This window comes from Scyliorhinus canicula, chromosome 5 (genome assembly GCF_902713615.1).
Source record: "Scyliorhinus canicula chromosome 5, sScyCan1.1, whole genome shotgun sequence".
Classification (NCBI taxonomy): domain Eukaryota; kingdom Metazoa; phylum Chordata; class Chondrichthyes; order Carcharhiniformes; family Scyliorhinidae; genus Scyliorhinus; species Scyliorhinus canicula.
Genome location: NC_052150.1, coordinates 182,015,536 through 182,087,624, shown reverse-complemented (window position 1 = coordinate 182,087,624; position 72,089 = coordinate 182,015,536). Strand labels below are relative to the sequence as shown.

At 47.9% G+C, this 72,089-nt stretch overlaps 1 protein-coding gene across 1 annotated transcript; it reads left to right on the top strand.

Annotated features, from left to right (window-relative positions):
• The first annotated feature begins 13,758 nt into the window (after positions 1-13,758).
• Positions 13,759-58,515, top strand: LOC119965699 (highly reducing polyketide synthase 40-like). Its single transcript, XM_038796460.1, has 7 exons — positions 13,759-13,804; positions 18,598-18,671; positions 26,974-27,127; positions 34,323-34,483; positions 34,997-35,200; positions 52,639-52,820; positions 52,939-58,515. The coding sequence occupies exons 2-7, from the start codon at positions 18,614-18,616 to the stop codon at positions 58,513-58,515; spliced, it is 6,336 nt and encodes a 2,111-aa protein (XP_038652388.1). The 5' UTR covers positions 13,759-13,804; positions 18,598-18,613.
• The last annotated feature ends 13,574 nt before the right edge of the window (positions 58,516-72,089 follow it).

The following is a 72,089-nucleotide window of genomic DNA, read 5'->3' as shown; positions in this document are numbered from 1 at the left end:
TTTCAGGTCCGTACTCAATTGCGGACAAAATCAGCCCTTCAGTATATAAAATAAAGTACCCCAACGGGAACATAAGAACATAAGAACTAGGAGCAGGAGTAGGCCATCTGGCCCCTCGAGCCTGCTCCGCCATTCAATTAGATCATGGCTGATCTTTTGTGGACTCAGCTCCACCTTCCGGCCCGAACACCATAACCCTTAATCCCTTTCTTCTTCAAAAAACTACCTATCTTTACCTTAAAAACATGTAATGAAGGAGCCTCAACTGCTTCACTGGGCAAGGAATTCCGTAGATCCACAACCCTTTGGGTGAAGAAGTTCCTCCTAAACTCAGTCCTAAATCTACTTCCCCTTATTTTGAGGCTATGTCCCATAGTTCTGCTGTCATCCGCCAGTGGAAACAACCTTCCCGCATCTATCCTATCTATTCCCTTCATAATTTTAAATGTTTCTATAAGATCCCCCTCATCCTTCTAAATTCCAATCAGTACAGTCCCAGTCTACTCAACCTCTCCTCATAATCCAACCCCTTCAGCTCTGGGATTAACCTAGTGAATCTCCTCTGCACACCCTCCAGCGCCAGTATGTCCTTTCTCAAGTAAGGAGACCAAAACTGAACACAATACTCCAGGTGTGGCCTCACTAACACCTTATACAATTGCAACATAACCTCCCTAGTCTTAAACTCCATCCCTCTAGCAATGAAGGAAAAACTTCCATTTGCCTTCTTAATCACCTGTTGCACTTGTAAACCAACCTTCTGTGACTCATGCACTAGCACACCCAAGTCTCTCTGAACAGCGGCATGCTTTAATATTTTATTGTTTAAATAATAATCCCGTTTGCTGTTATTCCTACCAAAATGGATAACCTCACATTTGTCAACATTGTACTCCATCTGCCAGACCCTAGCCCATTCACTTAACCTATCCAAATCCCTCTGCAGACTTCCAGTATCCTCTGCACTTTTCGCTTTACCACTCATCTTAGTGTCATCTGCAAACTTGGACACATTGCCCTTGGTCCCCAACTCCAAATCATCTATGTAAATTGTGAACAATTGTGGGCCCAACATGGATCCCTGAGGGACACCACTAGCTACTGATTGCCAACCAGAGAAACACCCATTAATCCCAACTCTTTGCTTTCTATTAATTAACCAATCCTCTATCCATGCTACTACTTTACCCTTAATGCCATGCATCTTTATCTTATGCAGCAACATTTTGTGTGGCACCTTGTCAAAGGCTTTCTGGAAATCCAGATATACCACATCCATCGGCTCCCCGTTATCTACTGCACTGGTAATGTCCTCAAAAAATTCCACTAAATTAGTTAGGCATGACCTGCCCTTTACGAACCCATGCTGCGTCTGCCCAATGGGTCAATTTCTATCCAGATGCCTCGCAATTTCTTCCTTGATGATAGATTCCAGCATCTTCCCCACTACCGAAGTTAAGCTCACTGGCCTATAATTTCCTGCTTTCTGCCTACCTCCTTTTTTAAACAGTGGCGTCACGTTTGCTAATTTCCAATCCACCGGGACCACCCCAGAGTCTAGTGAATTTCGGTAAATTATCACTAGTGCATCTGCAATTTCCCCAGCCATCTCTTTTAGCACTCTGGGATGCATTCCATCAGGGCCAGGAGACTTTAGCCCCATTAGCTTGCCCATCACTCCCTCCTTAGTGATAACAATCCTCTCAAGGTCCTCACCTGTCATAGCCTCATTTCTATCAGTCACTGGCATGTTATTTGTGTCTTCCACTGTGAAGACCGACCCAAAAAACCTGTTCAGTTCCTCAGCCATTTCCTCATCTCCCATTATTAAAACTCCCTTCTCATCCTCTAAAGGACCAATATTTACCTTAGCCACTCTTTTTTGTTTTATATATTTGTAAAAACTTTTACTGTCTGTTTTTATATTCTGAGCAAGTTTACTATCATACTCTACCTTACTCTTCTTTCTAGCTTTTTTAGTAGCTTTCTGTTGCCCCCTAAAGATTTCCCAGTCCTCTAATCTCCCACTAATCTTTGCCACTTTATATGCTTTTTCCTTCAATTTGATACTCTCCCTTATTTCCTTAGATATCCACGGTCGATTTTCCCTCTTTCTACCGTCCTTCCTTTTTGTTGGTATAAACCTTTGCTGAGCACTGTGAAAAATCGCTTGGAAGACTGCCTGGTTCCATATCAACCAGTTAAAGGCATATGGAACACAGTCCAACCACACACACCATGTCCTGCTAGACGCAGCAGAACACCACGCCCCACCCACAAGAGACGCATTTCCACCCTCCCTCTTACAGACCAGCACCTCATCGGACTCGACCTCGACTCCGCCCATTGACTTCAGACCACGCCCCGAAACGCTCACAAACTGCCAGCAGAGACAGCGACTGTGACTTTGACGACAGCCACAGCATGCCTCTCTACTGCCCTGATACAACAGACCCCACAAACATCAACTACGACCCCCGACTGCAGTGATTTGGAGATCACTTACATTAAGACACCAGACCCACACCCAGACCCACCGCCCAACTATGATGACCCCGACAACGTTCACACAAATTTGGACACAACCATTTGGCACCAAGACAACTCTTACAGTCTTGTCCGCAATGGCGAGAGAGACCCTCAGTCACACAACACACTCATAGCATGCCTGATCCATACAAGTTATAGGATCCGGGAGAAGAGGATGACTTTAAGTCTGACTCCCGACACGGCAACCCCTTTGCGACCCTGTTCGCAGAGAATGAAGAGAATTGAGGTGTCCAGATGATGTAAAAAGAGGAACCGCTTGAGAGATAAACGGTGTCCTTTTCTGATGGAACCTATAGTATGTTTCTTTCATGTTTGTTTGTTTCATGTTTGTTTTTGGACCCCATAGCTTTCGGACATTTCGAGGAGGGACCAAAGCAGGATCAGAGCAAAATCAACAAGAAAAGAGGACAGAAGGAAGAGAAAAAAGAAGAACGCGATGCAGACCTATATGTTTTTAGTTATTATTTTTGTATTTTTGCGCGCGAACGCGAACCCCCTTTCCCCCACTACACTAGCCGTAAATGCTTCCCTACAACAGTTTACCCAGAGCCCAGTAACCCGTAACATTACCCCGACCTGGTGTACCAGATTCATGACTTGGTACTCCTTGTCTTATGTGATAGAATCGCTTTTGGCACTAGCGATTGTCTGCATCATAGTACAGACTGTTAGGATGAGGAAATGGCGAAGGAGAGCCTACCGCTCTCGTACCCCGGTATATAGGATCAGATCCCCTATCTTCGGATTTCCCGAGTCCCCCAATACACTTGCAATGTGAATAAAGGATTTTATTTTCGTTTTGCCATGCCATGTAAATAAAAGAATGTTTTTAAATGTTTTGTATCTCTGAGCTCGACTGCCGAGTCAGAGAAATGTGCCATGAATGCTGCTGTAAGTTTGTATTGATAGGAAGTTTAGAATGATTGAATGTAAGTGAGTGTAGTATATTTAAGGATAGTTAGAGGTTCCCATTGTTATTTTGGTAATGCATGTCCCCTATGACATAGCGCCAAATAGAGATTGTGGATTAAAGTTTTCTGCATAGTTGAGGAAAGTGCAGAGGCCATGGAACTCGCTGAGGTCAGGGAACACAGACACCGTACTTAGGTGATCCTTCACGCTTTTGCGTTAGGATCACAAGGAGAGAGTGTAGCCACCTGTGTTGGCCACTTCCTCACACAAAATGGAAGAACGCAAAGGTTACAGGGAAAAATGGACATTGGCAAAGAAACAAGCAGTTTGCAGAATCCCCTGTATTCTGGCTGCTACAGAAACCAGACAGAATTGTAACTAACAAGCTGCGCATATTAAGTGAGCGATTCACGGTGATTCCCAGGCACAATGGACACAACAGTTAACTGCAATCGCTACATTCTATGGAAGGTCAGACATCCCAGCGCCAGTGGAGTCTGAGACAAAGGACACCAATAAGGTGGAAGGAACCGCCCGGTGATCGAGGAACAGCCCCAGTATTGGGGAAATTCAAATCAATCGATTGGGAAGAGACCCAATCGATTGCAGGTTTAGAGAGGGTCTGCCCAGAAGGATGCGAAGCCCCTGGGACCTATAAAAGTCAGGCCCCAGGACTGATTCTTTCTTCTTGCCCAGCCGGCCCTCCCAGCAGAACACCTTTGCAGCAGAAGAGCTTGAGAAGGAGAGGCCTGGTCAGCAGCCGCCATCAAGCAAGTGTCATACAACGCTCGCTACGAGAGTAGACACCCCTGACCCCTTTAGTCCACACCAACTGGAAGCCTGCGGATCCAGGACAAAGCAAGAGGCCATTGTTCTCTGATCCGGCAGTTCCCTTATTCCAGATAAGTATTGGCCTGTTAGTGGTAGGAATAGCCTAGTCTTTTAGTTTTATATGCAGAAGTAGTAGATAACTGTATTATAATAAACGTGTCTTGTTTGAACTTACCAACTGGTGTATTGGGTTATTGGTCTGAACTTGAACTTGAATCTGGTATCATAACGATACCTGGCGACTCTAGAACTAAGGAATAAAACAGAGCCAAATTGAGTGTAAAGCACACTCACCCAGAACGAGCAACACCAGAAAGAGTGGTATGGTGGTACAGTGGTTAGCACTGCTGCCTCACAGCTCCAGGGACCTGGGTTCAATTCTGGATGACTGTATGGAGTTTGCACTTTCTCCCTGTGTCTGCGTGGGTTTCCTCCGGGTGCTTCCGTTTCCTCCCACAGTCCAAAGATGTGCAAGTTAGGTGGATTGGCCATGCTAAATTGCCCCCAGGTGTCTAAAAGGTTAAGGGGAAACAGCGGGGGATTGGGTTTAGGTAGGGTGATCTTTCGCAGGGTCAGTGCAGACTCGATGGGCCTCCTTTCACACTGTAGTGATTCTATAGATATTAGGCTCTAAAGAAAGATTTCTTTTTTTATATATCAATGTTCGGATGTTGGCTGCATGTCTTGTGTTGCCTCCCACGGTGTTCAAGTACAGTGTCCAGTCATCAAGGTGTGATTGGGATGCTAGGCAATGAATCCCACATGCCATATGGCCCACTATGGGAGTCCATTTGGGTTGTGTGAAGTGCTCTCTTAACCGCGATTGCCAATTCCCTATTTGCGATAGCCTTCAGTCGCATGGCCAGAGGCCTTGGCAGTTGGTTTACGTTATGGGTGGTCGGTGGGGCAGACAGGCAGGGACAAGAGTTGCCCCAGGAATGGGTACACACAATACAGAGGTTGGCATAGTGGTGCTGTGGGAGGTTGCCCCATGGTTTTCCCCACCCTACCATGGAGGTGGAAGGTCTCCCATCCCCCCACCGAGCACAGGAATTGCAAGCACAGCACCCCCGGTCTCTTTGCCTGTGAGCAAAATGCATACTTACCTCTTCGGCTCCCCACAGAAGCCCTTCCGCCAGGTTCACATTTTTCAAAAGGAGTGCTAATTGGCGTCAGCGTGACCACTTGCTGGGGAGGCCGCTGAATGACGGGAGGCCATTGGATATGGAGTGGCTCTCGTTAATTGTATTGAAATGAGGCTTAAGTGATAATAATTAGTTTCTCGCCATGCTACAGCGAGATCCCGATTTCACCTAGGGGAGTGGGCCAGTTGCATCGCAAACTGTTTATATGCCTGGCGCAGTTTCTGCTTTAGGCCTCTCTCGCTGTTCTCCGGCCTGGAGGGTTGTAGGGTTGGAGGTGATTATAGGGTGACAAACAAGGGGCAAGACAATGAAGGGATTTGAAAACGAAACTGAAATTTTAAAATTGAGGCGCTGGTAAACTGGGAGCCAATGTAGATCACTGAGCATTGGGGTGATGGGCAAACAGGGTTGATGCAACTTCGGACACTAGCAACAGTGTTTTGGATGACTTCAAGGTTTGCTCCGATCTTCCTAATATTTAGTTGAAGAAACATAGAAAACATTGAAAAACTGGAGAAGGAGGAGGCCATTCGGCCCTTCATGCCCACTCCACCATTCATTATGATCATTCGTTAGGACTCCTATTTATTGACTACAGCTCCAAAACCTAGGACTTGGCTCCTCACTCTGCAACTGGATCCTCGACTTTCTGACCCACAGACCACAATCAGTAAGAATAAACAACAAGTCCTGCTCCACAATAGTCCTCAATACCAGGGTCCCGCAAAGCCGTGTACTTAGTCCCCTACTATACTCCCTGTGCTCACACGACTGCCTGGCAAAATTTTGTTCCAATGCCATCTACAAGTTTGCTGACGATACAACCCCACTTCTCCCCGTGTCCTTTGACCCTTCGCCATACATGTTATATCTAACTGCTTCTTGAAACCATACAACGTTTTGGATTTCCTGTGGCAATGAATTCCCCGAGAAGGAAGCAACCAGTGGGAGGGGGGGGGGGGGGAAAGAGAGAGAGAGAGGGGGGGAGAAAGGGGGGGAGGGGGAGAGAGGGGGTTTGGGAGAGAGAGAGGGGGTGGGAGTGGGAGAGTGGGTGGGAGAGAGAGGGGATGGGAGAGAGAGAGGGGGGAGTGGGAGAGAGGGGGTGGGAAAGAGAGAGGGGGTGGGAGTGGGAGAGAGGGGGTGGGAGAGAGAGAGGGGGGAGAGAGAGAGGGGGTGGGAGAGAGAGAGGGGTGGGAGTGGGAGAGGGGGGAGAGGGGGTGGGAGAGGGGTGGGAGCAAGAGAGGGGGGAGTGGGAGAGAGGGGGTGGGAGAGAGAGAGGGAGGGGAGTGGGAGAGAGGGGGTGGGAGTGGGAGAGGGGGGTAGTGGAGGGGGGGGGGGGTGGGAGAGAGAGACAGGACACAGCCTCCATGGATTGCAAACAACAAACTGAGACTTATACAGAAGTCTGATTAGTAAGTCTGCGGATGACAGAAAGGTTTTTGGAATTGCAGATAACGATGAGGACTGTCAAAGGATACAGCAGGATTTAGATAGAGACTTGTTTCCAGGGTAGAGGGGTCAATTACTAGGGGGCATAGTTTTAAGGTGCGAGGGGCAAGGTTTAGAGGAGATGTACGAGGTAAGTTTTTACACAGAGGGTAGTGGGTGCCTGGAACTCGCTGCCGGAGGAGGTGGTGGAAGCAGGGACGATAGTGACGTTTAAGGGGCATCTTGACAAATATATGAATAGAATGGGAATAGAGGCATACGGACCCCGGAAGTGTAGAAGATTTTAGTTTAGATGGGCAGCATGGTCGGCACAGGCTTGGAGTTTACATGCTGTGCTGTACTTTTCTTTGTCCTTTGTTCTTTGTTCAGAAACTTGCACCTGCTAGAGGTCACCCACAGGTCTCCCCAGGACAATGGGCTTCAGATTGAAACTTAACATTAGGTACAGACTCGGGGGCGCCTATTCACCTTATTTGGGTGTGCCTACATGCCTTGGACAATAACAACTAGTACCCGCACAGCTATCGAGGTGCCTGCCCTTAATTGGCCAGATTCGATTAGGGTGATTGAAATCTTATTGATCCATTGAATCCCTACCTGGGACCGCCCAAAAGAGCGCGAAAGATCGGAGGATAAGAAGAACTGCGCGACTGACATTCTGTCTCTTTTGGACCGGCTCCTGACCACCAACTGCAGCACAGTCACCAACATCAGCCAAGTTCAAGGGCCCGCGACATCAACCGAAAGACGACCATACAGCACAGACGACCTAGCCGAGTTCCAGCCGCCACACGTGAGGAAACAGCTCAGGCCTTATCTACCCTGCACGGAGCCGGTCATTTGGAAGTTAAGTCAAGGTTGTTCACATCAATAGTCATAGTCTCAGAGTGTATGAGCGCGTGATTTCTTACATATATACGAACCTTTTTTAAGGAAAATGTGAAAGATGTCATTTGAAACATGAAGGTCTGATGATAAAACCCAAGGAACATGAGAAAAAGCAAAGTAACAGAAAAGATCCTATAAATGTAAATGTAATTAAATGCTAACAAATTATATAGCAGAAGGCCCTAGAAGGGTTAACTGCAGACAAAAGTTCTTTAGAATACAGACAGCCGTTATCACACAGGTCTTGAGATAATGAAGCAGCTCATGCTGGACCTGATAACTTTAGTTCAAGTCGGAGAAATTTTTATAAAGTTAATTTTTAAGTTACACAAATGGAATGAGTTTTCTACCCTTTAATAGAAGATAAATAGTTTAGCAAGTAATTGCCAGAATCTTAAGTTTGAATTACTTGAAGTAAAATTTATTTATGAATGATGGAAATTTCATGACACCAGTTAAAAGTGGAGAGAACAGTTGATTTTAATACAGGCCAATTCACCGCAGCTAACTGCTTCTTTTCAAAAAGAAGTCAACACCTTTTTGTAAAATTGTTAAAATATAACTTGAAACATTTAGGAATACAAGAAAATACAATGCTTAAAAAAGATAAGGGATTGAAAGGCTGGAATGCCACATAATAATTAACAGGAAGCCTTGCTGCCAGTGAGCTGACAAACCAAGGTCAAGTTAACATGAAGGCACTCTCATGTTAGACATTACAGATACTCGATGTGGAATCATATGGGCAGAAAGAGTATTGCGTCCAGGAGCAGAAGAAAAATACTTTAAAATAATGTCATGTAATCAGCAATATCGTAATTATAGGTGGAGAGTTCGATCCTCCACCTCAAGATCTTATCGTTCTTGATCTTGCCCCGCTGTGTATTATCGAACATGCAGGCTACCGACCATTGGTCGGTGACGAGGGTAAACCTCCTACCAGCGAGGTAGTGCCTCCAATGCCGTACAGCTTCCATGATGGATGGGCTTCTTTTTCAACTGAGGAGTGTCGAATTTCGGAGGCGTTGAGGGTATGGGAGAAAAATTCTACTGGCCTGCCCGCCTGATTGAGGGTGGAAGCGGGGGTGACTTCTGATGCGTCGCTCTCCACAGGGAAGGGGAAGGACGCATCCACCGCGTGCATCGCGGCTTTGGCAATATCTGCCATCATGTGGCTGAAGGCCTGGCAGGCCTCAGCCACCAGTGGGGAGATGGTGGCTTTGATCAGTGGGCAGGCTTTGTCCGTAAAGTTGGGGACCCACTGGGCGTAATAGGAAAAGAGCCCGAGGCACCTTTTCAGGGCCTTGGGGCAGTGGGGAGGGGGAGTTGTAGGAGGGGGTGCATACGGTCGGGATCAGGCCCTAGAACTCCGTGTTCCACGGTGTAGCCAAGCATGGCTAGTCTGGCTGTGCGGAAAACGCACCTTGACAGTGCCAGGGTAACAGTGCCAAGATGCCAGCTGGACAGTGCCAAGGTGCCTGTGTTCCCGGGGGAGGGCCAGGGAGCCACCGTACACTTACCCTGACCACACTGGGATCTCTGGTGGCTCGGGACATCCCGGATGCTGTTCCGCTTGATCCCCGTTTGTGTGAGCCAGCACAGATCAGCACCTTGCTGCATCTTCGCTGGAGAGGCTGAGAAATCACAGGAAGCTGCTGGATCCCACGTGAGTAAGTGGTAAGTAGGCTTACGACCTAATGCCATGAGCGTCATTCGGTCATGCCCATTTGGGGTGGGGTTCCGACTCCGACATTTTGTGGGACCTCGGAGAATCCCAGGAGGCGCAGAGCATGTCAGGAAACTCACTGCAGGCCTCTCCTGGCATTCTCTGGCTGCATTGGGCTCTCGCTTGAGCCCAATGTTGCTCGTTATGCTCTCTCCTTAATTGGCTCTGTTTATGGCGGTTAATATGGCTGCCGTCCTTAATTCTAATTATGTTTGCTCAAGAGTCGCCAGGTATCTTTTCGATACCACCACAAGGTTCAAAACCGAATACTGATCAAAGACTTGATACACCAGTTAGTAAGTTCAAAATCAACACTCATTTATTTACACACAGTCAATTATACTCATGCACAAACTCTACTAACTAAACTACCACTACTACTAAAAGCCTATACTTAGCTTCGGGTGCCCACTCAGTCAGATTGAACAATGGCCGTTGTCCGGTTCTGAGGCTGCTGGCACCTAACTTGTATAGAATAGTAGCTGGGAGCGTCTATCTCGTCGCGTGCGTTGACTTTGGACTTACTTGTCTGGTGCAGCTGCTAGGCAGGCCTCTCGTCGCTGAGAGCCAAGGCCAAGAAGAATGATTCTCTCTTGGGGGCTTCCTCTTATACCCCAAAGGGGCTTCGCGTGCTTTTGGGCGGGCCTTGAACTTGGCCCCAATTAATTGGACCATATCCTAATCATCGGTATTGATTTTCTCCTATAAAGGGTTGGCTGCCTGATTGCTGGGCGGGCCCTTGGTGGCCATTGGCTTGCTTTGTTTTAGTCTCCACTGGCGCCGGGATGTCTGCTTTGGTATCGTTTGCTTAAATGTTTCTCTTTTGTCCCCAGAGATGGCTCATTAGTATGCTAATGGTTTTGCAGTATCGATCTTGTCTGGGAGATGCAAACTCCAATCCACAGACAAACCTTGCACCTGCTTGCTTTCTCAGCATTGTCCAGTTTTCCCTTCATTCTCTGCAAGTGTCCATTTTGTAATCAGGACATGGCCACCCCATGTGGCTACACCAACGCAGCCAGAGATTTTCTCCCTTAGAAATTGTTTGGTTGAGTTCTACCCAGACACTCCAAGAGACAAGAATGATTTTAGAAATTTCTTTGGTTTGATCCGGCTTGATCCAGTACATGATATCTGTCATGCCTAACACAAGCATGTCATTGTAATGAACTCCAATTGGCTTTATTGGTTGGCCAATTGGAGTATGAGCTCCCTCAATGATAGCTCATTGAGGGGGCCCATATAACCACCTGTGTAGACTTTGTGAGCCAGTCTTAAGTTGACTGGACTGCTAGCAGCACTGTTTGTAGCTGCTCCTGTAATATCTTTATTGTAAATAAATATTGGTGTGGTGATGGAACTCCTGCCTCCCGTGGATTACTACAGTGGCGACGAGGTAAACTAAGAATTTTGCGGAGACCAGCTGCCGCACTCGGAGGGTAAGTTTTGCCATTTTAAAAATGCCGTTTTTTGGGAGGTTAGAGGCATTCGACCCGGCTATTGAGGACTGGTCCCAGTATGTGGAGAGAATGTGTTACTTCTTCCGGGCAAATGATATACTGACGGACGAAAGGAGACGGCTTATCCTGTTGTCGGCATGCGGACCCTCAGCTTTCACCATTATACTTAGTCTGACTTATCCCAATGCGCCGGACACGAAAACTTTCCAAGAATTAACGGAATTTGTGAAAGAGCACTACGACCCAAAACCACCCCTCATTTTGCGTAGGTACAAATTCTACACAGCGAAACGGGAAGACAGGGAGTCAGTCACGAATTTCTTGACCCGCCTGAGAAGGCTGGCGGAAAAATGTGAGTTTGGCCCGATGCTAAATGAAATGCTTCAGGACCGGTTAGTGTGTGGTATAAACGACCTCACAATACAGAAACGCCTGTTGGCGGAAACGGAGCTAGACTGCAGACAGGCGTTACAGCTCACACTGGCCCCAGAAAAGGCAGCAAGTGGGGCACAGAAACTACAGGGCACGCCAATGGAGGTAGATATCTGTGAGAGGGACTACCACAATGGGTCCTGCTACCAGATAGCCGCTCTCAGGAAAAACCTGAGGAATAGAGGGAAAAAGGAAAACCCCAGAACTGCCCCCAAGTCTGCCAGGACTAACTGGAGATAGAGGAAAGTACCGGCTGAGGCTCCCCCAACAGAGAAGGACCGTTTCTGGGACCAGACAGAGTGGGGTAACAACGACAGAAACCCTAGAAGGAGGTGGCAAAAGAGGAATAGCAGGTGGGGACGCAGGGAAGTACACAACCTAGACGCCCCATCCTCCTCCGAAGGGGAACCATTATATAATATTGCAACAAAGAAAGCAGAACCCATTAAGATTACCCCACGGGTAAACGGGCGGCCGACAATAATGGAAATAGACACGGGTGCGGTCGTATCAGTAATGGGAGTGGCAGCATTTAGAAAAATCAAAGAGGGACTCCAGCCACTAACCCTAACAAAAACATCGACGAAACTTAAAACCTACACGGGGGAGCCCCTGGAAGTTCAAGGCACGACTCATGTACCCGTGGAATATGAGAAACAATTGCTCAGATTATCGTTGACGATAGTAGAGGGCTCAGGACAGAGCTTAATTGGACGAAACTGGCTGAAAGACCTAAAATTAGATTGGATGAAAATTTTCCAGAGTGGAAGCGGGCAGTTCTGTGGAGTACTCCAAAAATATCGGAGGAATTGGTGTCGGACAACGGAACGCCATTCACAAGTGGGGAATTTGGAAAATTCCTGAAGGAAAACGGAGTCCGTCACATCAAAACGGCCCCTTACCATCCAGCGACCAACGGCCTGGCAGAGAGAGCGGTCCAGACACTTAAAGCGGTCCTCAAGAAGCAGCCAGCAGTGTCAATGGACACAAAGCTCTCCCGCTGGCTGTTTGATTACAGGACCACACTGCATTCCACAACGGGCATACCGCCAGCTGAACTCTTAATGGGAAGGCGGCTGGGAATGAGGCTGAGTCTCCTTTTCCGAAATTTAACGGGGAAAGTGGAGAAACAACAGGAGGCCCAACACAGGGGGCATGATAATAATCGGCAGCAGAGACATTTCCAGGTGGGGGCACCGGTTTGGGTCAAGAATTATGGGAATGGACCAACGTGGGTCAAAGGCACGGTAGAGTCCCAAACAGGGCCCATATCCTATGAGGTTTCGATAGGAGGTAAGGTGCTGAAGAAACACCTAGATCAAATAAGGGCAGCGGAACCACACCTGGAGGCAGGCGAAGCAGGACCACCTCAAGCTGGGATAGCCCAGACAGAAAGGATACCCACACCCCAGCCTCGAGCTATTTCTCCAGACCCCGTCATCCAGTCATCAGAGTCGGAGATGGACACGTTCGACGAGGCCGCTGCGGCACCTCTCCCCGAGGAGGAGGAAGAACAACTTCCAAGGAGGTCGTCAAGGAAAAGACGGGAACCTATAAGGTACACCCCGCCCACTTCGGAGAACGACCCGGCGGACGACACAGAGGTGACAGACGCAGACATGAGGAGCAGGAAGAAGCTCAGAGGAATGCCAGCTGGCAGGATTTCCTCGGACCTTGGGGGGGAGGGGTGTAATGAACTCCAATTGGCTTTATTGGTTGGCCAATTGGAGTATGAGCTCCCTCAACGATAGCTCATTGGGGGGCCCATATAAGCACCTGTGTAGGCTTTGTGAGCCAGTCTTAAGTTGACTGGACTGCTAGCATCACTGTTTGTAGCTGCTCCTGTAATATCGTTATTGTAAATAAATATTGGTGTGGTGACGGAACTCCTGCCTCCTGTGGATTACTACAGTCATAATGGCTCATACAATATGCATGCCTGGATCTCGCCCAGAGAGGCAGATCCAGGTCGCGATTCGCCACGAGATTCAGTTGAATCCTGGAAGACGTTTCGAGCATCAGGCATCTCGATGCCGGCCTCTCATGAGATTCAATGGCCTCACCCCAATAGCAAATCGGGCACAATGAGGCTGCAGAATCAGGTCCACCGTATCTCCAAATTATCAACATTAGTTCTTCGTAAATATATCTGTTTTGATAGCCTTTTCTGAAGGCTATCATAAAGCTCAAAATTATTTGAGGTTTGTGGTGATTCATATCACAACTGGAGAACTATAAACTTTAATTATTAACCTAAACAAGAGAGTATTTCAATGAATTGAAATTCCCCAGTTGATGTCTGTGAAATATAACACTACTTCCTCCTGTGAGATGATTTATATGGAACTCCGTGAGGGAAATCACTGCACTGTTCTCACACAGAGCCAGAGAGGACAGGAGTAGCATGTGAGGTAGGAACCATCATTTCTGATCAACTTCCATCCAAAAGCAGGTCACGCTTTCCTATCTGAATACATTTCATGCTCTCATTTCCATAAATTGATATTTTTGCTAATTATGGAAATTGTTTTCAAGGCAGGAGAATTTTGTAAATTATGTAGTTTATTAGAAAGCCTGAAATGATTTCATATTTGTGATGATTGAATTTTTTCATCTTCACCACACGGTTAGTATCTGTCAGAGTGGATCACCCACTTATTTAGAAAGATTTCAACGGATTAAAAATTGGCAGTTTTTATAATTGGTGATCACTCTTCCAGATTACAGGCCATGTGGCAAAGTTAAAAAAATGCACTCTATATTTTTGGACATTTCTAACTTTGGTTTGGCTTTTATTTAAAGTGATTTAAAGTGATTTATTTGAAGTGATGGGTGCAAAATTCACATGCCCTAATTTTTAGGCTGCAATCTGTGGCGTGCCTGTGCCGATTGAGTTGAGGTGAATGCTACTTGAATGATTTATGTGACGGTTCCTGTACCTCTAAGGGCAGGTTGGCCCATTTCAATGTTGCTGGAGAGCTCAGCACAAAGCAGGAGGTGCTGGCAGCATTCCAAAGACCACATGCACAGTCAGCCTGTATTTTCTTGAAGACAGGGGCTGGATTCTCCATCAGCCGGTGCTGAAATCGCAAAACGCAATCAGGCGGAAAATAGGTTCCGAGCCAGACTCGGGTTTTACGCCAAATTGGGATTCTCCGGCCCCCCAAAAACAACAGTTTCACAGCACCCGCCGCACGGCCTGAAAGTACAGTACGCATATCGTTAGCGGTCCTGCTGACCGATTCCAGTCGCCGGGTGGGGACCTGTCCGGAATTTCCCAGGCATCGGCGCACAGGTGCATCCGTGCTGTGACGGACGCCCTGTCTGCCCAGGCGGAGTGGTATATTGACTACCTCGTGGACCGCACCCACCAGGATGCCCTGCCTTAAGACAGCAGTAGATTCTATCAAAAGAAACGTTAAAACTACACTGTGGGGCACACTGCCGTCGCCATGATGCCCCGGGTCCAGGTGTTGATCGATGGGGTGCATGTCGCCATACAGCTACCGGGGGGATAACGGGCTGTAGGGTGACATGCACCACACTGAGAGTCGGTGCCACATCAGCCAGTGAGTGGGCCGCGTACCTCAGGGTGTGGGCCATATCCCTCAGGGTGTGGGCCACATCAGCCAGATGGACTCCTCCACCTGTGCTGTAGGTGCTGTACGCCAGCCGAGACACCCTCCCGCAGTTCCTGGGTCCCTGCCTGCATCTGCACTGTGGGTGGGACTGGATGTTCCAGGAGCCAAGGACCTGTCTGTGCGGCAGCTGGTTTCTGGGACCGGCCTGCCCTCCATCTGTCCGGCCCCTCAGCTACTTCTACCCCCACCTGCTGTACTGGACCGACTGTGTGGTGCGCACCAGACAGTGTCCCAGCAGCCTCTTCACTAGTTTACCAATCAAGGTGATAGTCTCTGAGATGGTGGAGGGTGTTGGAGACAGCAGTGACGGAAAGTCAGTGTCCTCCTGTGACCCGAACTCCGGGGTCTTCTGTGTCTCGGGCAAAGGGCTGGTGTTCAGGCTGCTCTCCCCATCAGTACTCTGCCATCCAGGGGGCACCGGCTCTGGCACTGGCTGGGGGCCCCAGGTAGACCGGGTCCATCTCCGGCATGTCTTGTAAGACACAGGATTCCAGGTATGGTTCGGCAGCCGGACGGTGGTGAGGCGTGGGTTGGGGGGCTGAGGGGGATGGTGAGGGGGTTGGTGGGATGTGAAGGGGCACACATGTGGCATGAGGATCCGCAACAAGGCAGGGGTCTCACTTCCTCGCCCTGCGCCGACCTCCGCCTTGGCCTTTTTGCACCCTCAGGCTCAAGGTGATTATAATTATCCATGGCACAATTTCTAAAACTAGGTGATTTGTGGTCCAGTGTCTTCAACTGAAGTTACTGAAAAAGAGAAGGAGGAAGAATTTCTGCCTGAAGACAGCAGTAGATTCTATCAAAAGAAACGTTAAAACTACACTGATTTATTGGACAGCTTCTTACCAGTAAATGTACACTGAAGTAAAAGTAACTTTATGTCTTGTGGCCTGGAGTAAAAGTCATATTAATTTTTATTATAACGTTTTAGTGCCCAGAAAGTGGCCAATTAACAAAGGTGCAGCGCCCTCTTGAGGCCATGATGTAAATTGTGGTTCATTGATGCCAATTTGCAAATGTTTTTAAGACTTTTAACTTAAAACAATCTTTTGATTTTTATGCATGAATCATTATAAATTGCACTGATTAGTACCCCCTCCCCCTTTCAGGAGGTTGCAACTAGATATGCTTTAATTATTAAACTAATCAATTTCCAGTAAATATCTGTGAAACCCAATGTACTTCCTCTTGTGATATGATTTAATAGAATTTTTTGAGATAAAACACTGCACCGCTCTCAAGGAATCGGAGAACATGAGGTAAGAACTATCATTGCTATCCCCGTAACCCATAACCCCACCTAACCTTTTTGGACACTAAGGGCAATTTATCAAGGCCAATGCACCTAACCTGCACATCTTTGAAATGACGGTGAGTCGGGGAGATCCCGGAATAGGGATTTCCTTGCATCTACCGACCACACCACCTTTCAGACACAATGCGGCCGGTAGATTGCTCCCAAAAACTCCTAAAAACCTGGATGCCTGTGATTTCCCACATTGTTCATTCTTCATTGTTTCCCTGAGTCAAATTCAGTTTCTGAATGTCTGCCAACGTGGCTGCTTCAGCCACAACGCACCTCACCTTTAAGAGGCCGTGGTCAAGCTTATTTTACCTGGTACCAGCCAGTTACAATTTTGAGCAATCCGCCTATAACAGCGTGGTTCATACTGGTAGCAAGCAGGTATCAGTCAAATGAGCAGGCAGCATGAAGTTGGCATGCAGTAATCTGGCAGAGTAAATATCCATGAGTGACTGCTAATTTTCAATCTAGTAAAATAAGTGAATAGAGTTGGACAGGGTCAAAAGCAGGTGTGTGATCCACTTCGACATATTACACGGCAAAGATGAAAATTTATTCCTTTCAACCATCATAAACATCAAATCATTTTGAGCTTTCTGGCAACCTACATTATTCAGAAAATATTCCTTTTATTAAAATAATTGTAGTAACAATTGATTTAAGGAAGGGAGAGGGAAAAATATTTTCAAATACTTAAGTAAGTGGGCTGAATCCCGGGGAGGGATCTCACAGCATCTACTGGCCACATGCGCCGCCTTTTGGGTGCAACACGGGTGGTCGATCATGCCCATTATCTTTAAATAATAGAATTGAGAATCCATCCTTTTCGCACTTGTCTGTTATGTTTCAAATACATTTTCCCTCAGGCTGATGACTGGCACAGTGTCGACAATTATAATGTCACAATTTTAAAATGAATAATTGCAGGACTTTCAGTAATAACCAAAGAACCAGGATATTCAACTGAAGTAATTGCAAAAGAGAGTAATAGAATTTGTGTCTCACCCTGAAGGATATGTAAATTGTGATCTTTGACAAAACTAGGCAGTTTGTACAATACAAACTCCCACTGGCTTGTGCGATTTAACTGCAGTCTAACCAATGGCCCTTAGAGGCCACCTAAGAAATAGTAAGTAAAAAAATCCTAATATAAATGGGGAAAGCAACTGAGGTGACAGATAGGAAGAAGATTTTCAGCAGAGACTTCAGGAGTTCTTGATTCGTATGCTTCTGAAGTAACAAAGAAGAAAGCATTGCTGGATCTGGTTTTGGGGACTGAGGGGATCAACTCGGCCAGTAGGGTAACATTCAGGAAACAGTTATCAAAGTAACATTAGGTTGGGTGGCATGGTGGCGCAGTGATTAGCTCGGTGCTGAGGACCCGGGTTCGATCCTGTCCCCGGGTCACTGTACGTGTGGAGTTTGCACATTCTTCCCGTGTCTGCGTGGGTCTCACCCCCACAACCCAAAAGATATGCAGGTTAGGTGGATTGGCCACGCTAAATTGCCCCTTAATTGGATTTTTTTGAGTAACATAAGGTTTAGATTACCTGTAGGATAAAAAACAAAGTGCAATCCTCAATAACAATATTTATTGGTGGAAGGCCAATTTGAATGGTTTGAGAATGGACTGTCCGTGGTAAATTAGAATAGAAGATCCTTTATTTCCCCCTGGATTACGCCATTGGAACCACAGATCCCTCCATCTGAACATTCAGTCACCTCCCCCAACTGTCCTCTGCTAGGAGCCCACCCCAGCGCCAGTCCCTTACCCCCACAATCCCATATGCAAGGCTCCATGGTTCCATCTAACCCTCCCTCTGGCCTTCCCACCCCTCCCCCTCTGGCTTTCAACCCCCTCGTGCTCCAGTTTCTGCTGTCTCGTCTTCTCTCCTGCCACTGCTGTGTGTGGTTAGGGTCTACAATGTATTGCCTGAGTGGGTGCTGGGGGCAGGTTGAATTGTGGCTTTCGAAGGAGAATTGGATAAGTTCCTGTGGATAGGAATCTTGCAGATTTCAGGGAAAATGGGGGGTAGTGGGACTAGCTGAATTGACCTTACAGAGAGGTCGCACAAACTCAATAGGGTGAATTTGCTCTGTGCTGGAAGCATTCCGGGACTCTATCATTGTCAGTCCTTGTTATGTTGTTCTACATTCTTAATGGAGGCAGGAATATCAAAAATGCTCTTGGCAGCCTGATAATAACCAAATATTAATTAAAATAGTTAAAATTTTGTTGTATTCTCTTTTTTTACCATAGACACAAACAACAAAAAATGGAGACTAAAGGTGAAGAAATAGCAGTTGTTGGAATAGGATGCAATTTTCCTGGAGGTAGGTAAATGAGAATTGGAATTATGAATGGTTATTGACATTATTATACATTGCAGATGAATTAGGGCAGATTTTACTCGAAAGTTTGAGCATAAAGGGCTGCTTGCACACAGGTGTGATTACTCACTCGCCCATCATGGGACCTATTAATTTTCTGCCCATTTATTTGAATAAAACTGCAGCTTCTCCTCCCGAGTCACTGTGTATGGGTGACCCCTGATAATCCTTTATGCTAATATATAATATAAATCAGAGAATTAATCAAAAGTTTCCAATTTATACACAATTTATATGTTTAACATTTAGTTTCAACTGGGTAGAACAGTGAAGGTGCTGAAGCAGAGAACTGTTAGTTTTGTTTCAATGAATCAAGTGAACTAAGATCAGTTGGTGCCTCCTTTCTGCTTTGGTGACTGCAAATGAAAAAACAGTCCATCTCACACTGATTTCCAGACACAGTGACTGCGATGCAGGCTGTTGTATCAGCTTTCAAGACATGACAGCTGCCATTCGACCAGCCAATCCACTGATAGTTGGGGAGACTCAAGACCCAGTACAATGGCAACAGCTATCGACCTTCCCAAAACTACTGGATGGGATTCTCCGTTTCTGAGAAGTGTTGACACCAACGGAAAATCCGTGGACTTTTACGACAGAAAAACTGGTGCCGTACCTGGACCGATTCCACACACTTGATTCTACTGAGAAATGGTGCGGGTTACGCTGGGTCTCGGGAGGCTGACAAGCTGCAGCTGCACATACACATTATACGATCCACACACACTCATCCCAGCCCAAAAAATGACATTGGTTGTGCTGGAGAGCACCCATTCAGCTGACGGGTCATCTGGGGCCAGAGGGCACCCAGCGGGTGCCCTGGGGGGGACACCTATATGGCCAATAGTACCAGGTTCAAAGCAGGCTGTTCACGATGAGTGCAGCTGCATGGCTGCCTTGCCGGCTGCAGTAATGGTGTTCCATGTCCGTCCACCCTGACTCCACAGCCCACCTTCTGGCCAACCCACGCTACTCCCCCCAGCCCTGACAGAAGCCCCCTGACTGTCAGCACGCTATGCCCATGTTGGACATTCTCCGTACCCTCTCTCTCTCCCTTAGCAGCTGCCACTCTAGTTTAACGATTTTTAGAAGCACAAGTGAACTACGCAGATAGATCCTCTTATCTCTTACTCAGGAGGAGGAGGCTTTCTGATTTATTCAAACAACTGTCTGTCACTCAGAACATGATTTATTATCCAGGCATTGGTTGTTACTTAATATTCACGAATGTCCATCAAATGAATTAAATGTCTACGTGCATCTGCCATGTATGCCATTTCTACAAAGATAAGGAGCTGGATTCTCCGTTTCATCAGCTAAGTGCTGGCGCCAGCGGAGAATGTGTGGTCTTTACCACCAAAACATCGGTGTGCAACCCTCACCGATTCCGGGACCGGTGAGGGGCGAACACTGGCTGCGACTGAAACTCCCGCCTAGCTTGCCGAAAACAGCTGGAGTATGCCCGGGTCACGGGCCATGCATGCGCACGAATGACGACCTACACCAGGCGCACCGTGCAACATGGTGCCAGCCGTGCTTGACTCCAACCTGCCAACCGCGACCCCACGGCCCACCCCCTGGCCAACCCCCCCACCAGTACCCCCAACCCTTGCAGAATGCCCACCTGGCCACCGGCACGAAACGCGGCTGGATTTGGCGGCACTGGACACAGTCCGCAGCCCTCACGCTGGCTTCCCACACGGTTGGGACCACATGTGTCCCACGCCGTCAATAACTCGGGCCATCGGGGGCAGAGCATCGCGGGTGGGCCAGCCGATGAAGCGCCAATGGCATTTAAACAGCACGCGGCACGCATCGCGAATCGCGATGATGCCAGTTTGGGATGTGGAGCATGGCAGATGGATGTCAAATCGGCGGCGGCCACGATTTTGACATGAAAATCCATTCTCCACCCGAATGCCAAATGTAATTTTGGTGTATAGCTGTGGAGAATCCACTGCGCATGCGCAGACCCGCAGCGCCCATCTGACGCCGGGATCGGCAGCTGGAGTGGCGTGGGTCGCTCAAGTGCCGTGCTGGCTCCCTGTAGGGGTCAGAATGGCTACTCCTGTGGCTATGTTGATGCCGTCGATAAACACTACGGTGTTTAGCCTCAGGTTCAGAGAATCCCGCCCATTGATTTTGTTTACTGGGCACACGCTTGTGGATTGATAGCTTGATTGATTGATGGATTAGTTGATTGATTGATTGGTTGATTGACTTATCTATGTGTCTTGATTCTTGACACAAGTAGGCTTATAGTAACACTGTAATAAATTTACTGTGAAAAGCCCCTGGGCGGGATTCTCCACAAATGTGGCTAAGTCCCTATGCCCACCGGAAAACGGTTGCAAATCACTCCAGACTTTTTTTGAAAAGTCTGGAGTGATTCTGCGGCATTCAGGTGGCTGGCAGGGCCCCGCGTGCTCCCCGCAGCTGCTGCTGTGGATAGGGTGCCTGCACTTGCGGCGGCGGATCCGCGCACGTGCCTGGTGGCCAGCCGCGGGTCTGCGCATGCACGCGGTGGCCAAATTCGTGCCGTCCCCAACGCAACATGGTGGAGGACTACAAGGGACCAGCCAGGAAGCCCATAGACCCCCCCTCCTCCCCCCCCCCCCACCCCCGAATGAGCGCGCCTGCCAATCGGTAGCTCCCGATCGCGAGCCTGGCCACCGTGGAGGTCATACGCGAATGACGCTGGCGGGACTCGATGGAACTCGACGGGCACTCGGCCCGTCGAGCGCGGAGAATCGTCCAGGGGTGCCGCGTCGATCGCGCACACGCAACTGCCGGTGAGTCTCCAGTCGCCGGAGAATCGCATGCCGGCGTGGGAGCCTATTTTCGGTAATTCTCCGCCCCTGCACTGAGCGCGAGTTTGGCGCGGAGGGTCAAAGAATCCCACAACCTAGTCGCCACATGATAGCGCCTGTTCGGGTACACAGAGAGGGAGAATTCAGAATGTCCAATTCACCTGACAAGCACGTCTTTCAGGACTTGTGGGAGGAAACTGGAGCACCCGGAGGAAACCCACGCAGACAGGGGGAGAACATGCAGACTCTGCACAGACAGTGACCCAAGTTGGGAATCAAACCTGGGACCTTGGTGTTGTGAAGTAACAGTGCTAACCACTGTGCCACCCTGCCGCCTAGTCATGAGGGTTCCATTTCAGTTTAACAAGCCTGAAACCAGTCAGCATTCCTCTGGTATATTTCCCTTGCACAGTGAGTGCAGAGTTATGGATGGTGTTGAGTAAACGACCCCACTTTGACACTGCACTGTGACCTTGAGCATTGCTTAAAAAGGAGCCTGAACAAGGATGTTGAGGAACTCCTGGGTGCTTTCTGGGTGGCGACAGGAAGTGTTTATCTGAGGATGACCTTTCTTCTTGCAGCCTGACCTTGCTACACACCAGAAAGTGGTCAGTGTCTCAGTCAGGGCTGTGATAGCTACGAATGGTGGTTGGACGGAACTTTTGAGGGTTGGATGTCTGGTGGTGATGGGATCTAGCTGGTGTTAGTGGCGTGACCTTTGATATCTCCAGGACACCTTGTGGCACAGCTTAGTTTGGAAGTAGCCATTTGTCACACCGAATTCACAGTATTAGCATAGCTCCAGTAACTTATGTCCATTTTCATTTGTTTTATCAATTCCCTGATGTCCTGCACACATTGGCCAAGCTGTGTAGTTGGTACGCACTCTTGCATTGAAGATCCCGAGAAGATACAGGGCTGGAATCTCCGATCGCCAAACCAAAATCGCGTTCAACGATTGGCCAGTGAATGAGTTTTTACGCTAGAATCGAGAGCGGTGTGATTTTTCCGATGCTCTGCCCCCTCAAAAACAGTGTACTCAAGGAGTACGTCGCACACTCAAGGAGTACGCAGCACATCATTGGGACAGCCTCACGGTGTCACCTGAGGTCCTCCCCTGATGCTCAGCCTCCAATGGGCTGAGTCCCCACCTGCGTAGGGCGCGAGTCCTCACAATTTTCAGGGACCTCACGTGGCGGATCAAGACTTTGTCCAGCCCCGCCAACGTCGGGGGTAGGGGGGGCACAGGGGTGTTGTTGGGGGGGGGGGGGGGGGTTACGTTGGCAGGGGACTTCAGTTGGGGCTAGAAGGACTGGTGGGGAGTGGATGGCCAGGGCAGTTACGGGGGGAAATTTTTGACAGGCCGGATCCACGCACAGCCAGCTGCAAGTTGCACGCCGTGGCCGCTGCAGGCTGATGGCGTGCGCATGAACGGCCATGGACCTGGCCATTCTGCACCATGTCGCAGGTAAAGCCAGGCTTTACGTGGCACGGCTGCGAGCCTCCCACCGGGCGGAGGATCGGTGGGGATGGTGCACACCTTTTGGTCGTAAGACCAGACGGATCCTGCAGACGTAGACGCAGAGTCAGAGAATCCAACCCACAGTCTCGTATTTTTGGGAGGGAATTCTGTTCATGGCAGCCTAAAATGCCTCATAGCATTGACCGTTGTCATCTGGAGTGGCAGTGAGTGAAGGGGCATAGATGCACATGATGTTAACAGGGCCTGTGCTTGTGGAAAAGCAAAGAGTATAAAGTCATTTTGAGCCTTCTGTGGGGCAGTGCGGGATACATGATCAATTATCATGATTAGAGAGTATTTTACTGCAAATCCAACTGCATGCTCAAGTGTTTCCCTGCCAGAAGAATATGTAATGTTTCTCTTTATGGGATCCACTTTGAGTGAGCTTAGTTCTGTCAGCACAGCAATGTCCATATTGAGCTTTGTAAGTTCTTGCTTGATCACAGCTATCTTGCATGTGTCATCAATCTGCAGAAGGTTATTGCTCAGGCCAAGATGCGTGGTCCTTACGTTACAGCTTGAGATGCGAAAGATGTTTTTTTTCTTTGTTGAGTTCATCCTGCCCGGTGCATAGATTAGCAACCCACCTGGCGAGAGATGACTCTCTTAAGGTCCAAGCGCTCACTGAAGCAAGCAGGCTGTGGTGGAACAACACCTATCTGACTGAGGGCTGCCCAGCTTGAGGCTAACGGTAGCCATCCAATGAGATGCTATGATCTCTTCCACTGTTGGAAGTAATCCCTGGTGTTTATGTTCTACACCAATCGAGTGAGAATCCGCATTGTGCCAATGTAAACCGGGAAGCTGAAATGTCCTCTCCAGGACTCAGGCCTGGGAAAAAGGCATGGAAACCCTGACTTGCCCAACAATTGCTGATGATGTCCACAGAATTGTTTGGTACAAGCTCAGCTGCAGGAGTTTCCAGAAATTTCGCAGATTACTGCCTATGTGACTCCACTCTGGATTTTCTGTCAGTATTTAGTCTGATCTCCTGGAACACCCACAAAGCAGTGGAGCAATTTACCCAAAGCTTCTCGGCCTTTTGCCTCAGATTAGGTGTAAACTCTGAGTTGTGAGCCTTCAGTTTTTGGGTAACCCCGGTGCCGGCTTCGAAGTGATGACAACAATGGTAGTGATGAATAATAGTAATAATCTTTATTATGGTCACAAGTAGGCTCACATTAACACTGCAATGAAGTTACTGTGAAAAAGGTGGGGGTAACCTCAATGCTCGCTTTGGAGTAATGAGATCAATGGCCGTGATGAAGAAGACGGTAACAAAGGCCATGCTTGAACTTTGCTGTAATTGTTGCCCCTTAATGCTGGTCTGAAGGAGCAGCAATGCCCTGGATGAGGAACAGAGTGGAATAGCAGCACCATTTGAGAATAATCAGGCCTTCCCTGGGTATGTGACTCCCCTGATGTCACCCAGTTGGAACAAGCGTCCCCGGGCAGAACAGGATTGTTATCTCAGCCCTGAGAGTGTGTAACAGTCTGCAAACACCACGGGTATGCAGAGCGCATCCACGAAATTGAACATCAATAGACTTTTGCGTTGGTAGTATAAAATAGTGAAATGGGTAAACGAATTGCCCCATAAATGTGTAGAGCATTAAATCTGCTTTGTGATGTGTTTTTGCTTTGGATTACCTGGCCAGTGTCAAAGTTGACCTGCTGTTCCTGCAGGACTGTGGAGCGCTACACCTCGGCAACGATAGACAATGGTCAAGCTGATGGTCTCACAGGCCATTGATCTGGTCAGGAGGAAATTATTGCTGTTCCTCTGGTCTGAATACTCTACTGTGGGGAGGCAACTTCAACAGCACCAAAGATAAGATGGTACAGGGTAGTCGCCCCTTCGGAACAGACATAATTTTAAAAAATGTTTCCCTAAGAATAATTAATGTGTGTACCCCAGCTGTGAAGAATGAACACCAGCCGTCCTTCAGCAGCTCCCACTGCAACTGGCAACATCCAGGCCGGTCGTTCTGGGCAGTGACTTCACCTCCATCATCGGTGCAGCTGTATGATCTAGCAGGGCTGACAGCAACCTAGATATCATGTCCAGATTCCTGATGGAAATGGTAAAAGATCCTAAACTGCACGATATCTAAAATAAATTAAAAAATAGGTAATAATCTTTATTGTCACAAGTAGGCTGCATTAACACTGCAATGAAGTTACTGTGAAAATCCCCTAGTCGCCACACTCCAGCGCCTGTTTGGGTCCATAGAGGAAGAATTCAGAAAGTTCAAATTATCTAATTTATTTCGGGACTTGTGGGAGGAAACCGGAGCACCAGGAGGAAACTCACAGACACGGGGAGAACGTGCACACTCCGTACAGACAGTGACCCAAGCCGGGAATTGAACCTGGGACCCCGGTGCTGTGAAGCAACAGTGCTGACCAGTGTGTAAACCATGCTGCCCTTGGATCACTGCGTAGATACAGATGGTTATAGCCAGATGTGCCCATCCATTCCCAGGATAGATGGCCTGTTTGTGTCCTGAGCATTCACAGTCAAATCCACCAATGTGCAAGCCGATGTTCGTCTCTGACCACTGCCCCCTACTGGCTGACTGTCACTTACAGGAAGACCAGGGACTTACATGACTTTGTGACACCATGTAAAAACACCTGGATGGGGGGGGGGTTGAAATGTGTCTAGCGTTACCCCATCCTGATGGCGATCTTTGTGTGCGGCTGCATCAAATTGTGTGTGAACCCTGTGTCACATCACCTGTCCCTTGTAGAAATGTTTGTACAGAAGAACCACTTTGGCCTCTTGCCCATCAGGAAGTGTGTTTCCCATAACATTCTTGAGGTCCTGCAGGAATAGGAGATGTTGGATCCTGATAGATTGTTCCCTGAGCAGACTGTCAAAGTCATTTGGCAGAATGTCTCATCGCCAGTATTTCCAAACAAGAATCAAGATGTAGTTTGACTGGTGATGAGAAGTTCACTCCCCATCAGATCCTTCATATCTGCCTAAAGTCTTTGCACCACCGCATGCTGTCCTCAAAGCAGCTGTGATGGGGAAGAGACTCACACACCTCCTTCAGGAATGTGCCATTCCAAAAATGTCTGGAAAGCCATGCAGTGGTTTTTGTCAAGGTTTATCCTGTGCAGTTCCGTGACTCCACGGGATGTTCCCAGGAACACATACTGAGACAAATATCAACCACAGCTGGAGGATTATCAACTCAGTGAAAGACACTTTTTGGTCTGCCTGAAACTTGTTGGCCTTCCAGTACAAAGAGTTATCCATGCCTGAGTGTTGTAAACTGGCACATTCTATGAGCCAGGACTACATGCTGAGGGAGGCACTAAAGCTTGGGGCATACTCCATAAATGGCGCAATAGAGAAAAGTAATTATTTCACGCCTTTCAGCCATAGTACATCGAGGGGCTGGAAACTGTGTATCTGGTAAATGGCACGGGCTGGATATTCCACTGGTAGGATTGTCCGTTGCTCCGGCAGCGCACCCATGCCCAGGGATTTCCTGATGGCATGGGGCTTCCCACAGTGGGAAACCCCATTGGCTGGCGCGACAGACAATCCCGCTGTCAGCAGGGTATGCTGTAGCGGAAAACTGGAGTGGTGGGGCGGAGAATCCCACCCCACATGTATCGCAATTGAATTGAGACATGTCAGGGTGCAACATGTTCTACGAGAAACATGTAATGTTATTGCATTCCATAGTTACCAATTTGAAATGTTTTGGAATGTATTTTTAGATATTTTATGAATGAAGCATATTTTTGGGAAAAAAAGGATGTGAGCATTGGCCACATGGCCAACAAGAGCTGTCATATCCAATGACACTGTCTTTCTTCAGACAAATTTACTGACGTATACAGAATGATTTTAATACCTGTGGTTCCCCTCTGAATTCTTGTGTTTTATTTTCAGGGGAAGGCATTAACAATTTCTGGAAAGTTCTTCATGAGGGAAGAAACTGTGTCGTAGATATTCCACCAGATCGATTCGATACTAAGTTCTGGCATGACACAGATGACAACAAAGCTGGAAAAATGATCACAAAACGCGCTTGTTTAATCGAAGGGTAATGTTGCAGAAAATATTCTCCAATAATAACTTCAATGATCAGGGAATATTAATGATTATAAATCAACAAAGCATAATCAGCCAATTGAAATGTTTTGTTCTAAATCTTGAGATCTATTTAAAATTGGAGGTAATTGCAGCAAAAAACAGTTTGACTCAATTAAGAAATCAAAGAATGTAACCATAAATGATCATTAACTCAAACTTCTCTTTGTTCCTGTGCCAATTGGTTTATATTGCCTCTCCTTTTCTTCCATGCACAATACATCACTTCACATTTCTCTCACATTTCTAATTTATCTGCTTGGGGGTGGGGGTGGGGGGGGGGGGGGGTGGTGGGGGGGGGAGGGGATGGGTGGAGGGGGGTGGTTGTGGTTATCTGTATAGAACAAAGAAAAAAAGAACAATACAGAACAGGAACAGTCCCTTTGGCCCTTCCAGCCTGGACTGGTCATGATACCAACCTTTGCCAAAACCCTCAGCACTTCCTTGTGCAATATTCCTCTATACCCATCCTATCCATGAGTTTGTTAAGATGCCTTTTGAATGTCGTTAATGTATCTGCTTCCACAACCTCCCCTGGCAACGCGTTCCAGGCACTCACCACCTTCTGCATAAAAACATCTGCCTCGCACATCTTCTCTAAACTTTTCCCCATGGGCCTTAAACCTATGCCCACTGGTGACTGACCCCTCCACCCTGGGAAAGAGTGTTTGCCCATCCACTCAGTCCATGCACCTCATGATCCTGTAGACCTCTATCAGGTCACACCTCAACCTCCACCTTTCTAATGAAAACAGAGCGAGTCCATTCAGCCTTTGCACATAGTTAATACCCTCCAGACCAGGCAACATCCTGGTAAACCTCCTCATCCTCTGTCTCCAAAGCCTCCACATCCTTCTGGTAGTGTGGCGACCAGAATTGTGCGCAATAGTCCAAGTGCGGCCTTACCAAGGTTCTATACAACTGTAGCATGACTTGCCAGTTTTTATACTCGATTCAATTGAACTTTTCTGGCTTGAGAGAATTCACACCTCTTTAACCTGGGGTTACCCCTATCTCTGGATCTGTAAGGACTTAATTACCTGCAGATGCTCGCATTCAAAGCATTGTCTTGCATCTTTGACTTTATCTATAAATATGTTTCTGGAACATACCTCTTCATTCACCTAAGTAAGGAGCAGTGCTCCAAAAGCTAGTGATTTGAAACAAACCTGTTGGACTTTAACCTGGTGTTGTAAGACTTCTTATTGTATTCAGAAAAACACCCTTTTACTGCTACCCTTTGCCTTCTGTGTCCGAGCCAGTTCTATATTCATCTTATCACCTCACCTCTGATCCCGTGTGACTTCACCTTTTGTACCAGTCTACCATGAAACACCTTGCCAAAAGCTTTACTGAAGTTCATGTAAACAACATCCACCGCCATCCCCTCATCAATCATATTTGTCACCTCCTCAAACAACTGGATCAAGTTAGTGAGGCATGACCTCCCCTTCACAAAACCATGCTGTCTATTGCTCATGAGTCCATTTGTTTCCAAATGTGTATAAATCCTGTCGCTGAGAATTCTCTCCAATAATTTACCTACTACTGACGTGAGGCTCACCGGCCTATAGTTTCCAGGATTACTCCTGCTACCTTTCTTAAACAGAGATACAACATTAGCTATTCTCCAGTCCTCTGGGACCTCACCAGTAGCCAATGAGGATACAAAAATGTCAGTCAAGGCCCCAGCAATTTCCTCCCTTGCTGCCCTCAGTATTCTGGGATATATCCCATCTGTCCCAGGAAGCTTATCTACCTTAATATTTTTTTAAAGACTCAATACCTCCTCCTTTTCGATGTTAACATGATCCAGACTGTCCACACACCCGACCCAAGAATCAACTTCTACAAAGTCCCTTGCGTGGGTTTAATTCCCTCACCGGCCTCCCCGAACAGGCGCCAGAATGTGGCGACTAGGGGCTTTTCACAGTAACTTCATTGAAGCCTACTCGTGACAATAAGAGATTATTATTATTATTCTTTAGTGAACACTGGTGCAAAGTATTTATTTAGTACCTCGTCCAATTCCTCTGGCTCAACACATAGATTTCCCCCCACTGTCCTTAAGTGGTCCATCCTTTTGCTGGCCATCCTCTTGCTTTTTACAGATGGATAAAAAGCTTTGGTATTCACCTTAATCCTACTTGCCATGACCCCTCCTAGCCCTCCTAATTTCCCTATTGATGTACCATCAATTGGACGCGAGACACGATGAAGGTCCAAACTTAGGCTGTAATCAGCTAGATGTTAGCCCGGTGGTCGACTACAGAAAAAGGCCGACCGCCGGGAACTCTGGGTACTTATACCCCGCTTCGGAGGCGGGGTCTACTTGCCTCTCGACCAATTGGTGAGCAGTCACATGACTAGTCCCAGCCAATCAGCCGAGAGGCACATGACCAGCCAGAGCCAATGGGAAACCAGTGCTCTGCACTGATGGCAGTGCTCCCATTCATACCACCACATTCACCCCTTGTGGAGAAAGAAGCGGGGAGGGGGGTGTTGTAAGGGGAAGAGAGAGAGAGAGGGGGGGGCGAGGACTGGTGGTATGAGTAGAGACAGTCGAGAAGATGGGGGCTGCCCACAGGCTCGTGGCAAGATTGAACAAAACGAATACAGTTGGGTGCAAAGAAAATTACAATAGAGTGCAATAAAGTCCCATGGTTGCATCAGATGGACACGATCAGCCTGTCGGGTGCCCATGGTTTTCTGGTGGACCGTCGCAGTGGAGCCGGCGACGTCGGGCCGGTGGTCGTCCTTGACTCCGGGAGCATCGGTTGTAGATGTGTCCCCGTACTTCGGGCCGGTGGTGGAGACGTTGTGATCAGGGTAGGTGGGGTCTGTGCGCTGGGTCGTGGGGGTGCAGGGGGCGCTGGGGGAAAATCGGGATTGGGGGGGAGGTGTTGATGTAGGGGGGGAGGCCGCACGCCAGCGGGTGCCAGGTCCCGAAGCGAGACCGTATCCTGCCGACCGTCAGGATACTCCACATACGCATACGTGGCGTAGAGTAACTGGACTTGCTCAACCAACGGGTCGGACTTGTGCACCCGCACATGCTTCCGGAGCAAGATGGGCCCAGGGGTGGCCAGCCAGGTCGGGAGAGGGGATCCTGAGGACGACTTCCTGGGGAAAACACGAAGACGTTCATGAGGTGTTTGATTAGTGGTAGTACAGAAGAGAGATCGGATTGAATAGAGGGCGTCGGGGATGACCTCTTGCCAACGGGGGAAATGGAGGTCTCTGGACCGTAGGGCCAGCAGGATGGTCTTCCAGATGGTGCCATTCTCTCGCTCAACCTGCCCGTTACCCCGAGGGTCATAATTGGTCGTCCTGCTAGAGGCAATGCCCCTGCTGAGCAGGAATTGACGCAGCTCGTCGCTCATAAAGGTGGGCCCCCAGTCACTGTGGATGTATGCGGGGTAACCGAACAGGGAGAAAATGGACAGGAGGGCCTTTATGACGGTTGTTGTGGTCATGTCGGGGCAGGGGATGGTGAAAGGGAAGCGGGAGTACTCGTCAATAACACTCAAGAAATATGTGTTGCGGTTGTTGGAGGGGAGGGGACCCTTGAAGTCCATACTGAGACGCTCGAAGCGGCAGGACACCTTGATCAGATGCGCTCGCTCGGGGCGCTAGAAGTGCGGTTTGCACTCTGCGCAGATGTGGCAGTCCCTGGTGACGACCCTGACCTCCTCAACGGAGTAGGGCAGGTTGCGTGTCTTAATAAAGTGGTAAAAACGGGTTACCCCTGGATGGCAGAGGTCCGTGCGGAGGGAGCGGAGGCGGTCAATCTGCGCGCTGGCATCGGGATAGGGCATCGGGAGGCTTGTTGAGCTTCCCAGGACTATACAAGATGTTGTAGTTGTACGTGGACAACTCAATCCGCCACCGCAAGATCTTGTCGTTCTTGATCTTGCCCCTCTGTGCATTATTGAACATGAAGGCTAACTGACTGTTGGTCCGTGAGGAGGGTAAACTTCCTGCCGGCCAGATAATGCCTCCAATATCGCACAGCTTCAAGTATGGCCTGTGTCTCCTTTTCCACCAAGGAGTGGCGGATTTCGGAAGCGTGGAGGATCCGGGAGAAGAAGGCCACGGGTCTGCCCGCTTGGTTCAGGGTGGCCGCCAGAGCTACATCGGACGCGTCGCTCTCGACCTGGAATGGGAGGGACTCGTCGATAGCATGCATCGTGGCCTTTGCGATATCCGCTTTGATGCGGATAAAGGCCTGGCGGGCCTCCATCGACAGGGGAAAGGGGAAAGGAGGTGGACTGGATGAGGGGGCGGGCTTTGTTGGCGTAGTTGGGGACCCGCTGGGCGTAATAGGAGAAGAAGCTCAGGCAGCGTTTGAGGGATTTGAGGGTGTTAGGGAGAGGGGGTTCCATTAGGGGGAGCATGCGTCCGGGATCGGGGCCTATCATTCCGTTACGCACTACGTAGCCAAGACTGGCTAGATGGTCGGTGCTAAACACGCACTTATCCTTATTGTAGGTTAAATTAATGAGTTTTGCGGTTTGGAGGAATTTTTGAAGGTTGATGTCATGGTCCTGCTGGTCGTGGCCGCAGATGGTGACGTTATCGAGATATGGGAAGATAGCCCATAAACCATACTTGTCGACCATTCGGTCCATCACCTGTTGGAATACTGAGACCCCATTTGTGACACCGAATGGAACCCTGAGGAAGTGGTAGAGGCGCCCATCTGCCTCAAACGTGGTGTACTTGCCGTCACTTGCGCGGATGGGGAGCTGGTGGTAGGCAGACTTAAGGTCCACCGTGGAAAAATCTTTGTATTTCGCCATCCTGTTAACCAGGTCGGAAATACGGGGGAGAGGGTATGCGTCCAGCTGCGTAAACCTGTTGATGGTCTGACTGTAATCAATGACCATCCGGTTTTTCTCCCCAGTCCGAACTACCAGCACTTGGTCTCGCCAGGGACTGTTGCTGGCCTCGATGACTCCTTCCTTTATGAGCCTCTGGACCTCGGACCCGATGAAGGTCCAGCCCTGGGCACTGTATCGTCTTCTCCTAGTGGCGACAGGTTTACAATCTGGGGTGAGATTAGCAGACAAGGAAGGGGGGTCCACTTTGAGGGACGCGAGGCTGTAGACAGTAAGGGGGTAATAGGGCCGCCGAATTGGAAGGTCAAGCTCTGCAGGTTGCACTGGAAATCCAGGCCAAGAGAGCCGGAGCGCATAGATGGGGGAGGATGAGGAGTTTGTCGTTTTTGAAAGCCCTCCCCTGTACTGTGAGGTCCGCTATGCAGCACCCGGTGATCTGGACGGAGTGTGAACCCGAGGCGAACTCGATCTTATGTTTGACAAGGTGGATGGGGAGCGCGCAGCGTCTTACCGTGTTGGGGTGGACAAAACTTTCCGTGCTCCCGGAGTCCAGTAGGCATTTCGTCTCATGCCCGTTGAGCTGGATCGACGTCGTTGTCTTGGCGAGCGTGTGTGGTCGCGACTGGTCGAGCGTGATGGAAGCAAGTCGTGGCGAGAGTTCCAGATCATCCTCGGTGGCAGAGTAATCGCTGGCAGGGCCTTCCGTGTTGGCCCAAGATAGCAGCGCCCAGGACCCGCACGTGGAGTCGGGGCCCCAAGATGGCGGCGCCCAGGACCCGCACGTGGAGCCGGGGCCCCAAGATGGCAGCGCCCAGGACCCGCACGAGGCGTCCGGGGCCCAAGATGGCGGCGCCCGTGGGAACCACGTGGCGGCTGGGGGCCGGGTCAGCGGCATCTGCGGGCCGGTCAGGGCAGCCGGGAGCGGGGGTAGGGAGGACCATGGGCTTGTTGCGGGCGCCGGGAGGCGGGCCGGAGAGGTCGGTGCGCGGTATTGGGCCCTGGGAGGGCCCGGAGGGGGCGACCGGCGGTCGCTGCGCGGAACAGCAGCGACCGACTTGGTCTGGCAGACCACAGCGTAATGGCCGTTCTCGCCGCAGCTCTTACACAGAGCGGAGCGGGCCGGGCAGCGCGGGCGGGGGTGTTTCTGGAGGCCGCAAAATAGCAGTTGGGCCCCGCTAGCTTGTCGGAGCGTCCCGCAGCGCAGGCCTGGGGGGGGGTCGGGGTCAGCGGAGGACGGAGGTGGCGCGTGCCATGAAGTCCAAGGGGTTGCCGCGCGGCCGGGAACGTATGCGCGGACGTTCAGGTCGGCGACTCCAGGGAGGTTGCGAGAGTCCGTGCCTCAGCTAGGCTGAGGGTGTTATTTTCCAGTAATCGCTGGCGGATAGAGGAGGATTGCATGCCGACAACATAAGCGTCTCTGATTAAAATTTCCATGAGCTATGTCGCAGAAACTGGGGGACAGGCGCAATTTCTCCCCAGAGCCGTGGGGGCCAGGTAAAACACGTCGAGGGACTCACCAGGGAACTGTTATCTAGTAGTCAGGAGATGCCGTGTATATACTTCGTTGACCGGACGGAGAAAGTGTGCTCTTAGGAGGTCCATGGCCGCATAATCGTTTTCGTCCTCAATCATTGAGTATACCGCCGTGCCCACACACAAGTGGAGGATGTGGAGTTTCTGCTCCTTGGTGGGCTTGCTGGCTGCAGTCGTCAGATAACTGTTGAAACACGCCAGCCAATGTTTAAAGGTTGCAGGCGCATTTGAAGCATGCGGGCTGATATGGAGGCAGTCAGGCTTGATGCCTAGCTCCATTTCAAAATTCTAGCTGATTAAATTGATGTACCATCAATTGGACGCGAGACACAATGAAGGTCCAAACTTAGGCTATAATCAGCTAGATGTTAGCCCGGGGTCGACTACAGAAAAAGGCCGACCGCCGGGAACTCTGGGTACTTATACCCCGCTTCGGAGGCGGGGTCTACTTGCTTCTCGACCAATTGGTGAGCAGTCACATGACTAGTCCCAGCCAATCAGCCCAGAGGCACATGACCAGCCAGAGCCAATGGGAAACCAGTGCTCTGCACCAATGGCAGTGCTCCCAATCATACCACCACACCTATAATTTATTAAACTTCAGCAATAGAGCCACAGAAACTCTGGAATAACAATAAATTCCATCTCTGCCATTTTTCCTGAGTTTTCACAACTCTTCAGCTGAAATTATATCCGATGAGAAGGAGAACACTCCACCCATTGTAAATTCACCTTCATGTCGTTAATGTAAACTTGTTTTTTTAAATTTACCAGGTTTAATGAATTTGACCACAAGTTGTTCAGCATTAACCAAACAGAAGCCAACAGTATGGATCCACAGCAAAAACTTCTGTTAGAGTGCACATACAAAGCATTTGAAAATGCAGGGATGCCTATGGAAGACATCAGTGGCAGCAGAACAGGAGTTTTCATCGGTGAGTTCCATCTGTTACATGGGAACAAACCATTCTGCCCCTCAAACTTGTTCAGCTATTTGACTGGATCATGGATGATTTGTATCTCAACAACATTTACCAATTTTTCAGAACTTTTGATACTCTTACCAAACAAAAACCTAACTCTTGAAAATTTAAGTTCACAAAACATCTATACAGCCTGTTGGGAAGGGCATTTACACAACTCTTTGGATGTCCATCTGCACGTTTACTTAATGCTAGTCCACAGCTACAAAAGGAATCAAAAAGGTTAATGTTTTGATTTGATTTATTATGGTCACGTGCATTAGTATACAGTGAAAAGTATTGTTTCTTGCAAGTTGTACAAACAATGCATACCATACATAGGGAAGGAAGGAGAGACTGCAGAATATAATGTTACAGTTATAGCAAGGTGTAGAGAAAAGATCAACTTAATGTGTGAGCACAGATATATTCCTCATCAATATTCCTCAGTAATATATGACACTTCATTCTTGGCTTTTCTTTTAGGACTCATGAATCGTGACTATGAAGGAATTTTAAATAGTTCCGCCCACAAAATCACCCATTACAATGGGACTGGAACATCAATGAGTATCGCTGCAAATAGGATTTCTTTCACTTTCAATCTGACAGGACCATCATTGGCTATCGACACAGCATGCTCATCATCCCTTGTTGCTCTACACTACGCTTCAATGGCTATCAAGCAAGGTACGAGTAATTATTTCACTTTTTAATAAGCATTTAAAAACAGAGGAAATAGGAGCATGAAGAGGTTATTTGCCCCGTCGAGCCTACCCCGCCATTGAGTAAGATCATCGCTGATCTGAATCGCTGGCCTTAACTCCATTTTCCTACCTGTTTCTCCACCCCCATAACCTTTTGATTCTCTTGTACATCAAAAATCTGTCTAATTCAGACTTGCGTATACTCGATGATGCAGCCTCCGCTGTTCTGTGAGGTAGGAAATTCCAAAGATTAACAATTCTCAGAGAAGTTCCTCCTCATCCTTTTAAATGGGAGACCATTATTTTGAATGTATATGTTCTGTACTTGTTAAAAACACCTTAAATAAAAGTGTTTGGCTGTTAAGCTTCATGTGAGCTTCAGGCACAGGGGAGATTTGATAGAAATTTTCAAAATCATGAGGGGCCTGGAGAGGGTAGATGGGGAGAAACTGTTCCCATAGGTGGGAGAATCGAGTGCCAGAGCGCTCAGATTTAAGGTAATTGGGAAAAGTAGCAAAAGTGATATGAGAGGAAGTTTGCCCTGAACTGAATGCCATAAAGCTCCACGTGGTGGCGGAAGGAAGAGCGTTCCCGTCATTAGACTCCCATCCCAGTCCGTAGACGGGGAGACAGGTCAATGTGGCACACATTTCATAGAATTTACAGTGCAGAAGGAGGCTATTCAGCCCATCGAGTCTGCACCGGCTCTTGGAAAGAGCACCCTACCCAAGCCCATACCTCCACCCTATCCCCATAACCCAGTAACCCCACCTAACACTAAGGGCGATTTGGACCCTATGGGCAATTTAGCATGGCCAATCCACCTAACCTGCACATCTTTGAATTGTGGGAGGAAACCGGAGCACCCGGAGAAACCCACGCACACACGGGGAGAACGTGCAGACTCCACACAGACAGTGACCCGAGCCGGGATTCGAACCTGGGACCCTGGAGCTGTGAAGTGTTTGTGCTAACCGCGATGCTACCGTGCTGTCCAATAGGTACTAACGACATAGGTAGGGAGAGTGATGAGGTCCTGCAGAAGGAGTTCAGGGAATTAGGCAGTAAGCTAAAAAGCAGGACCTCGAGGGTTGCAATCTCAGGATTACTCCCTGAGCCACGTGTCAGTGAGGCTAGAAATCGAAGGATAGTGCAGCTAAAGACATGGCTAAACTGGTGATGTAGGAGGAAGGGTTTCAGATTTCTGGACCACTGGGATCTCTTCCAGGGCAGGTGGGACCTCCAAGAAGGACGGGTTGCATCTAAACTGGAGGGGCACCAATATCCTTGCTGGGAGGTTTGCTCGAGCCACTCGGGAGGATTTAAACTAGTATGGAGGGGGGTGGGAACCAGAGCGTTAGCTTAGAAGGTGTAATAACTGAAGGGGAAATAGAGAACAAAAATAAGAGAACAACAACATCACTCTGTCTGCTCAATTGAAGTGGTTTGAAGTGTATTTGTTTCATAGACAGAGCACTTATTAGCCTTTGATAACGAGGGATATTATGAACCTCGTCAAAAAGAAAAAGGGGACTTTTATACGGTCTACAAGGGTGGGGGACAGTCGAAACCCTTGAGGTCTAAAGAAAGTACGAAGGCACTTAAGTGGGATATTAAGAGGGTTAGGAGGGGTCATGAAAAGTCCTTGGCAAGTAGGATTAAGGTGAATCCCAAAGTGTTTTATTCATATGTAAAAAGCAAGAGGGTAGCCAGAGAAAGGATTGGACCACTTAGGACTGTGGTGGGAATCTATGTGTTGAGCCAGAGGAAATGGGCGAGGTACAAAATGAATACTTTGCATCAGTGTTCACCAAAGAAAGGGACTTTATGGAAGATGATTCTTAAGTAGGGTTTGTGGACAGTCTGGGCCATGCTGACATCGAAAAGGAGGAAGTATTCGGTCTTTTAAAAGATATTAATAACAAAGAACAAAGAAAAAAGAACAGTACAGCACAGGAACAAGCCCTTCGGCCTGCCAAGCCTGCGTCCATCACATAAACCAACCGCCTGTATCCTTCTATACCCCGTCTCTTCATGCGTCTAGCCAGATAAGTCTTAAAGGTCGCTAACGTATCTGACTCAACCACCTCACTTGGCAGTGCAATCCAGGCCTCCACCACCCTCTGTGTAAAAAACTTCCCCCGCACATCTTCACTTAACATACTCCCCCTCACCTTAAACTTGTGCCCCCTTGTAATTGTCATTTCCGCCCTGGAAAAAAGTCTCCAACTGTTCACCCTATCTATACCCATCATAATTTTATAAATTTCTATCAGGTCGCCACTCAGCCTCCGTCTCTCCAGGGAGAACATAGAACATAGAACACTACAGCGCCGTACGGGCCCTTCGGCCCTCGATGTTGCGCCGACCTGTGAAACCATCTGAAGCCTATCTGACCTACACTATTCCATTTTCATCCATATGTCTATCCAGTGACCACTTAAATGCCCTTAAAGTTGGCGAGTCTACTACTGTTGCAGGCAGGGCGTTCCACACCCCTACTACTCTCTGAGTAAAGAAACTGCCTCTGACATCTGTCCTATATCTATCACCCCTCAATTTAAAGCTATGTCCCCTCGTGTTGGTCATCACCATCCGAGGAAAAAGACTCTCACTGTCCACCCTATCTAACCCTCTGACTATCTTATATACCTCTATTAAGTCACCTCTCAGCCTTCTCCTCTCTAACAAAAACAACCTCAAGTCCCTGAGCCTTTCCTCGTAAGACCTTCCCTCCATACCAGGCAACATCCTAGTAAATCTCATCTGAACCCTTTCCAAAGCTTCCACATCCTTCCTATAATGTGGTGACCAGAACTGCACGCAGTACTCCAGGTGCGGCCGCACCAGAGTTATGTACAGCTGCAGCATGACCTTGTGGCTCCGAAACTCAATCCCCCTGCTGATAAAGGCTAGCACACCATATGCCTTCTTAACAGCCCTATTAACCTGGGTGGCAACTTTCAGGGATTTATGTACCTGGATGCCGAGATCTCTCTGTTCATCTACACTACCAAGAATCTTGCCATTAGCCCAGTACTCTGCATTCCTGTTACTCCTTCCAAAGTGAACCACCTCACACTTTTCCGCATTAAACTCCATCTGCCACCTCTCAGCCCAGCTCTGCAGCTTATCTATGTCCCTCTGTATCCTATAACATCCTTCAGCACTATCCACAACTCCACCGACCTTCGTGTCATCTGCAAATTTACTAACCCATCCTTCTACACCCTCTTCCAGGTCATTTATAAAAATGACAAACAGCAGTGACCCCAAAACAGATCCTTGCGGTACACCACTAGTGACTGAACTCCAGGATGAACATTTGCCATCAACCACCACCCTCTGTCTTCTTTCAGCTAGCCAATTACTGATCCAAACCGCTAAATCACCTTCAATCCCATACTTCCTTATTTTCTGCAATAGCCTACCGTGGGGAACCTTATCAAACGCCTTACTGAAATCCATATACACCACATCAACCGCTTTACCCTGATCCACCTGTTTGGTCACCTTCTGAAAAAACTCAATAAGGTTTGTGAGGCATGACCTACCCTTCACAAAACCATGTTGAGTATCGCTAATCAACTTGTTCTTTTCAAGATGATTATAAACCCTATCTCTTATAACCTTTTCCAACATTTTACCCACAACCGAAGTAAGGCTCACAGGTCTATAATTACCAGGGTTGTCTCTACTCCCCTTCTTGAACAAGGGGACAACATTTGCTATCCTCCAGTCTTCCGGCACTATTCCTGTCGACAAAGACGACATAAAGATCAAGGACAAAGGCTCTGCAATCTCCTCCCTGGCTTCCCAGAGAATCCTAGGATAAATCCCATCTGGCCCAGGGGACTTATCTATTTTGACATTTTCCAATCCCAGTTTATTCAAACTCTCCTCATACCTAATACCCTCCATACCAGGCAACATCCTGGTAAACCTTTTCTGTACTCCCTCCAAAGCCTCCATGTCCTTCTGGTGGTGTGGTGACCAGAATTGGACACAGTATTCCAAATGTGGCCTAACCAAGGTTTTGTATAACTGTAACATAATTTGTGAGTATTTATACTCGATACACCATCCTATGAACGCAAGTATCCCATATGTTTTCTTTACCACCATTTCCACTCGTGCTGCCACTTTGAAGGATCTGTGGACCTGCACGACCAGATCCCTCTGTGTCCCTATGATCCTGATGGTTCTGCCATTTATTTTATAGCTCCCACCTGAATTGGATCTCCCAAAATGCATCACCTTGCATTTGTCTGGGTTAAATTCCAAAGGGTAGCAGTAGAAGCGTGTTTTTCTGATTGAAAGGTTGTGGCTAGTGGTGTTCCATAGGAATCTGTGCTGGGGCCTCTGTTGTTCATAGTATACATAAATTATTTGGAGTAAAATGTAGCCGGTCTGATTAGTAAGTTCGCGTGACACCAAGGTTGGTGAAGTGGCAGATAGTGTTGAGGATTGTCAGAGGATGTAGCAGGACATAGAAAGGTTAGAGACTTGGACAGAGAAATGGCAAATGGAATTTAATCCAGACAAATGTGAGGTAATGCATTTTGGTAGGTCTAACATAGAGGGGAAATATACCGTAAATGCTCACAGGAACATAGAAAGTCAAAGAGATCTGGGCTTGCAGGTCCACAGATCTTTGGAAGTGGTAACACAAGTGGACAAGATAGTCAAGAAAGCATGAGGAATCCTTCCCTTCATCGAGTAAAAAAACCTGGCAAGTCATGCTACAGTTGTATAGAACCTTGGTAACGCACTTGGAAAATTGTGCACAATTCTGGTCACCACCCTACCAAAAGGATGTGGAGGCTTTGGGGAGTGCAGAGGAGGTTTACCAGGATGTTGCCTGGTTTGTAGGGTGTTAGCTACGTGAAGAGGCTGAATGGACAGTTTTCATTAGAAAGACAGAGGTTGAGGGGTGGCCAGACAGAGATCTACAAGATTATGAGGGGCATGGATAGAGTGGATCGGCAGGCACTCTTTCGCAGGGTGGAGGGATCAGTCACAAGGGGGCATAGGTTTAAGATCCGTGGGGCAAAGTTTAGAGGAGATGACCGGTACAGGCATGGAGGGCCGAAGGGCCTGTTCCTGTGCTGTATTTCCTTTTGTTCTTTGTTCTTCTTTGTGGTCACTGACCCTGGCATGAACGTAGGACATGGCTGTACCAGCGGTCCACACGCACCAGTAGAGGCAGACACCATCTCCACCAACCTGGAGTCTGTGTTAAAGCGATTCTCTGAGGCTGGTGTCCACTTACGATGAACGCAACGCGTATTTCATGTGGGAGACGGGGTCCACCTTGGATATTGGGTGGACAGTGAAGGTTTGCACCCCGTTGCGGATAAGAAGCGAGCTATCCAGAGATCCCCATCCCGACAGAAGATTCAGAACCTCGCTCTTTCCTTGGTCTCATTAACTATTGCAGAAAGTTCCTTCACCTCCCTTATTGCCTGGCAAAGGATCCTGTTGACTTGAAGATTGGATATGGCACCAGGGGTGGTAGCTGGCTGGGGGACATGTACGTCTTTTTCCAGCTGGAAAAGATTAAGTTTGAGTTGAGGGGGTCAGAAGAATGTTTAGAGGTGCAGTGGAGGCCATTCATGACTTTATTTGAGGACTTGTTTGTTGCAGGGGGCAGAGGGACAGAGTTTAAAAGGGAAACACCTGTACAAACTGCTGACTAGGCTTTGATGGACTCTGTATTTGTGTATTTGTTGATGTTGTGTATGTTTGGAATAAAATATATATATATTTGAAAATCTATGACAAAGTTTCTCTTGAATCTTGTGACCAAATTGGCTTCCTTACACCTTCTGAAGAAAAATCATGTATGGGCCTGGGGCCAGCCACAGGAAACAGTTTTCCAGCAGGTGAAGGAGCAGTTGTCATCTTTCGGGTTACTGGCCCATTACGATCCTGCCAAACCATGGCGATGTTTCCCCCTATGGTATCGGGGCCGTCCTGTCCCACCAGATGCAAAATGGGAGAGAACGGCTGATCGCCTTCGCCTCCAGTACAATGGCTGCAGCGGAAAGGAAGCACATGCAGATTAATAAGGGAGGTCTGGTGGTGGTCTTCGCAGTGAAACATTTTAACCATCTACAACCGCCACTTGACACTCATTATTGATCATAAGCTTTTGTTTGGGCTTTCCAAGGAGGATAAGGCAATTCCGTCCTTTGCTTCCGCGAATCCAGCTCTGGAACTTGTTATTCACTGCCTGTGAATATTCTATTGAACATAGGCCGGGGACACAAATTGCAAATGCCGACACAGAGTCTTTGTTGACTGGCCCCTTATCGACCCCCAGGAAGCTTGAAATAGTCTAAATTTCATGAACTCTTGACCTGTCATGGTGTCGCAGGTCCGTTGAGTGGACCAAGGAAAATCCGGTCCTACCCGAAGTTTAGCACATGTTCTTATACAGTGGACAGCATCAACAACTCTCAGGCAAGTTAAAGGCATTTCCCTCCAAGCTGTCTGAGTTCAGTTTGGAGGATGGTATCCTGTTGTGGGCATGCATGTAGTCATCCCAGACAAGGGACTGGAGTTGATCTTAAAAGACCTCTACAACGGTCATCCAGGCGTGTCCAAGATGAAAATGCTGACACGCAATTAGAATCATTAAATCCCTACCGAGTAGAAGGAGGCCATTCAGCCCATCAGGTCTGCCCCAGCCCTCTGAAAGAGCACCCTATCTCGGCCCAATTCCCCACCCTATCCCTGTAGCCCCACTTAGCGGCAATTTAGCATATCCAAATCATCAAACTTGCACATCTTTGGACTCTGGGGGGAAACCAAAGCACCCTAAAGAAACCCATGCTGACACAGGGAGAATGTGCAAACTCTACAGTCACCTGAAGTCAGAATTGAACCCGGGTGTCTGCCGCTGTGATGCAGCAGTGCTAATCACTGTGCCACCACTGTGCCATTGTGCCGCCCCTGGTGGCCGGTCCTCAATGAGTTGAGAAGATGGCCAGCAATGCTTCGTATGCCAGCCGCGCCATGCCCCTGTATCAGTGGAAATGACCAGGCTGGCCGGGGGCACAGTTGCATGCCATCTTTGCCAGCCGGTCTGTTTCAGGGGTCCATGTTCCTCTTGTTGAGGCTTGAAGTGCACAAGATGACGGGAACCACTTCCCGGGCGAATATTGAGAAGTTACATTTACTGTTTTGCACACACGGCCTCCCTGAAGTACTTGTTTCTGATGATGTTTCACAAGTGAGGAGTTCTCTGGGGTTTTGCAGGCAAATGGGGTGTGGCATATTCGTACTGCCACATACCACCCGGCTTCTAATGGTCTGGCGGAGCGAGCAGTGCAAACATTTAAATGGGTCCTCAAGAAACATTCTGCAAGTTTGTTTTGCTACAGGACCATCAGCACACAGTGACTGGGGTAAACACTGCGGAATTGCTGATAGACCGAAGACTTTGTCACCGCCTTGGCATGGGTTTTCCAGACATAGGTGCAAAGTGCGCCGCAATCAGGAGGAGCAAGGGCGTTGCCCCATTCGATGTCAACTTTCCAGACACTTTGTACCAGGTGACTCGGTGTTTGTTCGAGACTTCGCTGACAGCGCCCAGTGGATCTCCAGTGTTATCCATCTCCAGACAGGGCCAGTTTCTTACCAAGTGCAAGCCCAGGATCATGCTATGAGAAAGCACCTTGACCATATTGGGTCCAGGTGACCGCTTTTCCGGAAAATTCCTCATCCTTGGAAATCTCTTCTGCAACTGCACCTGCTGCCTGACCAGGCCAGGCAAAACTCCAAGAGGGTCGAGATGTTGAGTTGACTGAGGACGACAACTCAGACTCGGACACAGGAGGTCTCCGATTAAGAACCCTCAATGCACAACCTCGGGAATTGCAGCTGCCATGTGAGCCCTGACGGAATCGGTGCCGCCCTATCCAGCACGTTGGGTGCACAATGCCCAGTCAGATGCCAAGACAGTCTGACGCCCTCCTTGCCACGGTCTTCAGAGGATTCTTTGAACTTTGTGGGGGAGGGATGTTACAACTCACACAGGTCTTGTGGGATATCATAGAATCATAGAATTTACAGTGCAGATGGAGGCCATTCGGCCCATCGAGTCTGCACCGGCCCTTACAAAGAGCACCCTACTGAAGCCTACGTATCTACCCTATACCCATAACCCAGTAATTTCCACTTAACATTTTTTGGACTCTAAGGGCAATTTAGCATGGCCAATCCACCTAAGCCGCACATCTTTGAACTGTGGGTGGAAGCCTGAGCACCCTGAGGAAACCCAGGCAGACACAGGGAGAACGTGCAGAACGTGACCCAGCTGGGAATCAAAACTGGGACCCTGAGCTGGGAAGCAACTGTACTAACCACTGTGCTACCATGCTGCCCTAAAAACTGTTATCCTGAACATGGTCAAAAGGGTAGGGGTGATTAATTACCCTTGGATCTTACAGTAAAACACATACTAGAGAAGACCCAGTAGGGAACTATTGGAGCTGTATATAATAGTTATTGTAAAACAATGTCAGGTTCTTTTTTGACATACTCGGTGTGGATTCTTTGTTGCGCTTATACAATTAACCAACGACCAAACTGGTGCACTGTCAATTACCACAAAGACGAGAATAGTGGAACAATCGAGGCATTATTGAGCAAGATGTTGTGCCTCCTGTAGCTGGAACCAGAATGGCTGCAGCACAGAGGAGCACACACATTTATATGCCGCTTACTGGGTGGAGCCATCAGGCAGGGGTTTATCCTTGTACCTCCAATATACAGGCAGTGCCGTAATACAAATAATATGCCACTAGTGGTGACTACCACATTCACCCCCTGTTAAAAAAAAGAGTCCGGAACATTACAAGTTAAGTCTGTCTGGGGCCTTGACCCTCCTCTGCGATCGCCTCAGTCCTGGTGGCGCTGGGATGAATGAGGCAACCAGGGGGGGTCAGGTCAGGGATCGTGGGTGGGGATCCCACGGGTGCCAGGCCACAGTGGGAGACTGTGTCTTGGCGCCCGACGGGGTGTGCCACGGAGCGTACTGCGGGTTTGCATGTAAGAGGTGGACTTTTTCGACCAAGGGGTCCGACTTATGGGTCCACACATGCTTCCGGAGGAGGACGGGTCCAGGAACTGTCATCGAGACCCCGGAGGTGGACTTCCTGGGGAAGGGAAACACACGTTCGTGCGGGGTCTCGTTAGTCGCAGTGCAGAGGAGCGAAGAGATGGACTGGAGCGTGTCGGGGAGGACCTCCTGCCAGCGGGAGACCGGGAGATTTTTAGACCTCAGGGCTAGCTGGACGGCCTTCCAGACTGTCCGGTTGTCTCTCTCCACCTGCCTGTTTCCCCAGGGGTTGTAGCTGGTCGTCCTGCTCGAGGCAATGCCCTTGCTGAGCAGGGACTGAAGCAGCTCATCACTCATAAAGGAGGATCCCCGATCACTGTGTGTATATAGGTGGAGAAACCGAACAGAGCGAAGATGCTGTGGAGGGCTTTAATGACCGTGGCAGAAGTCATATCAGGGCATAGGATGGGGAAGGGGAACCGGGAGTACATTCAGGAAATACGTGTTGTGGTCGTGGAGGGGAGGGGCCCTTGAAGTCCACGCTGAGGCATTCAAAGGGGCAGGAGGCCTTCACCAGGTGCGCTCTATCTGGCCGGTAGAATTGCGGCTTGCACTCTGCGCAGATCTGGCAGTTTCTGGTGACGGTCCTGACCTCCTCAATGGAGTAGGGCAGTTTGCGGGCCTTGATGAAATGGAAGAACCGGGTGACCCCCGGGTGGCAGAGGTCGTAGTGGAGAGTCCGGAGTCGGTCCACTTGTGCGCTGGCACGTGTACCGTGGGATAGGGCATCAGGGGGCTCGTTGAGCTTCCCCAGGCGATACAAAATCTCGTAATTATAGGTGGAGAGCTCGATCCTCCACCTCAAGATCTTGTCATTTTTGATCTTGCCCCGCTATGTATTATTAAACATAAAGGCAACCGACTGTTGGTCAGTGAGGAGAGTGAATCTCCTGCCGGCCAGTTAAAGCCTCCAATGGTGCACAGCTTCCACAATGGCTTGGGCCTCCTTTTCGACAGAGGGCGGCCGAATTTCGGAGGCATGGAGGGTGCGGGAAAAGAAGGCCATGGGCCTGCCCGCCTGGTTGAGGGTGGCGGCCAGAGCTACGTCCGACGCATCGCTCTCCACCTGAAAGAGGAGGGAATCGTCGACCGCGTGCATCATGGCCTTGGCAATGACTGCCGTGATGCAGTTGAAGGCCTAGCGGGCCTCAGCCGCCAGGGGGAAAACTGTGGACTGAATGAGTGGGCTGGCCTTGTCTGCATAATTAGGGACCCACTGGGCGTAATAGGCGAAAAACTCCAGGCATCATTTCAGGGCCTTGGGGCAGTGGGGGAGACGGAGTTCCAAGGGCGCATGCAGTTGGGATCGGGCCCCAGGACTTAATTTTCCATGACATAGCCAAGCATGGCGCAGCGGTTGGAGCGGAACACGCATTTCTCCTTATTGTCTGTGAGATTAAGGAGTTTGGCAGTCTGGAGGAATTTTTGGGCGTTTGCGTCGTGGTCCTGCTGATCGTGGCCGCAGATGGTGACATTATCTAGGTACGGGAATGTGGCCCGCAGCCCGCACTGATCAATCATTCGGTCTATCTCTCGCTGGAAGACCGAGACCCCATTAGTGAAGGCGAAGGGAACCCTAAGGAAGTGACAGAGGCGGCCATCTGCTTCGAATGCAGTGTATTGGCGGTCCTCCGGGCAGATAGGTAGCTGGTGGTAGGCGGACTTCAAGTCCACTGTGGAAAGGACTCGATACTGCACAATCTGATTGACTATGTCAGATATGCGTGGGAGGGGGTACTTCTTGAGCTGCGTGTACCGATTGATGGTCTGACTATAGTCAATGACCATCCTGTGCTTCTCCCCAGTCTTCACTACCACCACTTGAACTCTCCCGGGGCTGTTGCTGGCCTCAATGACCCCTTCCCGCAGAAGCCGTTGGACCTCTGACCTGATGAAGGTCCTGTCCTGGGCACTGTACCGTCTGCTCCTAGTGGCGACGGGTTTGCAATCCGGAGTGCGGTTCGCAAACAGGAAAGGTGGATCGCCCTTAAGGGTCGTGAGGACGCAGACAGTGAGTTGGGGTAGGGGTCCGCCGAATTTTAAAGTTAGGCTTCGGTGATGGCACTGAAAATCCAGGCTGAGTAACAGGGCAGCGCAGAGGTGGGGGAGGACATAGAGCTGGAAGTTGCTGAATTCTACGCCTTGGACGGTGAGGGACGCGATGCAATACCCCTGGATGTCCACGGAATGGGATCCGGAGGCCAGGGAGATTTACTAGGTGATGGGGTGTACCAGGCGGGAGCAGCGCCTTACCATAGTGGGGTGGATGAAGCTCTCGGTGACCCCGGAGGCAAAGAAGCAGGTCATCTCGTGCCCATCTATCTTTACTGTCGTTGTAGCGGTCGCGAGGTTGCGGGGCTGAGACTGATCCAGGGTGATCGAGGCGAGCTGCGGCAGATGCTGGGAGGTCACGGGCTGGTCAGCGGTGGCGGAGGTAGTGGCAGGTGATGAACAGCCAGGCGAGCAGATGCCCTGAGGCGCCGTCCAAAATGGCGGCGAAGATGGCAGTGCCCACGGGGCACACATGGCAGGCGACATCAAAGATGGAGGCGCCCATGGGCTGCACGTGGCTTGCGGTGAGGAAGATGGCGGCGCCCACGGTCCACACATTGCCTGCGGAGGGGAAGGTGGCGGCGTCCCTGGGTCGCATGTGGGGGGTGTAGGAACGCCGGGCCTGGAAACAGGGGTGACCGACCGGGCCTGGCAAACGGCAGGGAAGTGCCTTTTCTTCCCATACCCATTGCAGGTCGCACTCCGCGCTGGGCAGCGCTGCCTGGGGTTTTTGTTTTGCCCGCAAAAATAACACTTGGGCCCCCCAGAGTTGGCTGGATGCCACACGGCGCAGGTTTGCGGTGAGCTGGAGTCGACAGCTGGTGGGGCCCACGATGACCACGAGGGAGCCGTGCGGTCGGGGGCGTAGGACTGAACATTATGGGAGGCCACTTCTAGCGAATTAGCGAGCTGCCTAGTTCCCACAAAATCGAGCATACCCCCTTCGAATAGCCACTGGTGGACATACGCAGACTTCATGTCCGTGGCGTAAGCGTCTCTAATTAAAAATTTGGTGTGCTGGACTGCCGAAAGTGCCTGGCAGTCACAATTCCTACCTAGGACCAGAAATCATCCAGTGACTCCCCGGTGAGTTGCTGTCTCATGGCCAGGAGGTGCTTGGCGTATACGTGATGCACTGGTTGAACATAATGTCCCTTCAGGAGCACCAACGCTTCGGAGTAGGTCGGCGCATCCCTGATGAGGGAAAAAATGTCAGGGCTCACCCGTGAATAGAGGATTGGAGCTTCTGTGAGTCCGAGGGTTCTTCAGCGGCTGGTCTGAGGTAGCTTCCGAAGCAGGCTGGGCAGTGGACAAAGGTGGACGTCGCATTGGCTGCTTGAGGGCTCGCTCAACAAACTGATGCACCGTCAATTACAACAAAGACGAGAATAGTGGAACAATCGAGGCTTTATTGAGCAAAGATGTTGTGCCTCCTGTAGCTAGAACCAGAATGGCTGCAGCGCCGACGAGCGCACACATTAAAACGCCGTCTACTGGGCGGAGCCAGCAGGCAGGGATTTACCCTTGTACCTCTAATATACGAGCAGTGCCGTAGTACATATAATATGCCACTAGTGGTGACTCCCACACAAACAAAAATGTATTGGTTAGATTTTAGTTTTTTCAAAGGTGACAAAGGTAATTGCTTTTGACCTGATTTGGTTACATTTATTTGCCATGCAAATTGATTGTACCAGATTTCTGATTTATATCCCTTTGGAAGGCAAGGCATACCCAACAGTTTGTCTTGAATGTATAATTTGATCCTGTCTGCTGCAGAGTAATTTGATGTTCTCTCTAATGTGTAATTTGATCCAGCCTTTACCAGACAAACAAGCAAGTCTCGGAGCTGTTGTGGTTCTGCTGTATGGCTCAGGTCATGTGAAAACAATGAGATGGTAGAATGTACAAAATGGGGTATTGTGTAGATTTGTGAAGATTTCTATGATCTAGTGACTTGCAATTGTGATTATAGTCACTCTTGGTTGCTGAACTAAAATACTTTATGCTATAATTAGGGGATTAGTTAATTGTTTGGAGCTTTGTTCTTTTCTCCCAAAGTGATGAAACATTCTGTAATTCAGAGTAAATTGTCCAAGTTCAGGATAACAGTTTTAGGCTGTTAAAAACTGCAAACAATCAATGGCCTCAAGAGCTCAGTAGTGCTAATGTAGCAGGAAGCAAGACTGGATTTGCGAGTCAATAAATCAATGGGTTCTCTTGTGTTTTATATATCAGAGATAGACAGAGATAACAAACTCAAACTTATACATGTGCAAAAGGAATTTTCTTCAATGCTTTAAAATGTCGGCTCTCGTGTTTACAGCTGCATAAACTGTGAAACACTTTTGTTTCTTTTCTTAGTAACTACACCCAGGCTTAACTAATGTAGTGCTGAGAAGAATCAACAAATACACATAATCAAACACCGAACAACTGGATGTGTATGTGTTATATACATCTGGGGTATGAGTCTGTGCATGTGTTACAATGGTCCTCCCTGTTTATTCCCTTAGAACATAGAACATAGAACAGTACAGCACAGAACAGGCCCTTCGGCCCTCAATGTTGTGCCGAGCCATGATCACCCTACTCAAACCTACGTATCCACCCTATACCCGTAACCCAACCCCCCCCCCCTTAACCTTACTTTTTAGGACATTACGGGCAATTTAGCGTGGCCAATCCACCTAACCCGCACATCTTTGGACTGTGGGAGGAAACCGGAGCACCCGGAGGAAACCCACGCACACACGGGGAGGACGTGCAGACTCCGCACAGACAGTGACCCAGCGGGGAATCGAACCTGGGACCCTGGAGCTGTGAAGCATTTATGCTAACCACCATGCTACCGTGCTGCCCCTTATCGACCTTTTATTTTTGACGTTACATTTTTGATCCATGGTTGATTAATGGACATGTGTCTTTAAAGCAAGCAGCCTGTCTATTTAATCCAAGCAAAATAATCCAGAAGCAGAAGAGATCACTGCTAGTTGTTGCTGGTTTAAATGGGAGTTGCCGACTGACCAGCACCTCTGAGAAAGATGGGCTGGGACACAGTTCGGGTGATTTGGCTGGTGGCCAATGAATTGGCACAAAGTGCTGTGTTCTGCTCGGTAACAGATGGTGATTGGATCTTATTCCACTGAAATGGTTCTTAGAGACCTGAAGGTTTCAGTTTCAATTCCAGCAGCACGGATACAAAAGGTCAAGCTAATCCTCTCCAGAAAAATCCAGCTAACTCTCTCCAGAAAGCCTGCTCTGAGGGCTGTCACTCTCTCCAGTAATCGGTAGGTGCTGCATTCCTGAATCTACAGAGACCTGAAGACAAACCACAAACTGAAAGCAAAGGTTTATGAAACAAAGACTCTGTCTCTTCAGGAATGTTGTGAGTACTTTATTTCTAAGCTTCAGAGAAGACCACTACAGGCTGGAAAACAAAGACTTTAATTTGCAAGCTCACTGTGAAGAAAGTGTGATAAAAACAATCATCTGAAACAAACTCTTTTCCTTTCATCTACCATTTTTACCCCTTTTCACCCCTCTATGTTGGTCCATTGTGTGTGTGTGTATGGGGTAGGGGGCAAGTTAAAGTGGGAGTTAGGTATTAGTTAAATATTAACCAACTGTATCTGCTGCATATTTCATTATAGTTCTTGTTATAGTTAAATAAGAATTGTGTTTACATGAGGGGAGCATGGTAGCACAGTGGTTAGCACAGTTGCTTCACAACTCCAGGGCCCCAGGTTCAGTTCCCGGCTTGGGTCACTGTCTGTGCGGAGTCTGCATGTTTTCTCATCGTGTCTGCATGGGTTTCGTCCGGGTGCTCCGGCTTCCTCCCACAGTCCAAAGATGTGCAGGTTAGGTTAATTGGCCATGCTAAGTTGCCCTTAGTGTCCAAAAAAGGGTAGGTGGGGTTACTGGTTTACGGGGATAGGGTGGAGGTGTGGGCCTAGGTAGGGTGCTCTTTCCAAGGGCTGGTGCATACTCGATGGGCCGAATGGTCTCCTTCTGCACTGTAAATTCTATGATCTATTTGCAAACTTGCTGAGTGTAATTATCGGACAGCCAAGAGCCAAAGCCTTGGGGTATTTTTTTAAGAGTTATTGGTTAATTCACTTGTGTTGTGACTCTGAGTCAAGTGGGGCTGGAATTGACCGTGCACTAGCCCAGTCATAACATAATTTCATAACATAATTTGGGAGCTCGGTCTGGGATCTTTGGAATGGTAGACAGCGAAGACACCTGACAGTATGAATTAAAACAAAAAAAGGCCCCAATTTTGTAGCGATATAACAGGATGGCTCTGGAAGTTGCTGAGAGTTTTCTTCAGTTGGACGATTTGTTTCTGGTTTAATTGAAAGAACTTTGAAAGAGCTTTTTATGAGAATTATTGGTTAATTCACTTGTGTTGTGACTCTGAGATGAGTGGGGCTGGACTTTACCGTGCACTCGCCCAGGGTCTCGTAACACTGTGGACAATAAGATTATTTTTACTGGTCCGTTCTACTCCTTTCATGGGAGAGACCCAATGCATTAGACAGAGTTAATAACACAAACACCGGCATGCAGGGCATGACTCCTCCCAGCCTGAACTACTCCAGTACAGTCATGGCAGTACCATCTACCTGTTAATGTGGACAATCAACTTTTTGTTTTCTCTTAAAATATTATATTGCGCTTTGAAATGTTAGATTAAGAATTACATTAATCATCTGATGTACGTTAGCTCTGCACACCACGTTAAAAAAAATGTTAAATCACACTCTGGAGTTCCACAGATACTGGGTAAAATTCTCTGTTTGGGAGAATATGTTCTCCCGCTGGAGTTGAGTTGCACGTGATGAAGAGCAAATCACGATGCAATTCACTATTCCTTGGCCTGCAAATTTATGCATTGCAAAGAAGACAAGGGATCCTGCTATTGGGGTGCCATTTTGTGCGGGCCACTTGATAGCTAGGGCCTGCAGCCAGCCAACTCCCCCCACATGGCAAAGAAGGCCCTCACCTGCATCCCTGCATTGCGAATCAGCCCCACACCCCTGGATTTTCTGCCTTCCATCCCCTTCCCCCAAGTACAGAGGTGACCCGACTCCCCCACCTCTCTGAATAGGGAGATATCCAGGAACCCCCTAAATCGGGAGACACCCCCCCCCCTCCCCCACAAGAGCCCGTAACTAAGGGGACTTTTAGAGACACACTAACTAAAGGGACCCCACCCCCCACACAGACCCCCCCAGGAAAAAGATCCCTGTCTGGAAGATAGACAGCAGTCCAGACAGAGGCAGTTAAAAAATTTACTGTTGTAACACTCACTTGGAAGCACCACGTGACTATTCCTGGAAGAAAGCAGTGACCTGTTTAAGTCCCTCAGATCCTTTGGCTCCAAGCCATTCATTAATTTCTCCTAGTGGGCTGTGATTGAAAGCTTTCTCAAAACAGCCGTGAGCCTTGCTTCATTCCTCTTCCTTCATGGATAGAATCACAGAGCCTTTACAGCACAAAAGGAGGCCCTTCAGCCCATTGAGTCTGCACTGGCTCTCTAAAGAGCATTTTACTTAATCTCACTCCCTGCTTTATCCCTGGAACATTCTACCTTATTTCTTCTCCGATAACAATCCAATTCCCTTTAGAATACCTCGATCGAACCTGCCTCTGCTCCCATTTCAGGAAGTTCATTCCAGACTACTACTCCCTCTGTGTGAAAAACATTTTCTCACATCACTCCTACCCAGTTTGTCCATTAATGAATCTGTGTCGTTTAGTTCTTGATGTACACTTCAATGCTAAGCCTGTCTTATCCCTCAGGATCCCGGATACCTGTATCAAGTCTCTTCTCAGCCTTCTTTTCTACAAGGAAAACCGACCCAACACGAGTAACTCTGAGGTGCTGTATCCACAATGTTTACAATCATCAACCCTCAGCACTTCATATCACTCAGGGCTGAGCATCCATTAGCATCCTCCTGCTGGCGCGGGCGTGAACCCCGACCCCACTGCTAGCGGGGTAATCAGAGCAAAGCGTTCGGTTCAGCACCTGCCGTGAACATCAATTCCAGCTGGATGCTCAATTCACCACCCAATCAAGATCCACGTTGCATGCGTTGCGGTGCAGAAATTCCAGCCCACTTGTTAGCTCCATATATGTTACTTTGTCAATATTTGTATTACAAACCAACTACACTTATCAAGCTCAACTTTGCCCACAAAGACTTTGTTCAAACTCCATTTTCATCTTTCAGGTGATTGTGAGATGGCTGTTTGTGGGGGTGTGAGCTGTATCATTGAACCAAGAGTCAATGTAGCACTTAGCAAAGCAAAGATGATATCACCAGATGGAATGAGCAAGCCATTTTCCAGCAAAGGTAATGGGTACGGAAGGGGAGAAGGTTGTGGAATTCTTCTGTTGAAGAAGCTTTCAAAGGTAATGCATAATTATCACACATGTTTCTCTACATTTTTATCCAAAATATGCACTTAAATATTGATACTTATTCCAATATCTATCATTAAATTGCCATATCCATTAATCTTGTTAACAGGCTCAGAAGGACCAGGATCATATTTGGGGAGTAATAGTCCGTAGTGCAGTCAATCAGGATGGTAGGACAGTCACACCCATCACCAGACCCTCAAAAACACAACAAGAAGAGCTATTGAGAAGTATTTACCCCAGAAATGTTGACCCATCAGAGATTCACTACATGGAGGCTCATGGAACTGGAACACCAGCTGGTGATCCTACAGAAGCAGCCAGCATATCAAATATCCTTGGGCAATCCAGGCATCCAGACCTACCTCCACTGATCATGGGTTCTGTCAAAGGAAACATTGGTCACACAGAGTCCGCTGCAGGAGCAGCAGGTTTAATTAAAGTGCTCCTAATGATGTATCATGGGAAAATTGTGCCATCACTCCACTACTCTGAGGGGAATTCAAGCATCAATGCAAAAGCTTTGAATCTACATATTCCTACCAGTGTGAAACAATGGAATGAAAGTTGGATGAAAGAGAAGATGGCAGGGGTTAATTCATTTGGTTTTGGGGGAACAAATGCTCATGTAGTAGTAAGGGAGTACCGGCAGGATTCTGTACAAAACTGTGCACAAAAACCGTTCGCGATATTTGTGCTTTCAGCCGCCTCCCAGAATTCAGTTCAGATGATGCTAAAAGATACAAGTCACCAAATAAAGGAAAGTGATGACATTGTGCTCCAGAACCTGGCATATACATCGGCCTGCAGAAGGAGCCACAAAAATAACAGATACAGAAAAGCATTTGTGGCATCTTCTCTCAGTCACCTGCAGCAGCAGCTTAAATCAGCCACAAATACTGAAGTAGCTCAGGGAAAGACAGGGGTAAAGCTAGTATTTGTATTTTGTGGCAATGGTGTTTTATATCGAGGTATGTGCAAACAACTTCTCCAAACAGAAGCAAAGTTCAGGTCACAAATTGAAGAGATAGAACGAATACTCAAACCATACACAAATATCAAATTGCTAGATTTAATTCAAGACGACTGTGCCGACTTCACAAAACCAGACATCGCACAGCCAGTGCTGTTTGCCATTCAGATGGCAATTGTGTCTCTTTTGAAGTTTTGGGGAGTGCAGCCAGATGTTACCATTGGTCATTCTGTTGGGGAAGTTGCTGCAGCTCATTGTGCTGGGATACTTTCATTACAAGATGCTGTAAAGGTGCTTTACCACCGAAGTGTATTACAGTCAACAGTAACAGAAGGGAAAATGTTAGTGATTAGCAATTTATCCCTGTCAACAGTGTCAGACAAACTTGATTCATATTCAGGTAGATTGTGCATTGCTGCATTCAATAGTCCTTCATCATGTACAGTGTCAGGTGACTCCAAAGCAGTGGACGAACTGCACGCAGAATTGTCCAGTTCATTTGGTGACAGAAATGTATTCCTTCATATTTTAGATGTTCCGGCAGCATATCACAGTCACTTAATGGAACCAATTTTAAAACAGGTGGAAGAGAACATAGGCAACTTAGAAAAACATGAAACAGAGACCAAAGTAATTTCCACTGTTACTGGACAACTAGTTTCAAGGGGTGACTGTGTCACAGGGAAATATTGGGCCAGAAATATTCGCAAACCTGTTGCCTTTGAACAAGCTATAAGAACTGCAGTTGCAGAGGTGAAAAATGCTGTGTTTGTAGAAATAGGTCCAAGAAGGGCTTTACAAAGGTACATCAGAGAAATTGTAGGGCATGATGCTCTGGTTCTTCCCGCAGTACAGCCAGAGAGGGATTATGAAACACTGATTTCAGTTTTATCGAAACTATTTGAACTAGGGTACAATCCTAACTGGAAAAATATGTATGTAGAATGTGAGTCTGCTCCAACATTGTATCCTTGCTACAAATTTGATCGTACTAAGCTTCAGGTCAATTTTGAAGACTTTAGGCAAAGTAATGAAAATGTAGCATCTCCCACGCACCCCTTCCTCTGCAGTTCAAACAGAGATGGCAAGGAATTCAACTACAACCTAACACCAATAACAGTGCCATATATATTGGAGCACAAAAACAACAATGTCCCTATATTACCTGGCTCTATTCATGTGGAGCTTGGCTTAGCATCGGTCCTGGCAAGTATTAAGCCAAAGATACCACTCAGTTTGTGTCAAATCAGAACTACTTTTTTGAATCCTTGTATTGTGCAACCAAACTCAACTGAGCTCAAGGTACAACTTAGCAAGGAAGACAAAGTGTCCAAGTTTGTTGTTTTTGCATCTTCTGCCACTTACGCAAAGGGAGAGGTTCGTCAAGTACCGGAATGCACCGTTGAAGAAAATATTATCGCTCTTCAAAATATTTTGCAAAGGGTCAAGGAAAAGATAAAAGCAGAAGACATCTATGATGAGCTCTCCTCTTTAGGTTTCCAATATGGTTCAGTTTTCAGACACCTTGGGGATGTGTTCTGTGGGGATGAATTAAAGGAAGCTATAACATGTATTAAGCTACCTGACGAGATTGTGCTGCAGATGCACGATTACCACATTCATCCAGTCATTTTAGATTATTATATGCAAATGACAGCTGTCGTAGCAATGAAAATGTCAAATTCTAGAGCAGGATTCCCGACATCCATAGGGAGTTTGACAATATGCCGACCAATGCAACAGGAAATGATGATGTATATGAGGACATGTAAAAGTACTGCAGAATTTTATGAGGTCTCCGGGGGGTTTACAGATACAAAGGGAGCCCTAATTGCAGAACTAAAAAATGTCAGAATTACATTTCTTAGCAAACAGAATTCTGCAGAATTCAATGACTATTTTTATCAGAATACCTGGCAGGAAATAGTTCACCTTCCCAAAGGCATAGATTATCCTACTGCTCCCAAATCATTGGTCTTTGCAGATAACTGTGGAATTGCTGGTAGCCTTCAAAGGTACTTGCACAAGCAGTCCTCATTTATTCCTTACCAAGAAGCTAAGACATTGATGGACACAGAAATTACACAGGTTCTAAGGCAGCACAATATTAATGATTTGAGCAGCTTTGATGAAGTGTTATTCATGTGGGGGATGCAAAACTTAACTGACCAGAACAGCAAAGCAGTGGTGGAACATATTAGCAGCTGCTGTGAGATTTACCGTCAAATCCTTCAACTAGTTCAAGGGAAAAATTTCACAAAGTCTATCAGAACAATCACATTCAGGACATCAGAAAAAACAGCAGATCAGATCACGGCAGGCTTTGCGTTATGGGGTATGACCAGATCATGTGCCGCAGAACTTCAAGAGGTTACTTTTCACCTGATTGACATCAGCTCGACCATTGATGCAGATATGAGAGCATTGGCAAATGCAATTACCTTGCCTCATAATTATCCTGAAGTAATGATTAGGCGAGGAAAGCTGTATACATCCCACATCACACGGATACCCAATAAAATGTCTGATAATGTTCACAGCACGGTTCCTTACTCTGGTTTCGAAAATGTTAGTTTCCAAACATTTGATCCCTACAAAGCTGTAAATTTCCATGCAACACCACAGCAAGGGAAAGTGAATGAGCCATCAAAACAAACTGTACACATTAAAATTGATAAAATTTGCATCCATTCATCAGATTACTTTCCAATCAGTGTATCAGAAATGCACTTTGGACGGACAATGTACTGGAACAAATCAATGACAGAGGGGCACAAACTACTTGCTCTAGATTTCAGTGGCACAGTCACAGCTGTCAGCAGTGATGTAAAGACCTGTAAAATAGGTGATCACGTTGCTGTATGTTACCCAGTTGCAGCATTTTCTACAGTCACTCTTTCTGCATCTGTCTGTTACAAGAGCAGTAAAATTCCAATGTTGAAGCAGACACCATGTGTTTCATACTTTGTACTTGCATGGGAAATACTGCATAACATTTTGCCTCGCGTTAAATATCAGAAACGTTTGCTAATTGTTTCCTTGGAGCCAGAATCATGTCTGACTAAAGTGCTGTCCTTGGCAGCCAATGGTTTGGGGTGGAGAGTTCAGATTGAATGTCATGACTTTTCACCTGCCTTTACTCATTCTGATGCATTGATCTTCCTGCCCCCTATTAATAAATCTTTAGTTGCAACATCTGTAAACAGTTCTTCTGCTAAACATGTTGTTGTTCTCTTTGACAACAACCAGGCGCTTCATACTTCTCAGAACATTCCAGGCTGTGAAAAGGACAATGTTTATGTTCACATTTTGCAGGTAGCTAACATATTTCAGAAGGGATATCTTACAAAATCTGCACGTGATATTTACAAGTGGATGAGATCAATGCATTTAGAAAGAAAACGGCTTGATTTACCAAAAGTTGATTTTCAACAAGTGATCTCTGATGTGGATGAATGCAGGGCAGAATCATACTTTACCTGCAAAGCTGTTTCAATTGTTGACCTGAAGAGAACACAGGCACCAAATAGTAAGATGTCACAGATACAAGTATATCACAGCCAAAAGCAACTTTTCAGAAGTGATGCTGCATATATAGTGACAGGGGGACTTACAGGGCTTGGCTTTCACACAGTAAATTTCATTGCCAAGCATGGTGGTGGGTATGTCATTGTTCTGTCAAGAAGCACTCCATCTAATGAGAAGCAGGAAGAATTTAGAAATCTCTGGAATCAGTTTGGGACCAGGGTAACTAGCATGACCTGTGACATTTCAGTGCTGTCGGATGTTGAGAAAACCATCAATGCCTTTCATGACATTTTCCCAAAGATTGCAATTAAAGGAGTTTTTCACAGTGCTGTTGTATTACATGATGGCCTTCTTCAAAGTCTAAATCAAACATTGTTTGAAAAAGTTCTGAATCCCAAAATTGCAGGTGTCCTGAATCTTCACTATACAACACAGTCCCTCCAGTTGGACTACTTTGTATGTTACTCCTCAATCGCATCATTTAGCGGGAATTCTGCCCAGTCAAACTATTCTGCAGCAAACTCGTTTCTTGATTTCTTTGTCCACTATAGGAGAAACCAAGGGCTTGTAGGGCAATCTTTAAACTGGGGTGCGTTAAACCTCGGCCTGTTACTCAATAAGGACAGTACCCAAAGGTTTCTGGAATCGAAAGGGATAATGACACTGGAAGTTTCAGAAATTTCTGAATGCCTTGAACACTGCTTGGTGTTGAACAATCCACAACAAGCTGTCTGTAAATTCAATTTCTCAAATTTATATCAGAATGTTGTCTCTCAAAATCAATTTCTCAAAGCACGATTCCTTTCACTTGTACAGGATGAAATCAGTAAAACACAGCTCATCCAACAGCAGGTTTTATCTACTAATTCAGCAATGACACCTGAGCAGTATGTCATTGCATTGTTGTCTGAAGTCAGTAATACTGACCCTGCAGAGTTTACGAAAGAATCCTATCTTTCCAGCTTTGGCCTTGATTCCATGCTCAGTATGACAGTGCAGAATCGTATTTATCAGGAAAAAAACATTAACTTGCCACTCGTAACGTTTCTTGATCCAAAGACAACAATACATATTGTAGTGTCACTGCTGGAAGAGAAAACTGCTATTCAGCCACACTTTGTTAAACCAGCTCTGCCACAGAACACATCTTTGAGTGATTCACTTGAAGAATACACCCAGTTGTAAAATAATTACTATTAGCTGCACTGACAAGGAGAAATACTCTTTCCATGTCTGGAAAATAGTTATGCTTTCCAGCAAATTCCAAACAGACAACACAGCGTCTATATTCTGAATGCTATATCACTCAATTAATGATCTAGACATTAGTTTGTGGTTAAATATAAATATTTTATTTGGCGGCATGGTAGCACAGTGATTAGCACAATTGCTTTACAGCTCCAGGGTCCCATGCCCAGCTTGAGTGACTGTCTGTGTGGAGTCTGCATGTTCTCCCCGTGTTTGCGTGGGTTTCCTCTGGGTTCTCCTGTTTCCTCCCACAGTCCAAAGGTGTGCAGGTTAGGTGGATTGGCCATCTAAATTGCCCTCAGTGTCCAAAAAGTTCAGGTGGGGTTACGGTGATAGGGTGGGGATGTGGGCTTAGGTCAGCTGCTCTTTCCAAGGGCCAGTGCCGACTCAATGGGCCGCATTGCCTCTTGTGCACTGTAAATTCCATGATTCTATGAAAAACAAAGACATTCGCAGAAGTTTGCCATGGTTACAAGTTCATGGAAACCTCAGATCCTGAGAGTCCGTAAGGTCTTGCTGACTTATTGCTCATTGGGAGGTGATTAATTGGTGATATGATAGATCGGCTATATTCTTTGTTAATGAGCTCTTTATTGTTTTCTTTCTGTATTGGAGGAAATGCTCACAACTAATGAGGACTGTACAGTAAATCATTCACCTGCAGTGCCTGTGACTCAGTATGATTGCATGGAATGATAGTATATTTCAAATGTTTTCCATTAGGATGTTCTATCCTGTAAATAATGAAGTGCACAATATGTTTTTCACACTATTCATCACTTGGGAACATTTTGACTAAATGTTTGACCTTGTTTGAACGTTGCTCTGAAATTCTAGCTGAACATGTTATAATTTTTTTAATTAAAGGGATAAGTTGAACTATTTTTTTTATTTATGGTGTATATGGATGTAACTGTTCATGTTCTTATCAAACTGCAGTGCAATAAAACATTTGACTATTGGAAATACAACTGAATTCTAATATGTTTTTATGATTATTCGGTTAAGGCCAGAATTGGATGGGTTGGAGGTCGGTTTGGTTGGGAAACAGATTTCTCACATCGAAAACCCCCAACAACCCAAACCCACCTGTTTTCTCAGTTAAAATTCTGTCCTGGGTCCCTGTGCAAATTGCACTTCCATCAGGACCTGTAGAAGAAGCTTCCAGTCAAAGCAGACAGTTGATTAAATTACAATATGTTAATCATGTAAAAGTGCCACTTCAACCTTTTCTAAATCTTCTCCCAAAGCCAATGTCATGTCAACGACAACAGGAAACAATCTCCACCACCCTAGAATCAAAGGCATTTAACAGCAGATAAATAATAATTATCTTAAATTATAGGGGCTGGCTTAGCACAGGGCTAAATAGCTGGCTTTTAAAGCAGACCAAGGCAGGCCAGCAGCATGGGTTCAATTCCCGTACCAGCCTCCCCGAACAGGCGCCGGAATGTGGCGACTCGGGGCTTTTCACAGTAACTTCATTTGAAGCCTACTTGTGACAATAACCGATTTTCATTTAAAAATTTTTTATTATTGTCACAAGTAGGCTTACATTAACAGCGCAATGAAGTTACTGTGAAAACCCCACAGTCGCCACACTCCACCGCCTGTTCGAAATACTGAGGGAGAATTCAGGATGTCTAATTCACCTAACAGCATGTCTTTTGGGACTTGTGGGAGGAAACCGGAGCACCCGGAAGAAATCCACGCAGACACAGGGAGAATGTGCAGATGATAAATAAACTTGACGCACTAAGACAGTCCTTTCAGAAGCACCTAAATAACAGCATTTTATACTTAATGTGAGAGAACATGAGGGCATGCATGTCAGAATGATATCAGGTAGAAAAATTAAAATTGCCACACTTGGCAGAATGTCATCAAGGCACTAGAATATCCGAGTCAAGGAGGTTGGGAGCCTGGGTAGGAGACAGCTAGTGGAGGTAGGGGGTATTGTAGTCAATGAGGAGCCCCGGGAAGCTAAGTCAACACAGTTTATTTTCCATTCACAGTTAGGAAATACAGCAATAAAGCAACATGCCAAGTCCCAGCCAGGACCATCCCAAGATGCCGGCTCCCTTGGGCCGGCTTTTTTTTATTTCTGGGAATCAACGAGCCCCACTGTTGGGCCTCCGTTCCTCAGCGGGTGAGCTTGCATTCCATGAGCCCCACAGGGAAATTGATTGGGTTCTCCCCGTGCGTTTTGTTGATGTTATAATGAAGGGGGGAGGGGGGCACGGCAGCCAGGGATCTAAGAGTGAAATCAAAGGCCTCACTTGGGGAGGGGGGACCTGAGGTCTCAGGGTTGGAGGTGCGTTTGTGATTCTTTGAAGGGATCTGTGGTCTGGGGTGGGATGGAAAGAGGTCAGATTGAATTGGAGATGTCGGTGTCATAGGACAGGTGGGAAAAAGGCCACATGGTTGAGGTGGATTACCCAATTTCAGAAATTACTCTGACAGGCCCTTTGATGCAGCAAGTAGATGCACAGATACTCTTCCTGGATCTATCAAACTCTTTTATGTAGTCGCTGGGTTTTAGGAAGTTCAGAAAACCTATCTGACCATAGCTGAAGTTAAAAAGCTAAATAACTGAGGCTCCCAGCATCATTATGTTATTTAAAGTTTCAACTCATTGGGACCCGGAGAATCGCCGGGAGGGCCGCTGTCAATGGCCCTTGATCGGTGTGGCGGGAATCCTGCCTTCGCCCGAAAAACGGTGCCGGAGAATCAAGCAGCCAACGTTGCGGCAGCGGGGCAGGATTCGCGCCTCCCCCGGGGATTCACCAACCTGGGCAGGGGGTCAGAGAATACCGCCCGTGGTGTAGGAGGGAGCGTTTAAGATTTCTGGATACCTGGGATCGCTTCTAGTGCAGGTGTGACCTGTAGAATAATGGCAGGTTGCATCTAAACTGGAGGGGCACCAATATCCTGGCTGGGAGGTTTGTCAAAGTCACTCGGGAGATTTTAAACATGTATTGCAGGGAGGTGGGAACCAGAGCATTAGCTTCGAAGGTGTAATAACGGAAGGGGAAATAGAGAACAAAAATAAGAGAACAACATCACCCTGTCTGCTCAAACTCAGTGGTTTGAAGTGTATTTTTTTCAACACCAGAAGTAAAGCAGGTAAGGCTTAGAGCACTTATTAGTACTTGGAATTATGATGCGGCTATCACAGAAATGTGGTTAAAGAAAGGGCAGAATTAGCAGCTGAACGTTGGAGGATATATATGCTCCAGCAGAGATAGATGGGGATGCAAAAGGGGTGGGGGAGTAACATTACTGGTTAAGGAGAATATTATAACTGTTCTACAGGAGGACACCTCTGAGGGCTCTACATGAGGCAATCTGGGTAGAGCTCTGGAACAGGAAGGGGGTAATCTCAATGTTGGGCATTCATTACAGGCCCCCCAACTGCCAATGAGAGATAGAGGAGCAGATAGGTAGAGAGATTTTGGATAGGTGCTAAAGTAACAGGGTTGTTGTGGTTGGGGATTTTAATTTCCCTTATATTGACTGGGACTCACTTAGTGCTAGGGGCTTGGATGGGGCAGGGTTTGTAAGGTATATGATGTGACCATCAATTCGCTCGGAACACGATTGGAAGTAAACTGTGGTTTTAATAGTCTTACAACTGAGCCTGCCTGTGACCAGAAGAACTGAGGGCAGGCTCACACGGCTGCAGCACTTTATTCTTCCAGTAGTGGGAGGGGCCATGGGCGGAGCCGAGGGTGGAGCCCTGTACAAGCTCCGCATCTCCCCCTATGGGCAGAGCCGCGCAACGGCTCACAGACAGAACCCATAAGGACACAATACAATACAATACAGTGTGAATTACATTCACCACATTCACCCCCTGTAAAAAAAAGTCAAGTCCGGCGGGGGTAATGGGTCTACAGGTTGAGCCGGTCCGGTGGCTAAGTCGTCCTTTGGGATTGGCGGAGCACCGGGGTTGCAGCCTCTTCGGTGGCTGGGTGGTGACGGTCGGTGTGGGTATGGGGGTGGACTCCGGGGGTGTTTCATTCCGAGCTCCATTCCTGACCAGTGCAACGGGCGAAGGGAGGCGCAGGGAACCTATAGACGCGGGGGCGCAGGGCGTAGGGGGTTGGATGGGGTGTAGTGTGAGGGGTACCTCAGCCGTGGTGGGGGGTTGGGTGGGGTGTAGTGTGAGGGGTACCTCGGCGATGGTGGTGGTAGTGGTGGATCCTGCAGGCGCCAGGTCCCCGAGGGAAACGGTGTCCTGACGGCCGTCGGGGTATTCAATGAAGGCGTAGTTTGGGTTTGAATGTAGCAGTAGTACCCTCTCTACTAGTGGGTCCATTTTGTGTGTCCGGACGTGCTTCTGGAGGAGGACCGGGCTCAGTGTCCTCAACCAAGATGGGAGCGAAGCCCCTGTGGTAGTGCCCCTAGGGAAAACAAATAATCGTTCGTGAGGGGTCTGGTTGGTGGCGGTGCACAGGAGGGACCTTATTGCATGGAGCGCGTCGGGGAGGACCTCCTGCCAATGGGAGGTCGGGAGATTCCTGGACCGCAGGGTCAGTAGGACAATCGTTGCGTTCTCCCTCTCCACCTGCCAATTCCCCCTGGGGTTGTAGCTGGTAGTCTTGCTCGAGGCGATGCCCTTGTCGAGCAGATACTGACGCAGCTCGTCGCTCATGAAGGACGAACCCCTGTCGCTGTGTACGTAGCTGGGGAAATCGAACAGTGTGAAGACACTGTGCAGGTCTCTGATGACTGTATGGGAGGTCATATCGGGGCACAGGATGGCAAAGGGGAAGCGGGAGAATTCGTCTATGACGTTGAGGAAGTACACATTTCAATTGGTCGAGGGGAGTGGCCCTTTGAAATCGATGCCGAGGCGTTCAAAGGGGCATGATGGCTTTACCAGGTGGGCCTTGTCTGGTCTATAGAAGTGCGGTTTGCACTCCGCGCACATCGGGCAATCCCTGGTGATGGCTTTTACCTCCTCGGTGGAGAAAGGCAGATTTCGGGCTTTGACGTAGTGGGCGAGCCGAGTGACCCCCGGGTGGCAGAGGTCGTTGTGGATAGCCTTCAGGCGCGCTGGCGCATGTGCCGTGGGACAGGGCATCTGGGGGCTCGTTGAGCTTCCCCGGTCGATATACGATGTCATAATTATAGTTGGAGAGTTGGATTCTCCACCTCATGATTTTATCGTTTTTTATTTTGCCCCTTTGCGAGTTGTCGAACATGAAGGCAACCGATCTTTGGTCGGTGATGAGGGTAAACCTCCTACCTGCGAGGTAGTACCTCCAGTGCCGTATGGCTTCCACAATGGCTTGAGCTTCTTTTTCGACTGAGGAGTGTCGAAGTTCCGAAGCGGAGAGGGTTCGGGAGAAGAAGGCTACTGGTCTCCCTGCCTGATTCAGAGTGGCTGCGAGAGCAACCTCTGAGGCGTCGTTCTCCACCTGAAAGGGGACGGATTCATCCACCGCCCGCATGGCGGCTTTGGCGATGTCCTCCTTGATGCGGTTGAAGGCCTGGCGGGCCTCAGCTGACAGTGGGAAGAGTGGGGTCTTAAATAGTGGGCGGGCTTTGTCCGCATACTGGGGGACCCACTGGGCGTTATAAGCGAAGAATCCCTGATGTGACCATCAATTCACAAGACACGTGATTGGAAGTGAACAGTGGTTTTAATAATCTTACAACAGAGCCTGCCTGCGACGTGATGAACTGGCAGCAGGCTCACGACTTCAAAGTTTTATACTTCCGGTTAGTGGGAGGAGCCATGGGTGGAGCTGTGGGTGGGGCTGAGGGTGGAGCCTAGTACAAACTCCTCATCTCCCCCTATGGGCAGAGCCACGCAACGGCTCGTATACAGAGCCCACAAGGACACAATACATATAGTGGAACACAGTGTGAATTATTAGGTTTGTAATTCACCACAATCCCAGGCACCTCTTGAGGGCCCTGGGACAATGAGGGAGAGGGAGTTGTAAGAGTCCGGGTTCTAAGTTGTAAGAGCATACGGTCCGGGTCGGGGCCCAGAACTCCGTCTTCCATGACATAGTCGAGGATGGCCAGTCTGGTAGTGCGGAAAACGCATTTCTCCTTATTGTAGGTGAGATTGAGTTTCTGGGCGGTTTGGAGAAATTGGTGGAGGTTAGCGTTATGGTCCTGCTGGTCATGGCCACAGATGGTGGCATTGTCCAAGTACGGAAACGTGGCCCGCAGCCCGTACTGTTCCACCATTCGGTCCATTGCTCATTGGAACACCGAGACCCCATTTGTGATGCCAAAGGGGACCCGGAGGAAATGGAAGAGGCCGCCATCAGCCTCGAACGCCGTGTAGTGGCGGTCCTCCGGGCGGATTGGGAGCTAGTGGTATGCAGACTTCAGATCCACCGTGGAGCATATGTGGTACTGGCCGATCTGGTTGACCATGTCTGCAATTCTGGGGAGGGGGTACGCATCGAGGTGTGTGAACCGATTAATGGTTTGGCTGTAATCAACCACCATTCGGAACTTTTCCCCGGTCTTGACGACCACCACCTGAGCTCTCCAGGGGCTGTTACTGGCCTCTATGACTCCCTCACGTAGGAGCCGCTGGAGTTCGGCTCTGATGAATGCTCTATCCTGCAGGCTGTACTGCCTGCTGTGAGTGGCTACTGGTTTACAGTTAGCCGTTAGGTTAGCGAAGAGTGGAGGGGAGTCGATTTTTAGAGTCACTAAGCTGCATATAGTGAGTGGAAGTAGGGGTCCGCCGAAGCTGAGTGTGAGGCTCTTGAGGTTACATTGGAAATTGAGCCCGAGTAAGAGTGGGGCGCAGAGGTCGGGGAGTACGTACAGCTGGAAATGAGAGTAGCTGGCTCCCTGAATCGTTAGGTTCGCGACGGTGCACACTTGTATTTGGACCGAGTGCGAACCCGAGGCGGGGGAGATAGTTTGTCGTGCAGGGTTACAGCGACTTACCTGGTCAGGATGTACGAAGCTCTCGGTGCTCCCGGAGTCGAAGAGGCACGGTGTCTTGTATCCGTTGATTTGAACGGACATCATCAAGCTCCTGAGGTGTTTCGGACGCGACTGGTCAAATGTGACTGCTTTGAGTTGCGGGTAGTCTGCGGCTCGATCAGCAGTGCTGGGGTGGCCCCGTGATGACTGTCTGCAGAGGGCGTAGTCGTCGAGGTGAACATCGGGTGATGGCCAAGATGGCGGCCCCTGTTGATCACACGTGGTGGGTGATGAAGAAGATGGCGTCCAAGATGGCCACCCCCGTGGATCGCACGTGGCGGGCGGCGAGAAAGATGGCATCCAAGATGGCAGCCCCCATGATTCGCACATGGCCGGCCGCGTGGTGGAGGATTGCCAAGATGGCGGCCCCCATGAGTCACACATGTCGGGCAGCGGCGGAGTCGGCAGACACACTTCAACGTTGCGGGGCCTTCGGGCCTGCGAGTTGGGGCAGTGATTGTTCTGGACTGCGGAGGAGTTAGAGGGTTTCGATTTCGCCAGGCATACTCTGGCATAATGTCCTTTTCGACTGTAGTTGCTGCAGGGTGTGTTGCGAGCCAGGCAGTGCTTCCGTGGGTGTTGGGGCTGGCCACAAAAATAGCACGCTGGTGCTCCATAGTGGGTGGGTGGCCGCGCGGCACAGGCCTGGGGCAGCCGCTGGTCGGGGGTCTACGATGGAGTCGCTTGGTCCGTGGGGAATGAGTTTAGACTTCGGAACGCGACCTCCATAGTAGTTGCTAGCTCTACCATGTCCTCCAAGTTCTGGGCCCCAGAACGCTGGCGCACAAAGTTAGACCGGAGCCCCGCAACGTACACATCACGGACAGCGAGTTCCATATGCTGGGAGGCCGTTACAGCCTGAAAGTTGCAGTCCCGATCAAGGGCTTTTAAGTCGCGCAGGAAGTCCTCTAGCGACTCTGCGGGGCGCTGGCGGCAGGTAGTGAAAATGTGCCGCATGTAGACCTCGTTTACAGGCTGCACGTACAATCGGTCGAGCATAGCAAGGGCCTCAGTATAGGAGTTGGTACAATTGAGTTGCGTAGAGATGTAATGGCTCACCCGTGGGTGCAGTAGGCTGAGTTTCTGCTCCTCTGTAGTCTCGGAGGTGCTCGATTCAGCCAGCTAGGCCTTGAAACACTGAAGCCAGTGTGGGAAGATTTCCTTCGCCTCTGCAGCCTGCGGGTCGAGTTCTAGTCGATCAGTTTTGAGGGCTGATTCCATAGTAGTTTTCTTCAAGTTTTCTAAGACTATTAAATTGATGTGACCATCAATTCACTCGGAACACGATTGGAAGTAAACTGTGGTTTTAATAGTCTTACAACTGAGCCTGCCTGCAACCAGAAGAACTGAGGGCAGGCTCACACGGCTGCAGCACTTTATACTTCTGGTAATGGGAAGGACCATGGGTGGAGGCATGGGCGGAGCCGAGGGTGGAGCCCTGTACAAGCTCCTCATCTCCCCCTATGGGCAGAGCCGCGCAACGGCTCACGGACAGAGACCACAAGGACACAATACCATACAATACAATAGTGTGAAGTACATTCACCACAGTATATCCACAAAGAGTTCTTGATACAATATGTAGATAGTCCAACTGGGGAAGGGGCAGTACTGGATCTGGTATTGAGGAATGAGCTTGGACAGGTGGTTGAGGTTTCAGTAGGGGAACATTTTGGGAGTCGTGACCACAATTCTGTAAGTTTTAGGGTTCTTTTGAATAGGGATTGAAGGTTGGGGGGTTCAGCGATGATATCTCTTAAAACTGAATCTTAGCATGAGCAGTTTTACATAAGTTGTTTTATTAAAGATTAAGATGAATTATAGGACTGAGTAATCATTATTAACCATTAAACATGCATTTTTAGGACATAGCAGTAATAAGTACTCAAATGGGATTTAGGATAGCTCACTTGACCAAAAGGACATTACTTCTGACAGCTTGTCTTTGTGAAGCAATTCAGGGTGCTGGTTCTGTGCAAGCTGCTAGGATTGTAAGCAGCTGTCAGGATGAGGATCAATCATGCCCTGCTTGCAACTCTATTGGGTGAAGTTTAAACACTGCTTGCAATTCTATTGGATAAGTTTAAAAGAAGCAGCTTCAAGGATTGGATCGCATTCAACTGGGTGGGCTATTGATTTCTGAACGTTGTATGATTACTGTGCTCGGCTCTTTGTTCGGTAGAACAGGTATTGGCTCATATCCAGTCTGTTCTCCGTGTTCACATAACAAGCTTGATTAAATAGCCGTCTTGTCCAGGTTGTGGTGTTTTTGTTTCTCTCTGTACTGAGCTGAGCCACAGGGAATAACCCCACGTGGAAGAACTCAATACACAGGTCTTGAAACTGCTCCTACAGGGATGAGGGTAACCCTCGTGTTAAGGTGCTAAACTGGGGAAAGGTAAATTACGATAACATTAGACAGGAATTGAAATATTTGGATTGCGTGCAGCTGTTGGAGGATCAATCAACATCGGACATGTGGAAGTTTTTCAAGCGACAGTTGACTAGGATTCAGGAAAGTCACGTTCCTGAGAGAAGGAAGGATAAGTATGAGAAGTTTAGGGAACCTTGTGTAACGAGGGAATTGTGAACATCGTCAAAAAGAAAAAGGAGGCTTTTGTACGGTCTAGAAGGGTGGGGACAGTCAAAACCCTTGAGGAGTAGAAAGAAAGTAGGAAGGTACTTAAGCGGGAAATTAGGAGGGCGAGGAGGGGTCATGAAAAGTCCTTGGCAAGTAGGATTAAGGTGAATTCCAAAGTTTTTATTCAAATGTAAAAAGCAAGAGTGTGGCCAGGGAAAGGATTGGACCACTTAAGGACAGTGGGGGGGATCTATATGTTGAGCCAGAGGAAATGGGCGAGGTACTAAATGAGTACTTTGCATCAGTGTTCACCAAAGAATAGGATGTGGAAGATGATTCTTGGGTAGGGTGTGTAGACAGTCTTGGTCATGTTGACATTGAAAAGGAGGAGGTATTGGGTCTTTTAAAAGCATTAAAGGTGGATAAGTGTCCTGGGCAGATGGGATTTACCCCAAAATACTGAGGGAAGCAAGGGAGGAAATTACTGGGGCCTTGACTGACATCTTTGTATCCTCATTGGCTACAGGTGAGATCCCAGAGACCTGGAGAATAGCTAATGTGGTACCGCTGTTTAAGAAAGGTAGCAGGTATAATGTTGGAAACTACAGGCCTATAAGCCTCACGTCGGTAGTGGGTAAATTATTGGAGAGAATTATCTGGGACAGGATTGATACCCATTTGGAAACAAATGGACTCATAAGTGATAGACAGCATGGTTTTGTGAAGGGGGGTCGTGCCACACGAACTTGATCGAGTTTCTTGAGGTGACAAAGATGATTGATGAGGGGAGAATGGTGGATGCTGTTTACATGGACTTCAGTAAAGGCTTTGACAAGGTGCCTCATGGCAGACTGGCACAAAAAATGAAGTCACACAGGATCAGAGGTGAGGTGTTAAGATGGTACAGAACTGGCTTGGTCACAGAAGGCAAAGGGCAGCAGTAGAAGGGTGTTTTCTGAATGGAAGGTTGTGACTAGTGCTGTTCCACAGGGATCTGTGCTGGGGCCTCTGTTTATCGTATACATAACGATTTGGAGGAAAATATAGCTGGTCCGATTAGTAAGTTCACGGATGACACCAAGGCTGGTGGAGTGGCAGATAGTGTTGAGGATTGTAGAAGGATACAGCAGGACATTGATAGGTTGGAGACTTGGGCAGAGAAATGGAGTTGAATTCAGACAAATGTGAGGTAATGCATTTTGGTAGGTCCAACATAGAGGGGAAATATACCATAAATGGCAAAACTCCAAGGAATATAGAAAGTCAGAAAGATCTGGGTGTGCAGGTCCACAGACCTTTGAAAGTGGCAACAAAAGTGGCCAAGGTAGTCAAGAAAGCATACGCAATATGAAAACAGGCAAGTGATGCTGCAGTTGTATAGAACCTTGGTGAGGACACACTTGGAATATTGTGCACAAATCTGTTCGCCACATTACCTGAAGGATGTGGAGGATTTGGAGAGGCTGCAGAGGAAGTTTACCAGGATGTTGCCTGGTCTGGAGGGTTTTAGCTATACTGAGAGGCTGAATGGCTCGGACTGTTTTCATTAGAACAACGGAGGTTGAGGGGTGACCTGATAGAGGTCTTCACGATTATGAAGGGCATGGATAGAGTGGATGGGCAGGCACTCTTTCCCAGGATGGAGCGGTCAGTCACCAGGGGACATAGGTTTAAGGTCCATGGGAAAAGTGTAGAGGAGATGTGCGAGGCAGGATTTTTACACAGAGGTTGGTGAGTGCATTGCCAGGGGAGGTTGTGGAAGCAGATAGATTAACGGCATTCAAAAGGCATCTTGAAAAATACATGGATAGATTGGGTATAGAGAGATAAGGCACAAGGAAGTGCTGAGGATTTTGGCCAAGGTTTCATGACCGGTACAGGCTTGGAGGGCCGAAAGGCCTGTTCTTGTGCTGTATTGTTCTTTGTTCTTTGAGATTGTTTCAAATCTGTTGAATGTACCTTCGTATCGCTTGTTTCTCGTACATCTTTTGAAATGTTGTCAGTATCGATAGACTGTCATGGTCAAGGTTTAATAGTTCACTCATTATTTATAAGTCAATCATGCTTCTGCAGGTTCAGTATTTTTTCAAGAATCATTTTATTCTCCAGTATAGGTTTAGTTGATTTTCTTAAAGGACCTCTACATCATTGTTAAATCCAATAGTTGTGACAGCACATGATCGGGTTTAGAGGAGATTTACCAGGATGTTGCTGGGCTGGAGAGTTTTCGCTATGAAGAGAGATTGGATGGACTGCAGTTATTTTCCTTGGAGCAGAGGAGACTGAGGGGGACACATGATGAAGTGTATAAAATTATGAGGGGCATAGATAGAGTAGACAGCAAGAAACTTTTCCCCTTGGTGAAGGGATCAATGACCAAGGGGCATGGATGTCAGGTATGGGGCAAGAAGTTTAGAGAGGATGTGTGGAAAAAACTTTTCACCCAGAAGGTGGTGGGAGTCTGGAATTCAATGATAGAAGCAGAAACCCTCATCGCAGTTAAGAAGTATTTAGATGTGCACTTCCAATGCCACGGTATACAAGGCTATGACAAATCTACTGGAATTCTTTCACGTTGATCAGGGAGAACCGGTGAATGAGGTTTATATAGAATTTCAGAAGGCTTTCGACAAGGTCTCACAGAGCAGATTAATATGTAAAGTTAAAGCGCATGGGATTGCGGGTAGTGTCTTGAGATGGATAGAAAGTTAGTCAGCAGACAGGAAGCAAAATATTGGAATAAATGGGTCTTTTTCTGATTAACAAGCAGTGACTGGGGGTAACACAGGGATCTGAGCTAGGACCCCAACTGTTTACATTATATATTAATGATTTGGACGAGGGAACTAAATGTACTATCTCCAAATTTGCTGATGATACAAAGTTGGGTGGGAGTGTGAGCTGTCAGGAGGATGTAGAGATCTTTCAGTCTGGTTTGGACACGCTGAGTGAGTGGGCATATGCATGGCAGACACATTGATAATGTTGATAATGTGAGGATATCCATTTCAATCGCAAAAATAGGAAGGCAGATTAATATTTAAATGGGTGTAAATTGAGAGAGGTGGTTACTCAGCGAGGCCTTGGTGTCCTCATGCATCAGTCCTAAAAGTGAGCACGTAGGTGCAGCAGGCAGTAATTGCAGCAAGACATCCCTGCTCCTGTATTCAAATCCTCTCGCCAGGAAGGCCAACATAACATTTGTCTTCTTTACTGCCTGTTGTACCTGCATGTTTACCTTCAGTGATTGGTGTACAAGGACATGCCCTCCGGTCTTGTTGCATATTCCCCTCTCCTAATTTCTGGGCATTCAGATAATAGCCTGCCATTTAGTTTTTGCTACCGAAGTGGATAATTTTAATTTGGATTTGTTTATTGTCTTGTATATGAGGCACAGTGAAAAATATTATTCTGCATAGAGTCCAGACAGATCATTCCATACATGAAACAAAAACATCGGACGTACATAAATACTCAATGTAAATACATAGACACAGGTATCGGGTGAAGCATACAGAAGTGCAGTACTACTCAGTAGAGAAGAGGTGTGAAGAGATCAGTTCAGTCCATAATAGGGTCATTCAGGAATCTGGTAACAGCGGGGAAGAAGTTGTTTTGAGCCTGTTGGTGCATGTTCTCAGACTTTTGTATCTCCTGCCCAATGGAAAAAGTTGGAAGAGTGAATAAGCCGGGTGCGAAGGGTCTTTGATTATGTTGTCCACTTTGCCAAGGTGGTGGCAGGTGTAGAGAGAGTCAATGGATGGGAGGCGGGTTTTCCTGATGGACTGGGCTGTGTTCACAATTCTGTAGTTTCTTGCGGTCTTGGGCCGAGCAGTTGTCATACCAGATTGTTATGCAGTCAGATAGGATGCTTTCTATGGTGCATCTGAAAATATTGGCAAGAGTCAATTTGGGCATGCCAAATTTCCTTAGTTTCCTGAGAAAGTATAGGCGCTGTTGT

Bases quoted from the DNA above. Each gene is read 5' to 3' on its own strand.
- LOC119965699 (XM_038796460.1), top strand. From the start codon at position 18,614: ATGGAGACTAAAGGTGAAGAAATAGCAGTTGTTGGAATAGGATGCAAT. The intron at 34,484-34,996 runs GTGAGTTCCATC...CTTTTCTTTTAG, and splicing joins CAGAACAGGAGTTTTCATCG to GACTCATGAATCGTGACTAT. The intron at 52,821-52,938 runs GTAATGCATAAT...TCTTGTTAACAG, and splicing joins TGTTGAAGAAGCTTTCAAAG to GCTCAGAAGGACCAGGATCA.